The sequence below is a fragment of the Camellia sinensis genome, chromosome 5, assembly GCF_055761805.1.
Source record: "Camellia sinensis isolate YWXY chromosome 5, ASM5576180v1, whole genome shotgun sequence".
NCBI lineage: Eukaryota > Viridiplantae > Streptophyta > Magnoliopsida > Ericales > Theaceae > Camellia > Camellia sinensis.
Window position 1 is genome coordinate 218,670,237 of NC_138965.1, and position 60,948 is coordinate 218,731,184.

The 60,948-nt window shown below is 38.0% G+C and overlaps 1 protein-coding gene and 1 long non-coding RNA gene across 2 annotated transcripts; both read right to left on the reverse strand.

Annotated features, from left to right (window-relative positions):
- Positions 1-33,919: 33,919 nt before the first annotated feature.
- LOC145791207 (uncharacterized) lies at positions 33,920-37,116 on the reverse strand. The gene is made up of 2 exons (XR_014331087.1): positions 36,595-37,116; positions 33,920-34,681 (listed from the first exon to the last, which is right to left on the reverse strand). It is a non-coding gene; the product is annotated as an uncharacterized LOC145791207 (long non-coding RNA).
- A 12,035-nt stretch (positions 37,117-49,151) lies between these two features.
- LOC114278857 (auxin-responsive protein SAUR32) lies at positions 49,152-49,583 on the reverse strand. Its single transcript, XM_028220992.2, has one exon. It carries the CDS (start codon positions 49,581-49,583, stop codon positions 49,152-49,154), a length of 432 nt encoding a protein of 143 aa, XP_028076793.2.
- Between the last annotated feature and the right edge of the window lie 11,365 nt (positions 49,584-60,948).

Genomic DNA, 60,948 nt, shown 5'->3' on the forward strand with positions numbered 1-60,948 from the left:
ACACTCAAGCCAAATTTCAAGTAAATACACATCAGATTTCAACCGATTCAATTCATATTTTCCTAATTTTATAAACCAACCTAGTGAGTTCACAATGGTGAAAGGGGCAGTTTCGACGAAGGGGATTTCAGTCTAGGGTTTCATAGAATGGAGATGGAGGGAGAGAAACAAGTTGCAGCGACAGAGAGAGAGAGAGAGAGAGAGAGACATACCTTGAGGTTCAAGGGCAAAGAAAGCTCCGAAGTCGTGTCTGAAGAAAGCTCTGAAGTCGTGTCTGAAGAAGGCGAAGAGGAGCTTCGGAGTCGTCTCTGAAGAGAGCTCCGAAGTCGTGTCTGAAGAGGGCGAATAGGAGCTTCGAATTGGTCTGAAGAATAACAGTTTTGGGAAAACAAAGTGAAGAGGGTTTGTGGAACATACAACAATCCGTGAACAAAATTGTAACCGGTTGAGCGGGTATTCAATATTTTCAATCAAATTATTTGATGGTTGAGATTAATTTATAAATATCTAATGATTTAAAATAAATGTGTACATGATGTGCACTATTTAATAAGGTGCACATCTTAACAGCTCCCTTAATTTTAAGGTGAGTTATATTATATCTTGAGTCGCCATAATATATTTTACGTATGTTTTTAGCTACCAGAATTCATTTTATATAAGTTATATTTATAAATTATTATAGATTATATTAATATTTTAATTACGTAGATTAATTTCTGAACTCTATTGGTTAAAATGAAAACCATGGATATATTTGTCTAAATTTTATAGAATATTTGACTATGACCTTATAAACAATTATGTTTTGCTAGTGCCACCACGGGAGTCCCATGCCTTGGGGACTTAAATAACCATTGGCCTCTGTTTGGTCATTTTGTGGTCCTCTATTGTCATGGATCTATTGACCTCTGTTCTGTGTGGAGCAAAGTGTTGTGCGAAGATAAGTGCTACACTATTGTAGGACCCACCTTTATAATCCATACGAGCCACCTCTTGAGTCCGTACCTCTGTATTGTCATGAATCCATTGACCTCTGTTCTGACTGTCACCCCTGTGACCTCTGTTCTGTTTTGTTCGGTATCGTGGTTATAGTTATTTATTTACATAATCTCAGTTTTATTACTTAAATGATTATTTGTTCAAACTAAGTTATCTTAAATATTTTAGTTACATAACTCTCCATGGTTATTTTGTGTCCTTTATACTCTTGACATAATATTTCTCACTCTACCATGTGCTTATAGTTGTTTACCAATTTGCAGGAAACAATGCAATTCATAATGTAACGCCTTCAAAATAATACATATAAACCCAACATTCATGATATACATAGACATGAGAATAAAACATATTTCCATTCATCAGAGTATTCTTACAAAAAGTAATACATGTTGACAACAAAAGTAAATGCCTTGTAGGCTTATAACTTTCCAAGTCAACACTTGGTTACAACAAAAAAAGAGTTCTAACTCTCTACACGAATAAGCCCGTGGCTTGAATTTACATGTATCACCAGAATATTAAAATAACCAAAAGAGTCTTCAACTCCCAAAACCATCCAAGCTAAGGCCTTGGGGGCGGCATAACACTTGAACCTGAAAATGATGTCCTATATAGGGTGAGCCAACGCCCAGTAGAAATATGCTAAACATAATATGAGCAATAACTAAAACATTGGCATTTGATAAATGTTTAACTCATATAAACAAATATACATCTCCTTCCATTTCATTGCCCAAACCAATTCATAGATATGGTTCCTTATTCATCCAGACAGTTCAAATGAGACTACAGCTCACATCAACAATACTTCGGTTATGATCAATTAACATGAGACTACAACTCACATAATTAACACTTCAAGTTCAAATGAGACTACATCTCATATTATCATCATTTCAATACTTCAATTTATCTACGTTATACAAACGCAATTAGGATTTCGGGACTTTCATCCTGGACACTCCGGCCAACTTAGTTCTCACTGGAGTCCATCCCCTATCTCCTCCCAAATCCGATTTAGGAGTGCATCCCCTATCTCCTCCCAAACCGTGGAGTACATCCCCTATCTCCTCCCAAACCGTGGAGTACATCCCCTATCTCCTCCCAAACAATATACATATACAATGTATTTAAACACTTATCATATACAATGGTCAAGCCAAGCACACATTCAATCTATTATTCCATCCGTCATATTCAATGACATATTCAATTGATTAGTTTTAATTTACCTAATCATCATGCAGTGTCTACAACAATCAAGACTATCCTCCAGCGATAGCCCAAAACAATTATTTCTAAATAGATAATAAATTATCAAACAGATAAATTATCTACAATTTCAAAGGTGAGTGATCTATCAATCCAACTCCACCATTAAACCTCATAATTACCCAATTTCATTATTTCCAACTCAATTTCATATTTCCATAACTTTTCCAAATTAATTATACAAATTAATTCATCACAATATATTAGGGTTTTCTCCCCCTTTTCTCAACATTGACCCAAAGGTCCAAATATCATCAATAAACATCAATAACCTCATTTTAAGACCCAAAATACACATGTATTGGTCAAAAGAACAAAACCCCTCTTTATACATTTTGAAAGCCTAACACCCAAAACTTCCCAACTTTAACATTAAATCAAAATGATCACAAGTTTATGTCAAAGATCATAAATATGAGTAGTAATTCCTACCTCAAATGAAGAGACCCAAAGGAGATGATGAACAAACTCGAAGATGCTCCAAACCCACAAATTTTCGGATCAAAATGGAGGTCTTGGAGAGCTCTAACACTTTAATGAAGGCACAAGGGTTGAATCTCACTAAACCAAGATCAAAATGTAGAGAGAGAGAGAGTTGTAGAGAGATGAGCTCTCAAATTAGGGTTTTGAAAAGCTTGAGAGAGAGAATGACCCGAAAAAGTGATTCAAAATGCTAAAATTTGGACTGATATAATACACAGTTCGCTTGAGCTTGGAACGCCCCGCTCGAGCGTCAGACACAGACTCACGCTCGAGCGTGAAAAGCGCCGCTTGAGCGTCGAATGCATACTTCTAGAAGTTCTGCAGACGAAGGTCTCCGTTGGAGTGTGAAAGTGGACGCGCGAGCGTCCGATGACCTGTAGAGAAAAATACTGAAGGTTGAAAAATCCCGCTCGAGCGTCGGAATGCCCACTCGAGCGGAGGAGCAAAAGCAAAAGGCCCGCTCAAGCGTCAAAAGCCCCGCTTGAGCGTGAAGGCCAAAATCTGGGCATTAACTCTTTGTTTCTAAACACAACCAACTTGTTTCAAACCAGCCTAACACAACCCAAAACTCAAATACAAAGAGTAAATGATAGAAATGAGGATAAGACAACAACACACATACACGGAACTGAGTCCGGAACACAATAAACAAGGAAGGAAAAATCGGGATCGCTATAACCTCTCCCTTTTAAAGAATTTCGTCCCCAAAATTAGATATATAAAAGTTTTCAAAAGTATGATTTCTCAATTCTCAACACATTATAACTCAACATTCATCAACTTGACCCAATACTGGCCATCCCACCTCTTTTCAAGAGGCAATTTACAATATATTTTCAATATGCATTATCAACATGCTTTCCTTTGAAATTCAACAATTTCAACACAAGTATTCCACAATTCAATAGCATATTCAATGTCAACAATATATTTGCATTTCCAAAACATAATTAACATATGCAATGTTAAAGTAAACTTCCATTTCCGAACCATATTCAATGGCTATAACATTTCCACAATCTAAAACATATATAATGTTTCCAGAAGTCATTAACAAAACAAAATCCCCAATACATAACATTAACAAATAAGTCCGGGTATTTCTCGCGAACCTGCAACTCACGTTCCCAAGTGGCTTTCTCCACTCCGTGATGTTTCCACAAAACTTTCACCAAGGGTATCGTCCTGCCTCGCAAGACTTGACCTCGCCTATCCAAGACCCGTACCAGTCTCTCCTCATACGAGGCATCCTTGTCTACTTCTAAGTCGGTCCAATCCAATACATGTGACGGATCCGGCTCGTGCTTCCGAAACATGCTAACATGAAACACGTCATGCACTCTGGATAGCTGCGGCGGTAAAGCTAAACGGTATGCACCCTCCTCAATCCGCTCAAGGATCTCAAAGGGGCCAATAAACCGAGGGGACAACTTCCCACTCTTCCCAAACCTCATCAAGCCCCGCCTAAGTAATATTTTCAAAAATGCATGATCGCCCACCTCAAATGCCAAAGGCCTACTCCGACGGTCGGCATAACTCTTTTGGCGACTCTAGACTGTAACATGTTTAATAAAATTAATTAAAAGTTTAATATTAATGAACAAAAGAAAAAGTAATATACTTAAGATTTCCAATAAAATTTTTCTTGAAAATATTTAAAAAATACATCTTTTAGAAAGGGATCATCGAAAGTTGATATTAAAAAATTTACTTTTTATAATGGCATAAATAATTTAAATATGATTTTTTAGAAATTCTTTTTAACTTAAAAATTGCAATAAAATATTAAATAGAATAAAAACAAATTTCTTACAAAATAAAAGTATTTGAATAAAAAAAGGTAGGAAGAAAATTTAATATGGTATTTTCATTTAATCTGAAAATAATTATAGATGAACAATAAATTATCACCTATAACCCTCTTCTTCTTCTTTTTTTTTTTTAAGTAAAAAAAGTTTAATGAACTATCACTTTTAATAAAAAAAAAAGTTAATGTTTCTTTCTAATTTATTTTAGCAAAAGTAACTTTTTAACAATTTGAGCCAAAGATAATATACTTAAGATTTTCAATAGATTTTTTCTTGAAAATATTAAAAAATACACCTTTTAGAATGGGATCATCGAAAGTTGATATTAAAAAAATTTACTTTTCATAATGGCATAAATAATTTAAATATGATTTTTTAGAAATTCTTTTTAACTTAAAAATTACAATAAAATTTAAATAGAATAAAAATAAATTTCTTACAAAATAAAAGTATTTGAATAAAAAAAGGTAGGAAGAAAATTTAATATGATATTTTCATTTATTCTGAAAATAGTTATAGTTGAACAATAAATTATCACCCATAACACTCTTTTTTTTTTTAAATAAAACTTTTTTTAATTATTTAAAATCAAAAAATTCAAAATTTTAGTTTGAGATATTGGAACTTATACAAAATTTGTGGCTAGAAATCCCTTTTTACTTATATAATATATAGATAGATTGATAAATTTAATAAGAAATTATATTTGTTTTAGATATTTTTTAAATATACAAATTATTTTTTTAAGATTTTAAGATTTTTTATAAAAATAAGTTAACAATCTCATTGCCAACTATAATGTATGGAAAAAGTTGAAAATTGTATAACAGTAGGTATGAGAAAAGTAAAAAAGACTCCTGTGTTGAGGAAATTTAATAAATACTGAGATTTTTTTTTTTAAATCAAAAAATTAAAAAATTAAAATTAGAAATCCAGTTTTCGATATACATAGATAGATTCCAAACAGGAAAGATCATTTCTGTCGGCCATGGTGGGGTTCAAATCCACGCATAAAACAATCATTTATTTCAATTTTACAATTCCATCTGCATCGTCGTCTATTTAATTCAACAAACCCCATCGTTTAAGTTTGAAAGTTTCACACACCCAACTCAATTAAGAATTAGTCAAAAAAAAAAAAAAAAAAAAGCATTCAGTGCATTTAGTTTTAATTTTTTGAAAATTAAATTGTTTTATTTTTTTTATTTTTAATGAATATTTTTAAAATTTTAAGTAATTTTTTTTTTACTTTTTTAGATGTACCTTATTTAGATATATTTACATAGTAAAATATTTGTGCAAAAATATTTTAAAAAATTAATAAATACATAAAAACACAAAAACTCTCCACTAATAGAATTTAATAGATCAATAGAAAAAACTTGGGACTAATTGGAGTACTTGTTTGTGAGATGAGATTTATTGGCAAATATCCCATTATTTTTCGGCGTGTGACGTGAAGACCCAAAAATCGGGTCTGTGATGCTCCAAAAATCGAGAACATCAGAGAATATAATAACAAATAAATACAAGGTTTATCTAAGATTACAAAATAGGAAATGTCACTAATGAGTCATTTGATCAATAACCAAGTAAGATTCCAGGAAAGATCGGAGGAGTTAAACTAGCCTTCCTTCAAAGTCCAATCTCCTTAGATTGCAAAACTACATTTTTGACAGATCTTGTCAAGGTATTAACACATGGTCTACAAGAGTTGACGGAAAATAAGGAATAATGAGTATAATATATGTATAGATATATAATAATTAGAAAATCAAGTCTTAAATACAACATGGGATCTATCACTTATAATCTCACAACATATTTACAAACTAATTTCTAATCCTCATTGGGTAGCTGTACGTCTTCAAATACTTCAGCTTTGTCTTCAACTGGTCTAATAGTTTTCAATACCTGGCATGAAATGCCATGAGTTTTGAATGTCTAGTAAACGCACACACACCCTGTCGCTTTTTACCAATTCAATACACCAACGTATTTATAACAAGTAAGTAGTGACGCATGATATTTGACTCAATAACAACAATTTCAATAATATAGGAAAGGAATATGACATTCAAATAGATAACAAAGCCTACAATATTAGTGGTTAGTATTCTAGAAATCTCTCAAAGAGATTTCATCCTCCTAACCATAAGAATTGGACTTGGATTATTCGGCATGTCCCCTCTTTTGCTGTTTTGCAGACTAACTCTGGATGTCTACCAATGGTTCTATACTGTGTAGTGCCAACCGAGGACCTTAAAAGAGGCGGTAAAATAAGAGCCTTGTCCATAACCTTCCCCAACTTTATCCACCATAAGCACTTAGGGTCCGTATACAACTGATCCATTCAAGGGTTCCGATACAATTGCTTGCGCAAGACTTTCCTTCAATTAGGGAACACATCCCATCAATCCATAACACATTATCATCTCTTCATTATTTAAGTGATCAAAAACCTAATACCATCCTAATTAAGTTTCCTATTGATTTACATGTCTTAAGTTAGTTAGCACACGTAATTGAAATAAATTTTCATAAATATAAGCATCACCAAGGAAAAAATACATAATCATGACATGTATAATATCATACCAATACATGATTATATATAAGTAAGCATATTCATCAAGTCAAAAGCACAAAATATCAAGAATTTTCAAATTTAGAGTCACTTAAATATCAAGATTAAAAGGACTATTTCAGATTTTTTCCAAATACAGCCTTCTTATAGTTCGTAGTGAATTTTATCTAGTTTTCAGAACATCTTTCGGAAATGGAATAGCTTTTCCCGATTTTTAGATATTTCAGAAATACTCCAGCTCTGTCCAGATTTGTCGACCGTTACGAAAATTGAATTTTTTCGCAAATTGCTCACTCATTTTCAATGAAACCAATTTTCCTTGAACGCTAACTCCTTAAGAAAGAGTTGGACATAAAATTGAGGTCCAGAAGATATTTATACATTTTTCTATAATTTTTGAAAGTTGGCTGTAAAACAGATTTTTCTGGCATAATTTTTGCAATAAGAAAGTTGGTGAGAAAAGAGATCAACTATGGGAAATTTTTCACTTCTATTGTAATGAAAATATACTAAATAATATGTATTAAATTCAGAAATTTAAGGTGAAGGTGTTCCTTTGGAAATTTTGAGAGATTGATATAGAAAAAGGTAGTCTTATACTGATTAAGAGAAATACAAGAAGGGTAGAATCAAGGCTCAACTCCTTTCATTTTTAACACAAAATTACCATCAAAACACATCCAAAATGAATGTTCAAAACTTCTAAGAGCATGTCTTTGAAAGGAAAAATAAGAGAGAGTTGTGTTGTGGCTTACTTGAGAGTTGTTGGAATTGCTAGGAAACTTTTTCTTTCTCTTCTCTCTTCTACCAAGCCCACCGTCTTTCCTCTCTTCTCTCTCAGCTGAATATAATGTGTATGTGTGTGTTCTTGCATGTAAAATGCTATAGGAGGGGTTGTTTTTATAATGAATTTGGTACAAAAGGTCATAAATGCCCATTGGTTGGAATTGGATTGAATAGTTTGGATTTAGTTTGAATTCAATGGAATAGTGGAGGATTAGAGGCCTTAATTAGGTTCCTAAACATGATCTAGTTCGGGTTTTCCTCCTAATCAAACCAACCTAGTTGCATATATATATATATATAAACATATACAAAAGTTTGTACCAAGTCAAAAATATTTTTCTTAAATCATACAAAATTGTCTCAAAGTACATTCATAGTATCTATATAGGTATGGCTAGCCATAAACGGTGATTTAATGGACTTAATTTATTATTTTTTTGGGTACAAATGTTGAAAATTGTAAAATATAATGTTTAAAAAAAGTTTTAGGGTACAAGTGTATATATAAATATATAATGGTACTTGTTTGGGGTCAAAATGTGATTTAATAAAACTGTGAGGGTTTGTACTCAATTAAAATATCTATTTCAAGTGTAGAGTTAATAAATTAGTATTAGAGAGTCTAATTCGGTTTGGATTTCTTGTTTCGAATAAAAAGGCGATCAACCGATGAATGTGATAAATACCAAAAAAGCCTAGGGTTTTTAAGTGGTAATTCCATATTTAGGGAGTCAATTAATTAGTATTAGGGTATTAGAAATGATTCCTAAGTTCTGGGTTCAATCAGAGTTTGTATGAGTTCATCCGTGATACATTTTCGGTTCTAGGGTTAATTCTGTGAATTAACGGGAAACTAAGGGCTTTTATTATAATAATTCAAAAGTGAGGGTCTTACTAAGATTTACAAAAATTTAGAGGTCTCACAGGATTCGCCACATTGGAGTGTCACATGCCACGTTTAGAAAAAGTACACTAAGAAATTTTTAATTTTTTTAGAGTGTCACAACATACCCGTTACGTTGTCACATTTGAAAAAAGTATACTAAGGAGTTTTTATTTCTTTTTAGAGTGTCATATCATACCTACCACATTGTCACATTTGGAAAAAATACACTAGGTTGAGTAAAAATTTTGGAGTGTCACATCATGCCTGTCATGTTGTCATATTTGGAAAAAGTACACTAAAGAGTTTTTTGGAGTGTTCCATCGTTGGAGTGTCACATTAATATTTGTCATATTGGAGTATCACACCATACTTGTCACACATTTCCCCCCTAAAAAAAAAAACAAACTTCCCCAATTAACTAGCGAGGGTATATCTATCTAATCAATATTCATCCACGTTTGAAAGATGACTTACTGGTTACACACTACACCTAATAAAGACTCTTTAACTAACCATTTAAAACGTGGAACCAAATGGTATAGAAGTTCCTAAAATAGGACTTTCCAATAAATTTCTCATAAATGTACTAAATTTTCGTATTTTTTTTTTTGCATTTTTGGTATTTAGTGAATTTTTTAAAGATTTTTTCACAAATATTATACTTTTAAGTGTATTTATGTTAAATGTGTCTAAAAATTTTAAAAATTACTTAAAATATAAAAAAATTTATTGAAAACAGAAAAAATACGAAAAATAAAAAAAATAAAATTTTCTCAAAATCAAAACTAAACAAGCTGATTTGTTCTTTGACTGATTCTTCAATTGAGCGACCAAAATTGCCCCTATCTGGACGATAAACTCTCTCTAGACGTAAGGTCTTTCTTTGATTTTTCTCCTTCTTAATTAAGAGTTAATGAAGTGGATTACGAAAAAGAATTAATTGTAATATATACCATTTTGTTGTAGTAAGGAAGAATAATTTTCCTTCTTTGTCTTTGAATTCGAAATTTGCTCGTCTATGAATATTTTTATGACTCAACAATTAAGTAGTTAGTTGTAATATATAATTATGTGTCTAAACATTACTAGTCAAATGTTGACGGTTTATTATCCAAATTAGTTTTTTTTTTTTTAATATTTTTTTCAAGACATATGTAAGTTGGTAGTTACTTACGGATCATTGGGGGCAGTAGGTTGGTTTTTTGGTTTTTTTGACTATTTTAGCCTGGGGCTAAAAAGTCTGATTTGGGAAGCGCTTTTGGCTTTTTTAGTTTTTTTGACTTTTTTGTGAGAGAAATAATGTAATGATTATGGGTTGGATGTGATGTTTTGTCTTATAGGGCTAAAAAGTTTATTTTGTTTTTTGTGGCTAAAATAGCCAAAAAAGCCTGGCTTTTGGCTTCCCAAACGAAGCCTTACTATCACCTGATGTCGGTTGGAAATTGTGATTTTCATAGGCTTATTTTGAGTCAATTTTGAGCTTAAATTTGAATGGGGGCTTACACGTCTTTTGATGTGAGTCTAAAGAGGTGACATATTCCTTGCCACATGGCAAGTCATAGAGTAAAGACAGTTCGTCAAAACCATTTATGCGTGAATGAGAAGTTGATATCATTTTCGTATTCGTGAAATAGAAAGTTGAAAAGTCAAATGTGAGTTTTCTTAAATTGGTTGTCCCATATTTAAAATTTAAGAGAGTTAGTGTGAGTATATAAGTTTTAGATGGACACACTTTGGGTTGGACCTCAAGGGGCATATCCCAAGTTTTGTAAGGAGGGGAGTTATAAGTGGGCTTAGCTCAAAACCACCATGCGTCGCCAGCGGGGCATGGGTCGGGTCCTAATTTTAATTTTTGGACGAAATTTGTTTGAATTTTTTTTCTCCCAAATTCTTGCAGGAAAATTTGAAATCCTAATAGAAAAATTCAAACGTTTGCACCAATTTCAAAAATTCAAACCTGAACAGTGGCATCCCTTCCTTCTCCGGTCACCTCTTTTCACTTCGACGGTTTTCTAGTTTGCACCTGTTTGGAGAGCTTCCAAGCCCATCTGAACAGTCACCATCTTGCCTATAAATTCAGATCTTCTCCAACCAATTCATTGATTTGTTTTTTTTTCTATTTTGCTATATTACTTTTCTGCATATTGTTCTTATAATTTTTTGTAAGAGAGAAATACAACTCAGTCTGTTCGCCAGACCCAGATTGTAGTGCTGCAATTATGGGATATAGTCGTTGCGTCCTAGGAGGTCGGCGTCATCTGTTTTCGAACACCATAACAAGGACATAACGATCTTAAGAAAAGTGTATTCAATACACGCCTCGACTGTCTTTCCTTTCTGCATTTCTATAGAGCAATAATTTGTAAGTTTTTTTTTTATTTAAATTAATTCAATGTGTGTTCTTGTTCTAGTTTTATATTTGAATAAGAAATTTCTTTCCTTCATTCGTTTTCAGAAATAATTCTTTTCTAAGTTTCGGAAAATAAAGTTCACATTTTAAAATTTATTTTAGAATTTCATTTCCAATCTTCTTCTTTTTTTCTTTCTTTTTTTTTTAAATTTTAAATACATACAGTTTGATATTTTATTAAATAGTTTTCTTACACGGTGTACCTTCAAAGGCTCCATTCAGGCATGCTAAGTTTGAAACTGAAAAAATTAAAATACATGCAATTTCTACCATATAATCTATGTGGAAAATATTAAGGCCTCCAATTATAGAATTTCAAAAAACTCTTCTTGCAATTGTGTTATTTGTTTTGTGATTTCAAAGCATTTTCAAAAATTAATGAGAAAAAAAAGATAAATTACTTAATCTGTCTATAGTTTAGAGAAATCTTATATTGATCTCTATAATTTCAATTTCATATGTTATTATTGTAGACTTCTATTTATGTTGAATATGGATCTTGGCTCGGCACGCCATGGAGCCCGGGCATGGGCAAACTGCTGCTGTCTACTGTGGTTTGAGCATGTGTTATTGTGGCCGTGTTGCCATGAGCCATAGGCTGATTGGGGCCTACTTCTCCTTGGATTTGATTTTGCGCTCCGGCGGGAATAACTCCACCACCCGTTTGATTTCCGTTTGGCGCCGGTGCAAAATTAGAACTCATCACTAACATGGTGTGAGTGAGATTCTGAAGAGTGGTAAGAATCTCTTGCTGAGTATTTTGAAGTCCTTGAATGGCTTCAAGTAAAAGTGGTTGATCTGGAACCATGGTCCTGTCATCACCACTATTAGAGGATCCTTGTTGGTGAACTTCATCTTCTCCCGCCATCCTTGTTGAAGTTGTGTGGATTCCAGATCTCGTTGAGACCATTAACCAATCCGCCTCCCCAGCAGAGTCGCCAAAATGTAGGAGAGGGTTCAAGAAAGGAGTTGGAAAATTCGAAGATCTTCGAAGATCCTTGAAGAACAACTTCGAATTCTCTAGAATATGATAAGAGGCTTAGATTCTTCAATGGTCTCAACTCAAGAACACAAAAGAAAGGAGATGATGGAGATAAGAGATTGGGTGAAGAAGAAGGCAAAATGGCTAGAGAATAGAATAATGGCAAGGCTCTCCCATGGATCTCCCACTTTCACTCTCAAGGTTGATAATGGAGAAGGGAAATTAGTTCTTTCCCAAGAGTTAAAAAATCTCCAAAATCCATCCCTTGTAAAGCTATGGGTGGGTGCTATTTATAGGCACCTCATGATGTAGGATGGAGCCCATGTGCAAGGCACATGGGGGATATTCTCTCTAACCACCTTGTCCGAGGAGGTGACCTCTCCGAGGATGAGAAAACCCCGAAGAGGAGATCAATCCCTCGGCGAACCCTTCTTCTTAGCCACACCTAACCAATGATCCCCAATCATCCCAAAGGGTCAGGGGTAGTCCCAGAGGACGTCCTGCCGCAAAGTATTGCTGAGCCTCATGGACCCCCCGGGGTCGTGCCACCTCGACCCGGGTATAGGCTAGTTTAACCGAAGAGTGAATTTGTCTCCACTCACCGTCCTCGGGATCGGGTCCTTTGTTCGAACTCCATTACGCCCATGGTTTTGGTGCGTAGATCCCGGAAAGCTCCGAGCCCACAAGTGTTCTGGGACTCATTAACGGAGTGACTTCTAGATTGCGTCTGAATCCGTTCAAAGCCAAGTATTTCGGACCTCTAGGTTCGTGGATCCGAACCCTTTCGAGTCCGAGTGCCTCGAATCTCTAGGCTTGACTAATACCCTTTCGAGTCCGAGCCCGAGTAAGTCTCTAGGTTCGTGGATCCGAACCCTTTCGAGGCTTAGAGCCATTCAGCCCGTTTGATGGCGATAAATCCAGGCCCACCAATCTTGGACTTGCGATAAATTCAGGCCCACCAACCTTGGACTATTGGGCCTAAATAATTTAGTGGGCTTAAATTAGCTCCTCTTACATTTGCCCCTTGCGTGTATGAGAAATTGTCATTTTCTCGGACATGCATAATTTCACCTTGTCAGCCATGCTTCACATTATGTCTTCGAGAATATTTGGCCTTGATAAAATCTATGGATAAAACTGAGGACTCACTGTAAATTACGGATAAAATTGACAACTAATAAAAAATAAATAAATAACTTTTTTTTTTCTTTTTTTTTTTGTTTTTTTAGACTTTTTTTTTGTTTTTGGAAAGAAAATCAAAACTTGGATTGTTTAATGCCCCACCAAACCAACCTGCACATGTAATTCATACAGCAACAACTAAATTGCCAAAGAAAATAATTTTTTTTTTTTTTTTAGAATAAACAAATCAAAAAGCTGACCCCCCCTTTTTTAACAATATAAAAACATATTGCTTTTTTAGGCATTCTCTCTCCAGAAACTTCAAACCCAAAAAATAATTTTTTTCCATTGGAAAACAAACATGTCCTATATCATGATGACCCATGTGATTTCTTTCTCTACAAAAGTGGAAACCCACTTTTTCTTTCTTCAAATTTAAAACCCGTAATTGCTTGGGCCGTTATATATATATATATATGTAGAATATTTGAGGAGGATATTCCATCACACACCCTTTTTTTATTCTATTCAAAGATACGGATAGCAACCCTAATCAATGTAGCCTCTCTTTTCTTTATTTTTTTGTTTTGTTGCGCAGCTGTTGCGGCCTCCTTCTCTCTTTACACAAAGACCAACCCAGCTGTCCTCTTCTTCAATTGGAGTTCCGCAGCACCGTCGGTGGCCACGACTTCGGCTAACGATGATGTCGCGACAGCTTCAGCTACCACCAGTTCATGCCAACACCTGCTGCAACTCTAGGTATTGGGGCCGTCGTCGTTACCGACCCCTCCTACCGCTGGCCTCTCTCTGCTGGTTTGCTTCTGGCCTCGACAGTCCAACGCTGACCACACATATCGCCCCACTCAACGCGATGTGTGGTCACCGTTCAGCTTGTTGACAGCGTGACAACCTGGAGGCGCGGACTCGCTCACGGTAGTCAGTACACTGAGTTGTTGATCTGCTCCACCCGCTGCTACACTACGGTTCAGCTCTCACCTTCGTGCGCCTCCAGGCTTGCATTATTTTACCGATTTCAACTCGGTCGTGGGCCATCCATGCCGACCTCATACCACACCAATGCTCACTAGTGCTGCTTTTCACCCAGCTCCTTCCTGCTGATTTTGATTTGTGCCAATTCAACCATTCATTGCTCCGGATCGGTAGACGAGCTTTTGTTCAAAGCCCATTTCTGAACTTCGTTGGGATTCGGGTTATTCGACAGCTTGTAATTCTGATTTGAAATAGCCAGTGCTTTATTAAATCTTGGTTTAGTATCTCTGACTCGTTTTGAGAATATATATTTTGAAACCTTTGCATGAGATTAGAGCTTCTATTGATGATCCCGACTTGCATAGAACTTTGATGCTGCAATTTTGTCTTGAAATAGCTATTGCCTCTATTGAATCTTGATTTGCATGATAAATGTAGTCTTGAAATTCATGTTTTGAAACTTGTCATGTGCCAATAATTTTGACATGCATACAGGTCTGATGTTGAACCCTTCGAGTGCCACCGTCGGCTTCTGTGCGAACCCACCATGGCGCTGCTCTGTGCATGACCACCTCAACTCACGCGGCTTGTCTGTCTCGAAAGGGTTCGGATTTATCACCATCGCTGCTTCCGGCTTCAGCTTATCCGACGTCGACCACGCACATTTGCCCTCTCAACGCAACGTGTGTGGTCTTGCCCAACCTAGCTCCACATCGCTGCTTCCGGCTTCAGCTATCCGGCGTCAACCACGCACGTTCGCCCTCTCAACGCAACGTGTGTGGTCTTGCCCAACCTAGCTCCACATCGCTGCTTCCGGCTTCAGTTTATCCGTCGTCGACCACGCACGTTCGCCCTCTCAACGCAACGTGTGTGGTCCTGCCAAGCCTAGCCCAGTCTTGTTGATTACAGTCTGTAAAGCCTCTCTGATTTCAGCTTATATTTCCGACATCGGCCTCGGATATCACCCCCCTTAACTGTGGCTTTCTCTTTCTCTTGTATATACATATATCAGAATTTATGATTCCAATGACACACATTCGTCTTTTAACAGGTTAGAGACTGAAGTCGTGTGTACGTTGATTACTATTGCAGGGCCAAATTCAATCTACTATTGAAGCCGTGTGTACATTGTCGGTTTCAATCTGCTGCTACTCCATCGCCAATCACTGTTGGCTTCTCTCTGCTGGTACTCCGCCATTGGCTTCAACTACTCCAACGCAGACCACGCACGTTGCCCACTCAACGTGACGTGTGTGGTTGCCGACTTCTTCTGCGACATCCCCGTTGTCTTTGTCTTCAACCATCCAGTGCTGACCACGCCGTTACTCATTCAACATAACGTGCGTGGTTGCTCACTCTGTTGACTTCGAATTGTCCAACGCCACTCACACGCGTCGCCCTTTCAACGCGTCGTGTGTGGTTCGGCCTAGCACGGTTCAGCTTCAGTTTCCACTATCATTCATCTCTTTCTTGATCATTGCCGCCTTAATTCTGCTTCCTCAAATTTGTGGGTAAGTATATATATATATAAATATATTTATAAGTTGGTACAAACTTTTTTTTTTTTTATTGCTTTCTTGCCCCTTTCGATAAAAATGTTTTATCTAGGACAATGCAATGAAATGATAAAATTTTTGCTGTTTGGCTATTTTTGCATTGTTTTCTCATTCTACTTGATAAAATATTTAATTCGAATGATACAATGGAAAGAATAATCATACGCACATGTTTATAAAAGCTGACATATTCTCATTAGTTCTTCAATTTTCTTGGCAAAAGTATAATAGATTCACTGCAAGCGATGGGATAAAACATACACCATAGAGAAAACCAGCTTCTTCATAGCGTAAGGGAAATACAACTTTTAGACAAAGTAAGAAAATGAAAATGAATTTCAACATAGATGAGTCCAACTATGGGTAGTAATGCTTGATAAACTTTGCATTGAGCGGTCCAGTTTGGAAGCCATCTTCAACCCTTACAAGCTTGTAGTACCCACTTGAGCTGGCCTGAACCACCTTGTAGGGCCCTTCCCATTTTGGAGAAAACTTGGGCAAAGGCTGTCCTCGCATGATTGGGTCTACAATCTTCCATACTAGATCACCTTCTTCAAACTTCCTCGGTATCACAGTCTGGTTATAGGCTCAGGCGATGGACTCATGATACCTTTCCATGACTTTTGCAGCTCTGTCATGCTTTTCCTCTAATGCTTCCAATCTGGTGGTTCGAGGCTCCAATACCATCCCCGAGGCGAGAGCCATTCGAGCAGATGGCGTTTGCAACTCTATAGGTAACACTGCCTCGGACCCATACACAAGGGAGTAAGGAGTTGCTTGAGTTGGCTTTCTCTTTGAAGTGCGATACGCCCATAGGGCTACTATCAACTGTTCGGACCAAGTCCCCCCAAACTCATCCATCATCTTGCTCAGAATCCTTATCAGTGTCTTGTTTGTGGCTTCTGCCTGCCCGTTCCCTTTTGGATAGTAGGGTGTGGATTTGTGATGCTTCACTTGGTAAGTCTCTAGGAGGCTCTTCACATATTTGTTTATGAAGGGAGTGCCGTTATCCGAGAGGATGGTGTTTGGTACCCCAAATCGGCAAATGATATTCTCCTTGATGAAGTTCGCGACTGCAGGCCCCGTAGCGTTCTTCAGAGGAATTGCTTCGACCCACTTTGTACTCAATTTTGTGGCTGCGAGAATCCACTTGTACCCCTTAGAAGATGTGGAGATGGGCCCTATCAGATCAAAAGCCCAGGTATGGAACGACCATGGCGTTCGGATACAATGCAGGTCTACAGCTGGAGCATGGATCAAATTTCCGTGTTTCTGACAAGTCTGGCACCTCTTCACATGATGGGATGCATCTGACTCCATGGTCGGCCAGTAATACCCAAGGTGTATAAGTTGCTCGAACAGCCGAGCCCCTCCTTGATGTTCAATCTCGTGGGCTCTTCCGAGGACTAGATCTGACTCCTCCTTGGAGAGACACCTCAGGGGAGTGCCCTCAATACTTCTTCTATATAGCTTGTCCTGATCAAGAAAGTACCGCCTCGCTCTCCTCTTGAGGTGTGCAATGTCCCTCGGGCTCTCAGGTAGTGTTCCCTCTTTGAGATAGTCAATGTAGACTTGCCTCCAGTCAGGGGTATCAATTTCAAAGTAACTCTCATCCTCCCGGATGTATGACTGACACTTGGGGCATTCCTTCTGTAATTGATTCGAGTCCTTCTCCATCTCGGGCCAATAATAACCTTGTCTTTGGATTCTTCTATACAGACTGATATCCCCATCCCCACAAGACTTTTCATGGATCTGTTGTAGTCGGAAGCTTGCTTCTTGTTGGCCAACACACCGGGCTAGAAATCCGGTACCTCCTCGGAAGTAAAGTTCACCTTGAATAATTGTGAATTGGGCAAGCTTGGCCATAGTCAGTTTTCCAACTTTGCTTCTGAGTTGTTCGAGGACTTCTCCTCTCCAGTCCTCCGGAAGGCCTTTGTCTTCGGGTATTATTGAAGGTTCTGTTCTCTTCTTGATAACAATTGTTGCCTCTTCCTCTGGAATGTCAACTCTTGCCCCTAATGTTGCGAGGGCATCTGAAAACTTGTTGTCGGAGCGAGGCACATGCTCTATTTCGACCTTCTGAAATTTGTCAAGAAGCCTTTGGACTGTTGTTCGATATGTGGCCAAGGCAAGCTCCTTTAAGACGAACTGTCCTGAAACTTGCTTCACTATCAGCTTTGAGTCCCCCCGGATCCGAATCTTCTTGATACTGTGCTTCTCAGCTGCTATCAAGCCTAAAATAAGAGCCTCATACTCGGCTTCGTTATTCGAACAATGGAAATCCAGTTTATAAGACAAATATAACTTTTCCCCACTTTTGCTTGTAAGGACTATCCCGGTTCCTCCCTTCCCCCCGGCTACTGCTCTGTCAAAGCTCAATGTCCAGAAGCTTTCCTCGGAAGCCATAGCTGTGTGCACCTCTCCTCTTAATTCTTCATTCACTGGTTCATAGTCACCACTTGGAAATTGGGCAAGGAGATCAGCTAAGGCTTGGCTTTTGATCGCCTTGGGGGCCACACATGTGATCTCGAATTCACCCAGTGCTAACAACCATCTTGCCACCTTCCCGGTTAGAGCAGGCTTGCTGAGGAGGTATCGGATTGGATCACTTCTAGTAACAATCTGAATTTGATGTGCTAGGAAGTAATGTCTGAGCTTTTGGGCAGTGAATACCAAAGCTAAACAATGTCTCTCTACTGGAGTATATCGGACTTCTGCTCCTCGAATCTTCTGACTGATGTAATACACCGGGCGTTCTACTCCATCTACATCTTGGACCAATAATGCCCCTATGGACTTGGGGGTTGAAGTTAGGTACAACATTAGAGGCACCCCGGGCTGCGGGGCTATCATGGTCTGAGGCAAGGTCAAGGCCGCCTTGATTCTCTCAAAGGCCTTTTGGTGCTCTTGGTTCCACTCGAACTTGGCATCTCCTTTTAACAAAGAGCCGAAAGGCGCAGAGATCTCTGCCAGTGCTGGGATAAACCTCCGAATATAAGACACCTTCCCGAGGAACTTCTTTAACTCCTTCTGAGAATGCGGGGGAGGCATTGCTCTGATAGATTTGATCTTGTCTTCATCTGCCTTGATACCATGCCTATGTACAAGAAACCCGAGGAACTTCCCGGCCGTCACCCCGAAAGCACATTTGAGAGGATTCATCCTCATTTTGAATTTCTGGCACCTCTTGAATACCTTCTCAAGGTCTCGGAGATGGTCTTCTTCTTTCTTGGATTTCACCACTAGATCATCAACATAATCTTCCACCTCATGATGGATCATGTCATGAAAGATTGCAGTCATAGCCCTTTGGTAAGTTGCACCGGCATTCTTGAGTCCAAAAGGCATGACTGTATAGAAGAAGTTTCCGAGAGGTGTTCTAAAAGCAGTCTTTTCTGCGTCCTCTTCAGCCATCTTAATCTGATTGTATCCACTGAATCCATCCATGAATGAGAACATCTGGTGTCCCGAGGTAGTATCCACGAGGGTGTCGATGTGAGGAAGAGGGAATTCATCATTTGGGCAAGATTTGTTCAAATCTCGAAAGTCTACACATACTCTGATTTGGCCATTCTTCTTCTTTACTGGCACGATGTTTGCTAACCACGTGGGGTATTGTATTGGCCGGATGAAACCAGCCTGTTGAAGTTTTTCAATCTCCTCCTTAATCTTCTCTTCGAGATCTGGATGATATTTTCGAGCAGCTTGCTTAATTGGCTTGGAGTTTGGGAACACATCAAGATAGTGGGAGACTAGGTCAGGATCTAGTCCGGGCATTTCCTTATATGACCAAGCAAACACATCTGAGTATCGGCTTATCAACTTTAACAACTGTTCTCGTTTCTCTGGGCTAAGGCTCGAACTTACGAATACCGGCCTCGGTGCATCTTGTCCATCACTCAGATCTATTTCAATAAGTTGTTCGGGCTGAGGCTTCGGCCTATCTTGCATACATTCTGGAGCCACTTCAGGCTTTATTACTATATCATTGTCAGGAGGCTCTTCTTTAGACTCGGAGTCGGTGACTGAAGAAACCGACTCCCCGCACCTTCATAAATAGTACACCATCTTGCCTCCGTCTCGGACTTTCATCACCTTCCGAGGAATAGGCGGACTTTCTGGTCTAGGCATCGCCCGCTTACTTGACTCTGCCATCGGCTCCTTGTCATCTTTGATATCCTCCCAACGAGGAATTTTGACCCCTCGAGGCTTAGAGGTGGTGGGAACTTCTTCGACAGCCAGTTCGGTGAAGTAGATGGCATCAGAATAATGAGCTTCATGGATCTCGAAAGGCCTTTCTGTAGCCTGAATTGCCACCGTCTTCTTTCCCCATTTAGCCTTAACGCACTGCTGATAACTCGATGGTACAGCCCCATATCTATGCATCCAGGTCCTCCCTAGAATGATGTGATAATTTGCCTCAGAATCGATAATATGGAACTTGGTGGCCGAGCGAATCTCTCCAACGGCTAAATCAACTGTTACGCATCCGATAGTAACTCTTCTTTCTCTACCGAAGCCAGTGATGACTATTGGCTGCTTCATAATGCGTTCTTCAGAGATTCCGGCCTTTTCTAGAGTAGCGCGAGTCATAATGTTGATAGAGGCTCCACTATCTAGAAAGGCCCTTTTGAACTCAACCCCGTTAATAAAAGCAGTCACATAAAGCGGGCGATTGTGAGAAAAAGGATACTTCCGATCAGCCTCGGAGAAAGTAATGGCACTAGATTGCTCTTTTGCCTTCCTCGGGATAGACCCCTCAGTCGACATGCATTCCTCATGGTGTGCCTCGGCTATATTAATGATAAACTTGGTGATTTCTGTTCTTGCCTCCCTGGAAAGTCCAAGCTGGTCAAAGAACTGCTTGAACTTTACACAGTCTTGCAGGGTTTTGGCATAGTGATCCGGATCTTTTTCCACTCTTGGAGGCTCGTAGTTAACCATCTCCTCGGTCTCCTCAAAATAAGATGCCACATAAACATGGTGTCCTCCTCTTCCATAGTACTCTTCTCCTCCTTCTGGATCAAAGGGATCTTCGCCATGAGTCATAAATGTTCTGCCCTCTGGATCGAGAGCACTTCCATAGTAAACTTGCTCGCCCTCTGGCTCGAGGATGTCGTCCAGATAACAGTCATCGTCATTGAGATTGGCGATAGCGTCGATCATCGGGCCTTCATAAGCTATCATAGCAACATTCTTGCCCTTGTCTCGGTGTTGAGGATATGGTTGTTCTCGGATGTCTTGAGTCCCTCGCTTTTTGAACCTTAATTCGTTTGCCTCAACTTTATCTCTGAAGATTTTCCTGAGAGTCCAACACTTCTCTGTCGGATGTTTCAATGTACAATGGTAGACACAAAATTCAGGGCTCTTGCGGTCCTTTTTTGAAGGCATTTCTTCGACATAAGGCAATTTTAGCTCTCCGTCAGCCACCCATTCCTTAACTAGAGCTTTTACTTCCTCGATTCCACATGGATAAGAAACATTCCCCTTTTCACCATTATATTGCTTTCTCTTCTGGCCTCTATGACCTCCTCCTTGTGAATTTCGGGTATCTGGGGCAGAGGCAGTAGCAATAATAGGTCCACGAGATGATTTGAAACTAGCCTTGTAACTGGCCTTAAATCCGGACTCCTGAGCCTGAGGAATGCTAATGTTTCGAGTTGCTTCTATTAATGCCGAGAAGGTGGGTACCTTGTGATTAACTAGAAACATTTTGTACCTGCTCAATGCCCCTTCTAGACAGATTTGAACCAGATAACTCTCCTCAACTGCTTCATGACAATCCACGGCCTTGTCCTGGAACCTTTTGACGTAGTCAAGGATGTCTTCACTTTCTTGTTGCTTCTCTTTACACAATGTGAGTGTGGTCACCTTCTCCGCCACTTGAATGAACTTAGAGTGGAATTTGTTAACCATTTCCTCCCAACTTCGGACAGAGTTTGGGGCCAAATTAACATACCAACTATATGCTCGGTCGGTGAGGGACTTAGAGAATTCTCTCAGCCGGAGGATGTGGTTTGAACCATGAATACCCAGAGTCTCGATGAATCGCACAACATGTTCTCGAGCATTTCCTTGTTTGCCATCGAACTTGATGAATTTCGGCACTGTATACCCCTCAGGGTATGGATAGCTCAGCATCTCAATGGGGTAAGGCGGCTTGACGTCTGGATCAGGCAAAGAGGGTAAGGTCCTCTTGCCCCGTTCGAGATCGAACATGGCCTGCACATCGGCGAGAGTGAGAAACTGCTGAGGGAGAGAGTTTGATGGTGGTATTCCCGGGACTTGGCTTATGGACCCGAAGACTGAGCTAGGGGCGACTTGGCCATTCTGGTGCTGCGAATTCATCATTGGTGAGGACATTTGACGATACTGGCCATCAGTGCCTATAGACAAACCAGTTGGTGATGGGATATTGAATTGAGGCCGGTAGAGTCCACCGCACGGCGCCGCTATACCGGGTTGTGCTTGCAGATTTGTTGTCGGCACCAAAGGAGGCCCGCTTGGTGCTTGGGTAATATCTATTGATGGCGTAACAAGATTACGTACGGGCAGAGCTCCCTTTTGCGCCATCATGCTCCTTATGTTTTCCTGGACACCAGCAGTCGTTGGAGCGCCATTCATTACACCAGAAACTCCCCTAGTCACCATTGGATCTTGGCTCGGCACGCCATGGAGCCCGGGCATGGGCAAACTGCTGCCGCCTACTGTGGTTTGAGCATGTGTTATTGTGGCCGTGTTGCCATGAGCCATAGGCTGATTGGGGCCTACTTCTCCTTGGATTTGATTTTGCGCTCCGGCGGGAATAACTCCACCACCCGTTTGATTTCCGTTTGGCGCCGGTGCAAAATTAGAACTCATCACTAACATGGTGTGAGTGAGATTCTGAAGAGTGGTAAGAATCTCTTGCTGAGTATTTTGAAGTCCTTGAATGGCTTCAAGTAAAAGTGGTTGATCTGGAACCATGGTCCTGTTATCACCACCATTAGAGGATCCTTGTTGGTGAACTTCATCTTCTCCCGCCATCCTTGTTGGAGTTGTGTGGATTCCAGATCTTGTTGAGACCATTAACCAATCCGCCTCTCCAGCAGAGTCGCCAAAATGTAGGAGAGGGTTCAAGAAAGGAGTTGGAAAATTCGAAGATCTTCGAAGATCCTTGAAGAACAACTTCGAATTCTCTAGAATATGATAAGAGGCTTAGATTCTTCAATGGTCTCAACTCAAGAACACAAAATAAAGGAGATGATGGAGATAAGAGATTGGGTGAAGAAGAAGGCAAAATGGCTAGAGAATAGAATAATGGCAAGGCTCTCCCATGGATCTCCCACTTTCACTCTCAAGGTTGATAATGGAGAAAGGAAATTAGTTCTTTCCCAAGAGTTAAAAAATCTCCAAAATCCATCCCTTGTAAAGCTATGGGTGGGTGCTATTTATAGGCACCTCATGATGTAGGATGGAGCCCATGTGCAAGGCACATGGGGGATATTCTCTCTAACCACCTTGTCCGAGGAGGTGACCTCTCCGAGGAGGTGACTTCTCCGAGGATGAGAAAACCCCGAAGAGGAGATCAATCCCTCGGCGAACCCTTCTTCTTAGCCACACCCAACCAATGATCCCCAATCATCCCAAAGGGTCAGGGGTAGTCCCAGAGGACGTCCTGCCGCAAAGTATTGCCGAGTCTCATGGACTCCCCGGGGTCGTGCCACCTCGACCCGGGTATAGGCTAGTTTAACCGAAGAGTGAATTTGTCTCCACTCACCGTCCTCGGGATCAGGTCCTTTGTTCGAACTCCATTACGCCCATGGTTTTGGTGCGTAGATCCCGGAAAGCTCCTAGCCCACAAGTGTTCTGGGACTCATTAACGGAGTGACTTCTAGATTGCGTCTGAATCCGTTCGAAGCCAAGTATTTCGGACCTCTAGGTTCGTGGATCCGAACCCTTTCGAGTCCGAGTGCCTCGAATCTCTAGGCTTGACTAATACCCTTTCGAGTCCGGGCCCGAGTAAGTCTCTAGGTTCGTGGATCCGAACCCTTTCGAGGCTTAGAGCCATTCAGCCCGTTTGATGGCGATAAATCCGGGCCCACCAATCTTGGACTTGCGATAAATTCAGGCCCACCAACCTTGGACTATTGGGCCTAAATAATTTAGTGGGCTTAAATTAGCTCCTCTTACACACAATAATTCCTATCTAAAAAATAAATAAATTAAGGCACAATAATTAAGTTCTTACATATGAACAAATTGTTAAAAAATTTGATATAAATTGTAATATTAAGGACTTGGAATGAGTGAGAGGGCATCATTTGATTCCAAATAATCATGCTTTTTATTTATTTATTTATAAAAGTGTATTTTTGGTGAAAGAGTCATGAACGTGGTACTTTGGCAACCTCTCTCTATTAAGTAAGCTAAGTAGAGGTGAAATTAAGAATTGTTGTGTAAGTGAATCATCTTTTTAATTCATTCTTCACACCAAAATCAAACACATAATTTCATAAATAAATATATAAAAAAAAGTTTTTAAGAAAGACTTAGCATTATTGGAATCACAAGATCTTGTTGATGATTTTGTTACATTTGGAGGTGTGTTACTATTCAAACTCGACAACAAACTATGGTACATGTCTCAAAATGAAATGATTCCACCCTCAAAATGAAGAAATTCTCCAACGGAAAAAAACATTTACACATCCAAACACAAGGATTTCTCTAATGGATGAAACGCTTCTCTTCCCTTTCAATAAACTTTTGAAGGATTAGAAACTTAATTATTCATGGCAACCAACGGAGATTGATTGAGAAGACGATAGGAGCCACTGCGACCCATAGAAAAGCCACAACCATGACGAATCTCACTGGTGGAGTCCATTTCCATCAAGACCTTATAGAACAAATCAACATTGCAAGGCAGTGCAAGAGGGCCTTCACTGTTGTACCCATATTCTAACTCAGCTTCTTCAAGCAAAATCTTAAACAGAGGATGGTTAGCATACTCTGTCTTGATCACAAGCCTTTGTTTCTGTGGTCCTACATAGACTGAGAAGTAACCTTCGGGTGCAACAATAGCTCGAGGCCATTACCGACTTTTCAGAAAACGTTGCAAGGCCCATTGTAGACGTCCCCGAACGTTCCGGGAGGGAATCCCGTTTTGTTCATTGGGGCTTACTACAGTTCAGGACTCAATGTCGCGGTCCTGTATCTAATCTCGCGGAGTGCAATGCAAGACCGATGAATCATCAAAGAGTCAAAATCTGGCAAATCGTTTTGAAAAACTGATTTTTAGAAAGAAGTGCCAAACATGGACTGCTTTGCCACATACATAGTCGCCACCTAAATATTATATTTTGGGGGAATTTAGGAAACCCTGACTTGTGCCTAAGGCCACGTGTCCGCCATCACCAAAGTTGCCTCGGCTTGAGAACTTAGATACGATTGGGGAAGGTCACTTCGTGAGCACCCCCGCTTTCCCTATCAAAGATCGGCGTCTACTAACCATGATATCAAGTTTTGAAAACATTATGTGCTCTTATTCTGGTTTATTAGCCTAGAATTACTATGTAATGCGCACAGCATACAAGTATAGACTGGATTGCCTAAGTTGGAACAAAGCATCGCATATCCGTTTGTTTTGAAAATGGATTGAAGTTTGCTACTCGCAAGTAGGCTAAAACACGGGTTTCGACGAATTATTCCAACTCAAGCAACCCAACCTTCACCCACAGGCATTCAGGCAGGTATGTCACATAAGCACATAGCCTCATGGTAAGCATGCTATCATGGCAGTCACTCACACACATGCAAGGATGCTAAAGCATAAATACTTACCGAGTACTCCAAGCCAAAACAGAAATTAGTTAGTAATCAATGCATGATCCTAGTTCATGTTAAGATGGCTAATGCAATACATGCAAAAATGCAACTAGGATAGGCTCGGCTATTCTAAACATGGCATATAAAATGCAACAGATAACATGTATTCAACTTGGAATTGAAATACAATGCAGTTAGCATGATGCGCCGAGCCTGGTGCATGCAAGACAGATGAATGGATGCAAACATGCGAATATATAGATGCTAATTGAAACATGCCCTAAAACTAACCATCATAAGCAGGTAAATAAAAGGGAGAAAGACGTGGGGTTGGAAGACATACATCACACGCACGCACACTTATTACAACATTGCCCTCATCGGAGGGTCCGAATAATACAAAACCAGATGAATAATGAACTACAGCTAATTATTACACGACATTAACTAATTAACAAACTAGCTAAGTAAGCATGTAAACTAAATGAATGTGACTGCCTCGGCTCTGTTTTGGATGATAATGGATGCATGCATGCTCGAGTCGCCTCGTTGGGAAATCCATCGTGATACTTCATCTCGCATTTGTGTGCAATTTATTTCAGAAACTTGCACGAAGCTCCAACAGGCTGAAACTCCACTCTGGGAAGTTGTGGGAGGGTTGCTGACCAGCCAATGACATGGGAGACCACCTGCTGACCAGCCATTTGTGGTGGAGACCAAAAAGGGTGGTCGGCCTGCCAGAAAACCTGGTCACCCGACCACTTTCTGCTCCTGGATTCTAGTTTTCTGCAACACAAAGCAATAGGGAAGCATGGCAAGGTATTTTCAACAAATGTGTGCTCGACAACTCTCCCCGTCATAACATAGGCTCTAGGGAGTGTAACCCTCGATCCTTGGACCACCAATCATGCATCTCGATGCATGATGGCCAAGGAGTCGGATTGCACGACTTAATGTGACATGAATGCACAAATAAACATCTAAAGCCAACAACTCTATCATGGATAGTCAAGAGTGTCGACGACCGAGAATTGAGTCACGTTTCATCACTTGGAGTATGAAACGCTCCTCGTTTCCCGTGTTTGGGCCAACTTCTATCCCAAACATGATGAAACAAGAATGGCATGCTCAATGCAACTTCTAGCATGCAACCCTAATGTAATGCGACTAAATGATACAAAGATGTAAGGAATGACATGCAAGCATGCAAATGGCATGCACAATGCTATGAACTACACATGGCATACTCAATGCACATGGACTAAACTATGGCATACACAATGCACACGCGGAGACTAATAATGAAATGATCAAGGCATACACAATGCAATGGTCAATCATGCAACAACATGGACTAATATAGCATATGCAATGCAAGATGGACTTAAACTAAGATGGATGGACCTCAGCCACATCCAAATCAGTGGCCAATAGGATGAAAATGAGATGACAAAAATACGTGCAAACATGCACAAATGCAAGGGACCAAACCTAAGGCACAAAGTGCAACTCAACCAAAGCATGGCAAGCATGAAATATGGTATACAATGACACAAGTTCCAGCTCTGAAATGGTATGCAAGATGGTCCCGAATCATGCAAATATGTCACACAATGCATGCTAGATGGCCCGAATACCGAAACTAGTGAAGTGTGTTACACTAGAGGTATACAAAGCAATACACAAATGGCAAAACCAGCCCCAAATAGACCCTAGGCAGGTCCAAAATAGTGGGAAAATGGCCTAAGATGATGGCTCAACATGCATAGAAATGAAGCTCATACTAAGGCTCAAAATAAGTCATGCAAGCACAACTCTTAAACATATTGAAGGAGTGATGAACATGAGAATATGGAAACCTTATATGCTCTGAAATATCATGCTTGATGATGCCAAAATATGTCAAGGGCCCAAACAACGCATGCTAGTGGACCTGATACGCAAAGCTAGTGAGATTAAATTGAACTATGGCCATATACAACAATGCATGCATGACCCAAAACACTTCAAACAGAGCTAAGGCAGTCCAAAATATGGATAAAATTACTTTGGATCATGGCCAAAATATGCTAGGAAAGAGGGCCAAAACATCATACAATACAAGCTAGTGAACCATGATTTACACTACAACCATATGAAGCACATGAGAGGCCACAAAACTAGTCAAAAACAGAATCATGGCATGTCAAATGAAGCTCAAAAACCCACCGAAATATAGTCCATGCATGCAACAATGATAGGCTCCTTTGATAGGCCATAAAGAGGGTTGTTCTACACATGCAAGATGCGCATTCAAAATGACAAAACCACCTCTGGACAGAGGTTATGGAGGCCCTAAAACTCACTGAAAAGGGCTTGAAATGTGGCTTGGAAGCATGAAAATAAGGGCTCCTTTGTTAAACCAAATATGCTAGTAAACAAGACAAGGGGTGAGAGGGTCACCCCTCTCTGATTTTGGTGCTCAAAACAACATAATAACCACTGAAAATCCGCTGGATTTCAGTGGTCAAAAGGCCAAACAAAGATCAAAACAAAGGCCTTAATGCATGGCTCAAAACAAGATGAAATTAAGCATGCAAGGGGATAGATGACCCCCAACAGAAAAATGATCGTAAACAAACATGTTAAGGACCTCAAAATAAGACCTTTTTTATTTTATGAAAAAGCCCAAATATGACTTCAAATAGGGCTAAGATATGAAGAAAAATAAAGACCAAAAGGGGGAATAGGGTGTTACCCTTATAGCCAAGAACTCCAGCAGCTTCTGGACCAAAAAAGTAACTCCTTAGCCTCTGAAAACAAGCTCCAAGAACCTTAGAGTGATGGTGGAGGGGTTAGGCTAGGAGGTGGTATGTAAAGGTGCAAGAACAAGGGACTTTTGACCACCAAATAGAGAGATATAGAGAGGGAAGTGTGTATGCCTTAAACGAATTTTCTGAACCTTTGCAAATGAGGAAGAGGGTCTCTCTTATAGAGGAACAAAGGTCTAAGCTTCTTCAAGAAGCTTGTACAAAGGTCCAAGCTTCTTGAGGAAGCTATAACAAAAGGGTCAAGCTTCATGAGGAAGTTAGAGCCAAAGGGTCAAGCTTCTTCAAGAAGCCTAAAAAGGTTCAAGCTTCTCTTAGAAGCTTAGAGCAAAGAGCCAAGCTTCTTTAAGAAGCCAAAACAAGGTTGCCAATTGTCTATACACGTGTATGGAGGATGCAGTCTGTGCTCTCCAGCTGGCACAGCTGGCACACACTCACAGAGACAGAAAAAGGGGGAAATAGGCCGACCAGTTCAAGTGGTCGGTCGACCACCTACCCTGGTCGGCCGACCAGGGTCAAAAGGTTCAAGCTCCAAAAGCTAGTCGACAGCCTCTAGGGGTGGTCTCCCAACTCAATGCAAGCTAGTGGTATGGTAGGAGACCAGTAATTGTGGCTCAAAAGTCAGGAAGACCAGCTACGTGACAAGAAAAATCGATCGGTGGGAAAAGTGGTCTCCAAGAAGAAAAGGTGGTTTTCCATCCTTGTACCACCTTCCAAACAATGAAAAAAGGGTCCATGCCAAAAATGAACCAAGACGGATGCAAAACAAGGGTTCGGGGGCCAAAACGCGTGGCCGGAGGCCCCGAAAACTGACTGTTAAGCATCGAAAGTGGCGTGCGACCACGAAGGTGGTCTCCCAGGCCACAGTGTCCCTCTAGAGAGAGGAAGCAAGGTATGTGTCAAAAATCGGAGCAAACGGAGAAAGTTAAGCGGTCCCAAACCGAGGCGCACGGCCGACGGCTCCGAAAATCGAAAACTGGCCTTCAAACGGGAACAGTGGTCTACGACCACGAAAAGTAGCCTACGGCCACTAAGAGATGGCCTACGAGACCTCTCCCTCCCTTCGGAAAGAGAAAACAAGACTTGATTCGCAAACCGAGGCAAAGCACAAAAGAGTCCCGAAGTCCGGAGGCAAGGCTCTCAGCCGAGACTCCGTAACCTCAGAACGAGCACAACATGCGCAATCACTGAGTGCTCAATCGATGACGTCTAAGTCTTAAGGTCAGTCAAAAATGGGGTGTCTACACCCATGGTCGACTCTTATTCTTGATCGATCTGTATTGCTCCCATGTCTTGATGATCAGCCCTTTCTTGGGTTTAATATTAATCGCATCCATTTGAAAATGAAAAAACTAAACAACTTAGAAAAAAAAGAGTGATCAAATGTACAAGATGATTCGATTTTTATGAGTTTAACCTCTGTCATAAGCCAAATGAAACATGACTTTGGTTCTTGATCTCATGGTGTTACTCATGTTTTAGTAGAGTTGATGGGATGAGAAATGGAATCATTCGAAGCAAGTAAAATAATAAAGAAGAAAGTAACAAAGAATGAAAAAAAAGAGAAAAAACGGGGAAGTGATTTAATAAAGGGTTTTTTTTTTTTAAGGTCCCTTGTATTAGGATTTTATAGCATAAAGGACATCTAATATTTCATAATGACTAAGGTCCCCCAAATTGATCCTGAGAAAATTAGTCCAGAGAAATTCTGGTCCAGAGAAATTTCCTGAGTTGAAAATGTTGAGAATAGATTTATGAAAATTCTAGGAAGCAAATGATCACGAAGGGCAAAGCTTGTGATTCAACATCAGGGGGTGGTTTGGAGATGCAACATGACATAGAGGTTGACGATGGAAAATTCTCAAAACCAGAGAAATTTCCCTTTACAACCCAGAGAAAATTGAGAAATAGATAATTCCTTTCATGATGAATACCTTTTAGAGAAAATTTCCCTTTAACATGATCATCTAAATACTATAGATGATTTTAATTGAAAAATAGATTAATTGACAGTTTCACATCATAATATGACAATTCCTTTCATTGGGGAAAAAATTTGATAAACGGACAAAACAACCTTGGTCACCCATAGCCAACATAGCTCAAGACCATCTCTTTTCAATCCTCCTACTCTTACCCATAGATTCAATGCTCTCTTTTGCCATGACTTGCAACAGATTCAGGTCTTTCACTTACTCTGATTCCCTCTGGGAATCCATCCATATGAGGGATTGGGGTTCCACTTCTATTGATGCTATCAAATCTGCTTGAGAACTTGTGTAATCTGATATGCTCATAGAAGATCAACCCAGAGAAATTTCAGTTCAACCCATAGAATTTCGCTGGACCAATTTAGAGAAAATTCAGTTTAAATCCGAGAATTTCTCTGGACCAACCCAGAGAAATTTTAGTTCAAACCCAGACAGATCAGATAAATTCTCTGGATTGAAACCAGAGAAATTCTCTCTATTTGCAGCAGAGTTATATTTTTTTGAACAGACCTTGGTGATTGTACATTGATCCAGGAAATTTATCTGACTTCACAAATTTCTCTGACTTCGAATAAACCAGCTTCACTTTGACTCACCCAATACAGCAAGTGACTCACCCAATACTGCAACAGCCGTGCTTGTATGAAGCCTCCCATCAGGTTGATAGTTTGGCAAAAAGATCTCCCTAAACACCTCATTACCCATATCAAATGCCACAATCAAGATCCCAAAACCATGCTCCTTTGCTGGATCAAATGCAACCCAATGAACGGCCCCATTCACAAACACAGACCAAGTATTTATAGAAAGTTCAAAGCCCATAGTAATTTCATATTCAAGTTTTCGCTGCACAAACCTTCTCCTCACACCCAAACCCTTCTCTTCTCTCTCTTCTTCCCTAAACCTCTCTAACCCCGAACCCACCTCTCCCTCAGCTCGCAATCTTCTTTGACATTAGATGCCCAATTTCAAAGCCCTTCCTCATTAGACACCGATGCCGACGCGGGCGGAGTGTCTGCTCCTCCGAAGAATAGCAGCTGGTCTATGCATATATATATATATATATATATTTCAAATCTGACACTGCAGATAGAGAGAGAGAGAGAGAGTTGATCAGAAGTTTGCTGCCATGGTTGTGCGTGGTGTTGAGGTTGGTGTTGGTCGATGCTTCGCAGTGGTGTTGGCTCGATGCAGAGGAAGAAAGAGTTGTTTGTCCATAGCTTCCAACGGTAGCTCTTCGTTTAGATCGGGCACAGAATGAGAGACAAAGAGGGGATATGTTTAGGGACCTTAGACATCAAAAAATAATTATGTGGATCTCTTCCATTACGAAAAGTGGGAGAGGGACCCTAGACTAATTTTTCCTTTAATAAATAAGGATACAAGTGTATATATAAATATATAATGGTACTTGTTTGGGGTCAAAATGTGATTTAATAAAAATGTAAGGGCTTGGGCTCAATTAAAATATCTATTTCAAGTGTAGAGTTAATAAATTAGGATTAGAGAGTCTAATTCGGTTTGGATTTCTTGTTTCGAATAAAAAGGCGATCAACCGACGAATGCGATAAAGATTGGAAAAGCCTAGGGTTTTTAAGTGGTAATTCCATATTTAGGGAGTCAATTAATTAGTATTAGGGTATTAGAAATGATTCCTAGGTTCCGGGTTCAATCAGGGTTTGTATGAGTTCATCCGTGATACGTTTTTGGTTCTAGGGTTAATTCTGTGAATTAACAAGGAACTAAGGGTTTTTATTATAATAATTCAAAAGTAAGGGGTCTTACTAGGATTTACAAAAATTTAGGGGTCTCACAACCTATCCCTTTTAAACAAATTTCGTCCTCGAAATTTAAGTCATCTCTCTTGGTAACTATTTATTAAGGCTTGATGTGCGAATGAGGAGTCTATATCTAGGATGATGTTGGAGATTGATGCGAAGAAATGCTAAGAATAAAATATATACTCAAGAATTTTGAACTATGAATATAAAGGCACCAAGACTTGGATTAACAAAAGAGAATTTACACATTCATGCTTGGATTACAAAATTCCTTCTAAGGAGTTCTAACAACTACCCTAATTACATTTTCCGACGTTAGCCATAGCCATGGAAAAAGTGCACTAAGAATGAGTAAAAATTTTGGAGTGTCACATCATACTAGCCATGCTGTTACATTTGAAAAAAGTACGCTAAAGAGTTTTTAATTTTTTTGCAGTGTCTCATCGTTGGAGTGTCACATTAATACCTGCCACATTGGAGTATCACACTATACCTGCCACACATTCCCAAAAAAAAAAAAAAATTTCCCAATTAACTAGCGAGGGTATATCTATCTAACCAATACTCATCCACGCTTGAAAAAAGACTTACTGGTTACACACTACACCTAATAAGCACTACAAAAAAATTGCTTTTTTGCAACGGTAAAACGCCGTCGCAAATACTCCAAACGCCGTCTCAAAAGGTTTTTTGCGACGATAAGTGGCTTTTTGCGACGGCAAGGGGGGGGGGTCGCAACAAAGGGGGTTGCAAAAGGGTTTTAGCGACGGCATAATGCAAAATGGTTTTCTAGAATGCCCAATATTTGGTTTACATCTTCTATGCAAAAATGTTCAATTTTCATAAGATCTTCTTAGGTGTTGTTCAAAAGATCCAATAATGTATATATATTGGATCTTTTGAGGCAATAATAGATTTTGGGAGGCAATTATAACTGGTCAATAAAAATATATTTCGATGCTATTTTTTTTTCCCTTAGTTTAGCCAATTTATCATGAAAAGTAAAAATAGGTAAAGTAACCTTGGGTTGATTGTCGTCTAAATGGAAGTTTTCTTCTTCTGTATGGAAAAAGGGAATAAATAAATCATTCAAATTCCGAGAAGCTTCATGAAATGCTTCTTTAGGATGCCGTCGCCTTTTGTTTGTGACGGCAAAATGCCTTTTTTGCGACGGAAAAATTCTGTTGCAAATAACGCGTGAAAATCTGAGTTTTTTTGAGACGGTACTGTGTTGTCGTCGCTAAAAGGGTTTTTTGCGACGGTAAAAAATACCGCCGCTAAAAGTTTATTTGAGACAGCACCTGATGCCGTCGCTAAAGGACTATTGGCGACGGCAATAACACCATCGCTAAAGGCCTTACTTTTCAACCAATTCCCCTGCCTTTTGTGACAGTAAAGCTGCCGTCGCAAAAAACCCTAGTTCAATTTTCTTTTTGAGACGGTGTGTGTGCTGCCGTCTCAAAAAAAAAAAAAAAAACTATATTAAAATTATTAAAAATATGAAAATAACCTGTATTAAATGAAAAATAACTAAAAAAAATCGATAATTACATAATAATATAAATACATACATAAACAAAAGTTGGCACATAATGAAAATTCATAATATTGTTCCATTCATAACAATACATAAATAAAAATTCATAACAATAAAAATTATACCACTATTTAAAATCTGATATTTAAAGAAGGCTACTAATCAATTGTAATCTGGCTCAACCTAAAGAACAGAATAATACACCATATCAGAAACTACAATTGTTTTTGCTTACATGATAGCAATGTGTTCCACTCTGCCGGGAACAACAAATAAATCAAATTGATATTTAAAGAAGGCTACTAATCCATACAGAAAGAATCAATTCAATCTATGTAAATTACAATTGCTCTTCATTTTCTGATGCCTAGTCTGAATCTTTAGATTTAAACATTCATTCATCCCCTGATGGTTCAGCAAAAGTTCATCTGAGTTTAAGAAGAGACGGTTGGCAGATTTAGATATTGTCTGTGCAATATCCCGTGCAACTTCAATTTTCCTGAGTGTAAGAAATGACTGATTTTTGGAAATAGCTTCGCCAATTAGTTGAGCACTCTTGGCTTCACCCTGGATATAAAATATTTTTGACAACAATATGAGAGAAAGAGAGCTCATATAAACATATGGATGAAGTTGAAAAGCACTTCTCTTACCTGGGCTCTAATAATAGCACTTCTCTTGTCCTGCTCTCTTTCTCAACAACAAACTTGGCCCTCTCAGCTTTTTTTGCAGCAATTTGTTTTGTTTCAATTGCAACTGTAAACTCCTTCCCAAAAGTTAGGCCTGTGATAGACACATCGTCCAAGGCAATGTTGAATGAGGCTGCTCTCTGTGTCAATATTTTTCGAATTTCCCGACTAACAGCCTGTAAACAACAAATCAACAATTTAGTTGGAGAAAAAAAATGATCTACTGAGTTTTTAATGGACAATCCGAATAAAGTTGTGAACTGTCTATAGGAACTATAGGAACGGGATTTTAATCATTCTTACAAAAAAATTGGCCAAGAAGAGCTATCTTAACCTATTCAGCACAAATAGCAGGAATTAAATACCAGAATAATTAAAGACAATCGACCTAGAGGAGACTGTTATTCATGGTTCTAGGTGGAATTGACCTGTTTGTCAAACTTGGGAGTTGGATGAGATTAAGGCTGCTATAACTGAGGATATGAAGCCTTCCTTAGTGGCTGATAAGGTAGTGTGGCTGTATCTTCTGATGGGCAGTTCTCTATAAAGTCTGCTTGGGATGAGTGGAGAATTCATGGTTCTAGAGTTGCCTGGGCTAAGATTCTTATTCCTAGAGTCAGTACTGTGGTTTGGGTTGCCATTCATAATAGACTGAACACTCTTGAGACTTGTAGTATTTGGTACTAGGAACTCTGCTACTTACTGTCTCTGTGATACTGGGACTGAGGATCATAATCACTTGTTTTTTAATTGTCCATTCTACTACAGGGTTTGGAAAGTTATGCAGGATATGTGCAATATGAATGTTCCTCTATCAAATTGGACAGGTTTGGTAGATTGGTTAACCAATAATATTGAAGGCAATTGCACATTTATCAACAATGAGGAGATAAAACTAACTAATTTTTCTTTTGATATCTTCAATATATGATTTTTTTTCCCTTGACTTTTAGCATTTTCTCAACAACCAAACAGACCATATATGATCACTTTAAACTTTTCTGTTATATGCCAGATCTGGAAACAAGAATATATAAGAATGGAAACTCATATAACAATCATGAGTTCCATGTTCTATTCTACTTTTCCATTTTTCTTTGATGGAAAAGACAAGTAGCCGCAGATTTGTTTTTTCCATCTCAACTTTGATTCTCAATTTTCAATTTGTGATGTCTACTTGTTGTTTAAGGGTTCACTTTCCCCACCGCAATAATTAAAGTCAAAAAAAGTTGAAGAAAAGCAAAAGATTATTTAACCTTTTTCTTTTTGTTGTTTGTATGTGTTGTGTTTTGGTGTCAAAGTTAATTTTAAAAAGAAGAGAACACCCCTATGGAGAACTTGCAGTTGATCTGTCTTTTTTGAAAGTGGGTGATTTTTTAGGGCATTTTCCAAGTAAAATAATAATAATTCCATTCAGAGAATTTTAGAGTTAACATTTTTGTTGATTTGAAGAGTATTAGAGGCAACTAAAATCTTTGCTTGGTGAGAAAAATTTATCTACATACTTAGATGTTAAATATATCTTATAAATATGAAATATTCAGATTCAAATCAATAAAAATATTGTTTTGAATGATGATCACATGGTCTGATAGGTAAGAATGAACAATTTTTCAACCTCACAAGTTTCTTCAACAATTTAATTTCCTTTGGGTTTTGTAAAAGAACAAAAGTACAAAAAATTCCATCTAAAGAAAATCCATTGCACAATGTTTACAACTTTATATAGAAGTGAACAAAGTAAAAGACAAAGCCATACTTGAAAATAATGACCTCTATAACTTGCATTAAGTTGAAAGCACGTATTAAATGGGCAAAATTTCATAAATAAACAAAACAATAGAACCAGGGCATCTCTAGTTGATCAATCTTTCTCAATAAAACTAATTGTTATTAGACATACCTACGCAGATGTATCCCTCTGTCAGAAAGGACTCCAATATAATGTGTGTGCCAAGTTATTGATAACATAGTTTCATCAAAGCAATCAAGAGTGGGTTTACTTTCAAAAGTAAAATAACATAATAGACCTGGTACTTTATGAAATTACAGATGCATATAATAACAAGATATTGGAAGATTGGCATACCTTGAAACATCTAGAGCAATTTTCATCCAGAGATGCCAAGTTAAAGTCGATCCATGAGATGGGGCCAAAATATCAATAAAAAATATAAGTTAGAAAAAAAAAATTAGCATATTCATGTGGACAGTGATTTTTTTTTTTTTTTAAATTTTTTTAAATACCGTGCAATTGGGATTCCAAAAACCCATTATGCATTATCTCATAAACAAGAAACCTTGCCTCGCCATGAATGCAGTAACCCAATAGCGAAACAATATTTTGATGCTCAATTTTACTTAACCAATCGATCTCACTTTGCAATTTGAATTGGTAATTAAAAACAATCCATAAGTCGAAACGAGAAAAACAAAATCAACATATAGATTTTAAACTTGATATCTGGTCAAAATTATCTCGAATTCTCTTTTAGCATCGTGACTTATGCCGTGGAGTCTTTTTACAGCTGCAAGAAAGCTATCACTGAAACAACCTTTGTACACGCGTCGAAATCCACCCTCACCCAAAACATTGTTTTACTGAAAATTATTTGTTTCCAAACTCATCCGAACAATCACCATCTTGCCTATAAATTCAGACCTTCTCCAACCAATTCATTGATTTGTTTTTTTTTTTCTATTTCGCTGTATTACTCTTCTGCATATTGTTCTTATAATTCCTGTAAGAGAGATACAACCCAGTCTGTTTGCCAGACCCAGATTGTAGTGTTGCAATTATGTGATATAGTCGTTGCATCCTGGGAGGTCGGCGTCATCTGTTTTCAAGCACCATAACGAGGACATAACGATCTTAAGGAAAGTGTGTCCAATACACACCTCGGCTGTCTTTCCTTTATGCATTTCTATACAGTAATAATCTGTAAGTTTTTTTTATTTATTTAAATTAATTCAATGTGTGTTCTTGTTCTAGTTTTATACTTGAACAAGAAATTTCTTTCCTTCATTCGTTTCTAAAAATAATTCTTTTATGGGTTTTGGAAAATAAAGTTTACATTTTAAAATTTATTTTAGAATTTTATTTCCAATCTTTTTTTTTATATATAAATTTAAATACACATGGTTTGCTATTTTATTAAATAGTTTTCTTACACTGTGTACTTTCAAAGGCTCCATTCAGGCATGCTAAGTTTGAAACTGAAAAAACTAAAATACATGCCATTTCTACCATATAATCTATGTGGAAAATATTAAGGCCTCCAATTATAGAATTTCAAAAAACTCTTCTTGCAATTGTGTTATTTGTTTTGTGATTTCAAAGCATTTTTGAAAATTAATGAGAAAAAAAGAAGAAGAAAGAAGATTGTGTGAGTGATTTCCGATCACACTGCCCAACTCAGTATTTAGCTGGAGAGAACTGGAAGAATAGATGACACCTAGCTGACCTGCAATAGAAAGAGAAGATTCCAGCGGTGGTTCGTCCACCCGGGGGGACTCTGACGATCAAGTCAGTATATCTCTCAAAGATAATCAATAGTGCTAAACTCACTGTTCAAAATATAAATTGCGTACCTTAGACCCATGAGGGTGCCTCTCTTTTATAATTAACTCAATCCTTGTCCCACTAGAAGCCTAGCTTCAATGGACTCTTGCTCAGTGCTTATCTCGGACTTTTTAAGAGATAAAGATAAACTCCTTAAGAGTGTTATCCTTATCCATGCTAAAGTCCTTCTTTATGCTAGGACTCTTGTCCCTTATCCGCTTATCTCAGATTCCGATATCTTCGGAGATAACCTTGGCTTTGCCGAGATAACCTCGGCGTCATGACCTGGACACGTGGCACCTCAGCTGACACGTCGGCATCACCTTGGCCATGTGTTGGTACCCAGAAAATATATCCCCACAACTGCCCCCTAGGTTCTATTACCTCGGCATTCTGAGGCGATGGAACCTATATCGGTATTTCCTGCCAGTACATCGGCTTAAGCCAAGTTCATCACTATAGACCGACATGTCTTCTTAAAAATCAAGAAATCCAAGAGCTGTTCTCACGCATATGAGCTGTCGTGCATTACAACTCAACCGTTTTCAGCCACGCGTCTTTCTCCTACTAGATCGTACCTGATACTGGTCTATAAATCAAATCTTTCTCACGTGCACCGTCTGGCGCATACGTTCTTCTAAGCACATTTATGACCCTTTTGCCACCGTTTCTGTTTTATCAAAATTTCTTTCTTTCCCCCGTCTTTTCACTTTTCATTGTTTCTGAAGTTCTCTCTCTCTCTAGCTTTCCATCTCCTTCATTGTTCCAAGCTTTCAAGCTCTGCTACCACCATTGTTCTCCTCTTCCGACGTGGTTTTCACCGATCTTCCGCCTTCGCAACCGTCGTCATACTTCGGCAATCCCCATTCCGGCTTTCTGGTAAGCCACTATTTCGCCTGGTTCCAGTTTCTTATTACTTTACTGAATTTTGCTGTTTTACCTATTGTCTTTGCAATCTCGTTCATACTTCTAATATTTCATCTTGCATTTTGTATTCCACCATATATTTGAACTTGTTTGCTTCATGATTCTGTTTTTACCCAAATCATCTTCTTGAATATACACTGTTCACACACCAGTTGATTTCTGCTACTGTTCTTGGCTTGATACACCTGTGCAAACTTTTTGTCTTGATTTTCTGACGGCTTCATCACCATTCTTGATTCTGAAACGCATCCCTGTTTTTTCTGTTTTCCAGATCCGTGCATTCAATCTTCATTTCCATAGATCTAGGTTTGGGATTTGCTTGTAGAACCCTCAATTATTAGGAAAAACTGAAACTATTTCCACAACTTCTTACCCAGCACATACTCTAGGTTTTTGCCGAGGTTCCAATAACCCTTTTAAAACACCTTTATTTTGAAATCCAGTTCCTCCTAGCTAGGCCGATATCATGGGTATGTGGAAGCATAGGGTAGACACCCCAACAAAATTAGAATACTTTAGGCGAGAGTTTTCCATCCCTGCCGACGTCCATCTGAGGTTGGCTGGGGATGACGACTCCATAATGCCCACTACTGATTCTATGCCCTTCCCTGTCGTAGCCTTTATTGAGTGCGGACTCCGGCTTCCACTCAACACCCTTTTTCATAAAATACTTCATTACTATAAGTTGAACCCTATGCCACTTGCCATCAACTCATACCGAGTTATTAATGGTATCATAGCCTTAGCCAAACAAGAAAACGCTAGGATCACCTTAGCCGACATCTAGTACTGCTACACCATGTGTGGCCTCAAAAAAGATACGGGCTATATGTACTACCTTAAGCCGAGGTCCACAGAATACAAAATCGTAGCCGACCTTCCAGACTCCAACAAGGGAGATGAAGATGATTACTTCATTACCTCGGGGAACTGGGAATTTGCTCCAGACGAGGACCTCCATCTCTATCCTCTTTCTCGATTAGTTTTTGTAGAGGGCAATGGTAAGAGCCCTGCATCCATACTTGTTTGTTTTTCAAAATTTTTCAAAGTCTTTAATATTTTATCTGCTTCTAACGTCTGTTTTTTTTGTAGCTCTTCCTCAGCCACCAAAGGGTTTCCGTCAGTCTTTCTTTCCCAGCAAAGACTTGAGGAAACTTCTGAATTTGCCAGTCCACAAGAGGAAGGCCTCTCTGCTGCTTAATTTCATCCGGACGTATAAGTCGACTTTTCCCAATGTCCCAAAGAAGAAGAAGAAAAGCCTTTCTCCACCCTCTGCCACAACTCCACAAGTCGCGTCCACATCTCGGACAGACCAAGGTTTAACCTCTGATCCAGCTGAGCAGCCGTCAACCTCAGCTCCATACCTGATCCCGATATCCCAACGACAACGCCGGAGACGAACCATTTTTTCTACTGAGATGGGCCATCAAAAAGCTGTTGCAAAAGATCTCCTGGCCAGCATCCCATTAATCGTTGACGCTCCACCAGCGCAAACCCAGCCTCCACCAAAACAAAAAAGAATTAAAAAGGCTCAACCAAAGGCCAAGGTGACTCAGGTTGACACTGAGGACACTTTGCCGATCTCCAAACTCGCTGAAAGTGACAAGTCCCAGCCTACCGCGGAGAAGAGGCGTGCCGAAGCCCAATCATTCGATTTTCCGAAATCAAAGAGGCGGAGGTCATCCTCTACAACCACCTCGGGGTCCAAAAAACATGATGCCCCCTGGGCCCCCAAAATCACTCTGGAAGATAAGCTAGTTATGGCCAACGATAGTGTCGATGACATTAACATCGGCATAGCCCTCAGTACCGCTCTGCTTCTCCCCGGCGATCTCGACCGAAACGCCGAGTTGAGCGAGTATGAAAACTATGCTTTGATGCTTCAACGCTCCGTTCAAGTAAGTGTCTTTGTCTGGCAATGTTTTCTTTCATTTTGTTCATTCCATACTTGTAATTTTTTCTAACAACTTCTGTTCTGTTTATTTTCAAGCTATCCAGCATGCCCATTCGTTCTCAGTACAATCTTTCGAGAACCGGGAGAGGCTGGCCAAGATGAAGAGGGAGGTCTCCAGCCTTCAAAAGGCCAACAAAAGTTTACAATCAAAATGAAAAACTAGAAGACCAGGCCGAGGCTGCCATCAAGGCCGAAAATGATGCCGAAGAAAAGGCAGAATCTGTTGAGGCCATCAAGAAGGTGCTTCAGGCCGAAAAGAAAGATGTCGAGGAAAAGATGGCCTAAGCTCAAAAGGAACTGCAAAATGCTTTGGCCACCAAAGATGCTGAGCTAAAGGAGGTCGACCAGAAGGGCTACAACGAAGGGGTGGCCGATGTCACGGCGGACTATGAGAAGCAAGTGAAGCAGGCATGCAACAAGGGTTTCACCCTTGGTTGGATGTCTTTTCTAAAAAAGCTTGAAGTCCCTGCCAACTTGTCCCTTCGGAACGCCGAAGCCATTCCTCTTCCATTCCCTCCAACTCCAACTCAATCTGATGATGACTCTAAATCTGAGGAGAAGGTTTTGGTGAGGAAGTCGAAAGATGTTGCTGCTGCGGCCAAGTCCCCTTCTCTGAATGATCAAGTCCTGGACTTGACCCAAGATGAGGAGGGTGAGGAGGTGCCCAAGGAAGCTACCCCTGAGCAGGCATCATTGGACGTGCCTCTCGCCGACAAGAGCCTTGATCAGACCCTTCAAGAGATTAATGCTGAGTTTGCAGCCGAGAAGGTAGCTGAGATGTCCTCCCAGCAGTCTTCCGAGATCCAGACTCAGTATGCTAATGATGCTTAGGAATCTTAGTTTTGATGTCTTTTTCCTTTCCTTTCTTGTACTTTTTTTCTCCTTTCAAAGTAATGCAAACTCTTTAAGTTGCCGATGTGCCTTTTTATGAATACAACTTCTTTCTTGAATGTTTTCATTGTTTGTCTTCCCTTTATAGCTCTTGTATGACTTTCATACTTAGAATAATTTTGTGTCTTCAAAAATGCTCTTTAGTCTTGTGCAACCTTCTCGGGGTAAAACACCTCGATAATACAAATTGATGATTTATCTCGGCAAGTACCCAAGTAAATTTTTCATAAGTTTCAACAAGTGTTAAACATTATCTCGGTTTAACTTCTACTTGTAAACTTTTTAAGTTTCAACAAGTGTTAAATATTATCTCGGTTTAACTTCAACTTGTAAACTTTTTAAGTTTCAACAAGTGTTAAACATCATTTCGGTTTAACTTCAACTTGTAAACTTTTCTCAAGTTTCAATAATTGTTAAACATCATTTCAGTTTAACTTCAACTTGTAAACTTTTCTCAAGTTTCAACAATTGTTAAACATCATTTCGGTTTAACTTCAACTTGTAAACTTTTCTCAAGTTTCAACAAGTGTTAAACATTATCTCGATTTAACTTCAACTTGTAAAATTTTCTCAAGTTTCAACAAGTGTTAAACATCATTTCGGTTTAACTTTAACTCGTAAACTTTTCTCAAGTTTCAACAAGTGTTAAACATCATTTCGATTTAACTTCAATTTGTAAACTTTTCTCAAGTTTCAACAAGTGTTAAACATCATTTCAGTTTAACTTTAACTTGTAATTTTTTTTCAAGTTTCAACAAGTGTTAAACATCATTTCTTCTCTCTGTCCCCTAATGTGAACCTAAGTTCCACTTGGGGTCTCATTATGCATGTATTCTAAAACAACGTTATGTGTCTTCATCAGTCACAAATATAGAAGAATTCTGCTAAAATTTTATTCATGACCCCGGCAAATAACAAGGAAAATCTAATGGTAGAAAAACTTCAGATTACAAGTATTCCAGGGTCTTGGCAACTCTTTGACCTCACTATCTTCAAGCCAATATGCCCCGTTGCCCAATATCGAAGTGATTCTGTAGGGTCCTTCCCAGTTTGGGCCAAGCTTGCCCTCCCTGGGATCCTTCTTGTTGCCGATGACTTTTTTCATGACTAGGTCGCCGACTTGGAACTCCCTTGGGTTGACTCTTTTATTATAAGCTCTGGCAAGCTGCTGCTGGTAGGTTACGAGCTGAATTGCAGCTTTCTCTCTTCTTTCTTCTAGTAGATCCAGATCTCGGGCTAAGAGTACATCATTGGTCCTATTTTCTACTCCCTGGGTTCTGATCCCAGGGATGCCGACTTCAAGTGGAATGATAGCTTCTGTGCTATAAGTCATGGCAAAAGGGGATTTCCCTGTTGATCTTCTCGGCGTAGTCCGATATGCCCAGAGCACACTTGGTAATTCATCCACTCACTTTCCTTTTGCTGTCTGCATCCTCTTCTTTATCCCATCTAGGATAACTTTGTTGGATGCTTCTGCTTGACCATTGCTTTGAGGAAAGCTTGGGGTTGAAAAGTAGTTCTTGATCTTGAACTTTGCACAGAAGTTCTTGATTAGCTTGCTGTCAAATTTTATTCCATTGTCAGCAACTATCACTCTCGGAATCCTAAATCTGGTGATGATGTTCTTCCATAAGAAGTTCTTCACGTCTATATCTCGGATCTTGGCTAAGGGCTTAGCTTCTATCCACTTGGTGAAGTAATCTGTTGCTACCAGCAGGTACTTTCTTTGTCCAGTCGCTTGGGGCAGTTGCCCAACGAGATCCATACCCCATTGGGCAAATGGCCAAGGACTGGATACTGGGTTAAGGTCTGCTGCTGGCTGGTGTATCAGTGGTGCAAACCTTTGGCTTTTCACACTTCTTGACATTGGCTTATGCGTCTTTTTGCATGTAGGGCTACTAATACCCCTGGGTAATGGCCCTATGGGCTAGTGATCTGCCCCCGGTGTGGCTTCCACAGATTCCTTCATGTATTTCATATAAAAAATCTTCAACTTGTGATGGGTGTATATACCTTAAAAGGGGTCCAGTGAAAGATCTTCTATAGAGATGTCCTTCTGCTGTTAGACTGAATCTTGCCGATTTCAATCTAATCTTGTGTGCCTCCTTGTGTTTATCTGGCAGCTTTCCTTCTTTCAAGAATGCAACAATTGCATCCATCCAGCTTGGTCCCATGTCCATACACATTGTTTCATGCTCTGTGGTCAGTGGTTCAATGCTCGGGCCCGACAAGTATTCGACCATTATCGTCCTTGCTTTTCCAGGTTGTATTGCACTGGCCAGATTGGATAGTGCATTGGCGTGACTGTTATCATCTCAGCTAACCTGATGCAGTCGGCAATTCTGAAACAAAGCTACTAGCCTGTTGACTTCCTTTGTGTAGACTGACATCCTTTCATCTCGGGCTGTAAATTCGCCCGTTGTCTGGTTGACTATGAGCTGGGAGTCACAGAAGACTATCACTTCATCTGTTTTTGCTGCTACCGCCAGCTTTAGTCCTGCAATCAATGCTTCATATTCTGCTTCATTGTTTAAGGCCTTGAACCCCAATCGAATGGATTGTTCCAATACTTCTCCATCTGGAGATACCAATACTACTCCTGCCCCCGCTCCTTGCTGGTTTGAGCTTCCATCGACAAATGGTCGAAAGGAGTCGCCGGTGTAAATGCTGCAGGGTCTGAGTTTTTCCTTTCTCCTTTGTTCTATTGCATTTGGCTGGGCTTCTCCTTGCTTGCTTGGACATTGTTCACCTTGGCTCAATGGAGCCCGATATGCGATGGATTCTGGTGTGAACTCGGCCACGAAGTCGGCCAAAACTTGGCCTTTGATTGCTGTTCTGGGTCTGTACTCCAAGTCATACTGTCCCAAGGCCATTGCCCATTTGGCTATTCTTCCTGTCAGGTCTCCTTGTTGTAGCAAAGACTTCAAGGGGCGTTCTGTTAGCACAATAATTTTATGGGCCTGGAAGTATTGGTTCAGTTTCTTTGAAGCCATTACTAAAGCCAGTGCCAATTTTTCTAAGGGTAGATACCTTGTTTCTGCATCGGCCAGGGTTTTGCTTACATAGTAAATAGTCCTTTGCTCCCCTTTTTCTTCTCGAATTACCACTGCGCTTACTGCGTGTTCTAAAATAGGGTTGATTCCGAATTTGATCCAGGACTTTGTGAATTGGGATTCGAAACACAGTTGTCACTGCCTGTGCAGCCCTCAGTTCTGTCTCTTGCTTTCCTAATCCATTGTTACCTCGGCCTCGCTTCAGCGAGCCGTTTCCCTTCTCTTGCTTTGTCTCCCTAATCCCCGATGTATCTTCCTCGGCTCTAGCATACTTCTCGATCCTTGCCATGAGCTCTTCCATGCTTTTTGGCAATGTCATTGCCAAAGATTTTCGTAGTGGGCAGTCGTCTTTTAGGCCATTCTTGAAAGATACGACTGCCACCTCTTGATTACACTCTGGTATTCGGTTAAACACCTCATAGTACCTTTTTGCATAGGCCCTAAGGTCTTCTTCCTTACTGATCTTCAGAGCCATCAATGCGTCCACCCTTAATGGCTGCAACTTGTTTGTCACAAACCTGGCCACAAACATCTCGGCCAGGCCTTCCCAAGTCTTCACGCTTCCTTTTGGTAATTTGTGGAACCAATTTGATGCAATCTCCCCAAAAGATAAGGAAACACTTTGCAGAGCAATGGCTCGTTCCCACTGTACAATGCCATTGAATTCAGGTATAATCCAACATGAAAGTTGGGGTTTGACTTACCATCGTATATTTGGAACCTTGGCATACTGAATCTCTTCGGAGCCTCAAATTTGTCCAGCTCCACCGAGAATGGTGTTCTCAGCTTTTCAAGGGAAGTTACCTCGACATCGGCATTCTGCTGCTTCCTCTTGAGGTAATCTCTCAAGTCTTCTTTGCTCCGTCTAGGAGCTCGGCTCCCTTGAAGGCCGGTGAGAGTGTTTTTCGCTCCTAGCGTGCTGGGGGATTTCTAGGATTGGTTTCTGTCCTCCCTTCTGTGCATTGGCTGCTGGAATCGGCGTGCCCTACAGCGGGAACGGTGGCTGCATGACATTGTTTTGCATCATAAAATTAACGACTGACTGCAGGTCGGCCAATTTGTTCGCCATCTCTTTTACTTCTTCGTCCCTTCGAAGGCATCTATCCTTTCACACTTGGAGGTCATCTTCGTTATAATACCTGCTTTGTTCTGGTTTCCTTGGTACGTTGCCCTCCTGGCCGACGTCTTTCTTGCTGTGATTTTGGTCACGAGTTTCTGTGTTGCGGTTGTCTCCTTCGACGTCAAGGTCGATAGGTTTGCCACTCCCAGCAGGAATGTCGTCCCCAATCTTTTCCTTTTGTCCGTCACTGGCCATCTATTCTTCTTTCTTTCCCACAGACGGCGCCAAATTGTGTGAGTGATTTTCCGATCACACTGTCCAACTCAGTATTCAGCTGGAGAGAACTGACAGAATAGATGACACATAGTTGACCTGCAATAGAAAGAGAAGATTCTGACGGTGGTTCGTCCACCCGGGGGCACTCCGACGATCAAGTCAGTATATCTCTAAAAGATAATCAATAGTGCTAAACTCACTGTTCAGAATATAAATTGCGTACCTTAGACCTATGGGGTTGCCTCTCTTTTATAATTAACTCAATCCTTGTCCCACTAGAAGCCTAACTTCAATGAACTCTTGCTCAGTGCTTATCCCAGACTCTTCAAGAGATAAAGATAAACTCTTTAAGAGTGTTATCCTTATCCATGCTAAAGTCCTTCCTTATTCTAGGACTCTTTTCCCTTATCCGCTTATCTCGGATTCCGATATCTTCGGAGATAACCTCGGCTTTTCTGAGATAATCTCGGCGTCATGACCTGGACACGTGGCACCTCGGCTGACACATCGGCATCACCTTGGCCACGTGTTGATACCCAGAAAATATATCCCCACAAAGATAAACTACATAATTTGTCTATAGTTTAGAGAAATTTTATATTGATCTTCGTAATTTCAATTTCATTTGTTATTATTGTATACCTCTATTTATATATTTGAAATTGGGAATGGCTTTTGTCCAGTCCGATTGCTGTTGGGCCCGTAGAGACCCATCACGGGTCCCGTTTTGATAATCTGAATCGTTCAATGTGTAGAACTCGTCGAGTACTATATGCCTATAAAAAATCACGTTGATCGGATATCAATAGTTATATGTGATCAAAACAGATTTTTTTCAACCGTTAATTTATTCACCGTCTATTTTTTTTTTATACAAAACTGATTTGATCACATAGCTATCGATATCCGATTAACGTGATTTTTTATAGACATATAGTACTTGACGAGTTCTACACGTTCAACAGTTCAGATTATCAAAACGAGACCCGCGGTGAACTCCCATAAACCTAACAATACGGTCCAATCTGTTTACAGACTGGATAGAGGCCGTGCCCTTTGAAATTATCGTATTACAGTAGTACCAGCATTTATAAATTGCATTATTTAGGATGATATGATCAAATGGACCAACCAACTCACATCTACATTTTCAGATATACTAAAAAAGCAAAAAGCAAGCTAAGAGATGATATGCAACATTATTCAAAAGTCAAACTCACATAAAAAATTAAATTAATTTTTACAGTAGTACCAGCATTTATAAATTGCATTATTTAGGATGATATGATCAAATGGACCAACCAACTCACATCTACATTTTCAGATATACTAAGGGCTGGTTTGGCATAGACTAAAAAAGGCAAAAAGTCAAAAAGTAATTTAAAAAGTTAAAAAGTTATCTCTATTCACCAAAAAAAAAAAAAAATTTAAAAATCAATTTTCTACAAAAAGTACAACTTTGAATTGATGTATGTGCAGCTGCTGTGCTGCCGCTGTGGACAAAAATGAAATGATTGGGTGTGATTTTCACACACTGTTGTTCGGCCCGTGGGGGCCATCACGGGTCCGTTTTGATAATCTGAACCGTTCAATATGTAGAACTCGTCGAGTACTTTATGTTTGTAAAAAATCACATTGATCGGATATCGATAACTATATGATCAAATCAGTTATGTACAACAAATGGATGGGATTATAATTAATGATTGAGAAAAAACAAATATGATCAGATAGCTATCGATATCTGATCAATGTGATTTTTTATAGACATATAGTAATCGACGAGTTATACACATTGAACGGTTTAGATTATCAAAATGGGACCCGTGATGACCTCTACGGGCCGAACAAAACCGTCAAGTGCAATGCCCAAAAAGTAGCCAATAATTTCCTACTCCCATTTCACTTGTGCAGGTTGTATGGCTGTGGCCCACCCCTCTCTAATCTTCTCCTACACACTTCTTTATACAATTTTTTAATATACATTTTTTCATAAAAAGTCAAAAAGTTAACCCAAACATCCATATTTTTTTCTTCAACTTTTTAGTTCAAAAAGACAAAAAGTGCACTTATTTAAGACACCCCAAACAACCCCTAAAAAAGCAAAAAGCAAGCTAAGTGATGATATGCAACATTATTCAAAAGTCAAACTCACATAAAAAATTAAATTAATTTTATATATATATATATATATATAATACGATCACGGAATTAATCAGTTTTTATATTCTTAAAATTATTAAAATTAAATAAAATTAGTAACTTGTGTTATCTTGGATACAACCCCTCTAATGTTTTTCTTCCCTATATCTATGATCATAGAACCAATCTCAAATTTCATATATGTACAACAATTCCTATCTAAAAAATAAATAAATTAAAGCACAATAATTAAGTTCTTACATATGAACCAAATTGTTAAAAAATTTAATATAAAATTGTAATATTAAGGACTTGGAATGAATGAGAGGGCATCATTTGATTTCAAATAATCATGCTTTTTTCATAAAAGTGTATTTTTGGTGGAAGAGTCATGAACGTGGTACTTTAGCAACCTCTCTCTATTAAGTAAGCTAAGTAGAGGTGAAATTAAGAACTGCTATGTAAGAAAATCATCTTTTTAATTCATTCTTCACACCAAAATCAAACACATAATTTCATAAAAAGAAAAAGGTTTTTTAAGAAAGGCTGTTGGTATTATTGGAATCATAAGATCTTGTTGATGATTTTGTTACAATTGGAGGTGTGTTACTATTCCAACTCCACAACAAACTATGTTACATGTCTCAAAATGAAATGATTACACCCTCAAAATGAAAAAATTCTCCAACAAAAAAAAACATTGACACATCAAGCACAAGGATTTCTCTAGTAGATGAAACGCTTCTCTTCCCTTTCAATAAACTTTTGAAGGATTAGAAACTTAATTATTCATGGCAACCAACGGAGACTGACTGAGAAGACGATAGGAGCCACAGCGACCCATAGAAAAGCCACAACCATGACGAATCTCACTGGTGGAGTCCATTTCCACCAAGACCTTATAGAACAAATCAACATTGCAAGGCAGTGCAAGAGGACCTTCACTGTTGTACCCATATTCTAACTCAGCTTCTTCAAGCAAAATCTTAAACAGAGGATGGTTAGCATACTCTGTCTTGATCGCAAACCTCTGTTTCTGTGGTCCTACATAGACTGAGAAGCAACCTTCGGGTGCAACAATAGCTCGAGGCCATGACCAGCTTTTCAGAGAACGTTGCAGGGCCCATGGTCGACTCTTGTTCTTGATCGATCTGCATCGCTCCCATGTCTTGACGATCAGCCCTTTCTTGGGTTTAACATTAATCGCATCCATTTGAAAATGAAAAAACTAAACAACTTAGAAAAAAAAGAGTGATCAAATGTACAAGATGATTGGGTTTTTATGAGTTTAACCTCTGTCATAAGCCAAATGAAACATGACTTTGATTCTTGGTCTCATGGTGTTACTCATGTTTTAGTAGAGTTGATGGGATGAGAAATGGAATCATTCGAAGCAAGTGAAAGAATAAAGAAGAAAGTAACAAAGAATGAAAAAAAGGAGAAGAAACGGGGAAGCCTCACGGGATATGCTCTGATGAATTGCGTCTGTAGTGGGTTAACCTCAACAGAGATGGTAGTGGCTCTTACATATAAAGCAACCCACCAACTTTCTGGTTGATTCAATGGTATTTTATGAAGTTAAATATTGAAAATTGGTTGTTTATAAATTTTTTAAATCAAAAAAGTATTTGATAAAAATTTAAGTGTAGAATTAAAATAAATTGATATGCACAAGGTAAAATTTAAAATTTATTGCTTTTAATTTATTTTTTGTCCAAATTTTTGTATTGTGATGGTGATAGTGGCTATGGAGAAGTGGAAGTAATGATACCAGAGCAGCGACCGCGGCGATGATAGTGAAAAGATAATAGCTCTAATGGTCGATGATAATGGTGAGAAAAATATTGAATTGAGTTATTAAATGTCATTCGAAGATAGCAAAGCATTGATATGATAGATAAAACACGTTCATATTTAAGACCGAAAGAAAGTTGGGACTAAGAACAATTGAGATGGTATGAAAATCGGGATTAAGAAAAATTGGTGGGACAATTTATAATTGACCAAAATATTATATTTAATATTTTTTTCCTTATTATTATTGTCTGATAAGTAACCAATGTAACATTTTGTGCAATAAAAGTTAGGGAGTGAGACATTTATACTGCCCTAAAAGCCCTATTTTTTTTAATTTCTTATTTTCGGTTAACCGAAATTGATAAAAATTTGAACCATATTATGTGGTCAATTTTACAAAAATTAAAAAGTTAGGTTCATCAACCTACAAAATTGAAAGGTTAGGCTCAGTGCTGAATTTTCTTCAACTTCGATGAATCAAACTGCCTTTACCCTCTTACCTCATTAGAGCTAAGTTGTAATACCATTGCTCGAATCGTTAAATTATGAATTTTCTTAACATATATTGTGATAAAAAATATAATAAAATTATCGCATAAAAAATCATGTACCTTGATTTATTCTTAAAGTTGCCTACTTGTCAAATGCTAAGAAGCCCATTTTATTTTAGTATTATTGCCTTTATTATATATCCTTATGATGACATAAATAGGCCAGTTTCTGTGAATTGTCTAAGAAGTGGGCAGAGAGGTTTTAGTGGGTTGGAAGAATTTGAGGATCTTCCTAGATTATCCTCATACAAAATTTCGTTTTTCGTTATTCTTTTATTTGTTTATTTATTTATGTAGATCACTTCTAACAATAGTCCAAAAAGAAAACTAAAAAAAAATAATTTCATGGGAAGTGTACTTGCCTTCAACCGATCTTGGAGGAAACTTCCTTGCATTCCCTGATGTCCTTGTCAAGTTTGTCATATGATTTCCTATTTTAATTGATGATTGATGAGTTTTCATTACTATGAAGGCTCTTTTTTACATTTTTAATTTGTAGTTGGTGATAAGGGGAAGGAAAATGGTTATTTAATTTTTTTTATTATTCCTAATCACAAAGTCATGAATTTATTGAGGGCGTGAATCTTGTTAAGTATTGAATATTAGTCACTAGATTATAAATTTTGTTGTATGTGTATTTTTTGTATTTCACAATTTTGCCTCAATTGCCCTAATATTATTGTTTTCATAATTACATCTTTTTATATTGTAATGTGATTAATTCAAATTATAATGAAACCATAACGACAGTAGAGATAACTTTATTATAGAATAATTAATGTAAATTATTATGTTTTTATATTCTTAATTTAGATTCTTATTTTTTTTATAATTATATTTTGTGTCTTATTGATTATGATTAGATATATCAATTGCTAACAAAATTTTAGGTATATTTATTAATGTGAACTCTACTAGCTTCGTGGTGTTCAGTGATAAGAAAAGATGGTGAAACATAATACATAGCAAACTTTAACTTTTCATACATATATTAAACAATCTACATTAAATTCAACGTTTAATTTCAATACATACACCTATCTAAAAAAATAATATGTACCAATCAAAATTTTAAATTATAAAAAAGTGCTGTTATGAGCACCTGCCAAAATTCTTTGAACCCCTCATTTTATAATTTTTTTTATTACAATTATATCCTAAAGTGAAATTACATTAAAAGACATTATTAAATGGAACACTCACCTATCAATAAGAACTAATACTCTATAAAATTGGACACCCACCCCCACTTCCAACTCCAACTATATGTATTCTATATTTGTAAACCTTAAACCTATTACTTTTCATAACCAACTAACATAAACCCTAAATCTATTATTTTTCAAATCATCTTAAATTCTGAATGTGCCATCTTCATCACCATCATCAACGCTATTGAACTTGAAAGTTTTGCTTCAAGTATAACGTATACTTCATCACTTATTTCACTGTGTAGTGCAATTGAAGACAAGGATAACAATTCTAGTGAGACCGGTGTTCCATTGATAAATTTATCTGTCTTGTATTAATATTCTCGGTGGTTTTCGGTCGTTCTTGTTTCGTTCAAACTGTTCGGTACTGGTTTGCTGACTGTTAGAATTATGTTCGATAATACAGTACTGAACACAATCCTTTCGTTCAATACATAGGTTCCGAACATTAATGCATATAGTCAGTTATGTAATTTTCTTTGTTAAACTAACTTAGAATGAAAAAGAGTGAATTGGAATGGATTTAAGTTATGTGTTTTGAATGGATTTAATTCATGTTATTTTAAGTTGTGAATTGGAATGGATTCAAGTTACACAGTGCTGAACAAATTTTGTTCGGACATACAGTGCTAACATGATCATTATTGTTCGACAAAAAAGTTATGAACAAAATACATTTTTTCGGCTACACAGTGGTGAATAAATTGTTTTGGGCTACATTCAGAATTCTGATGGTGATTTAGACGATGATTCTGTTTTTCCTTATCTTGCAAATGGTTATGCAAATCCCGTAGAAATTAGAGAATCTTCGATCGATCTCAGTGATGACAAAGATACAAAAAGCAACGAAAAAGATGATGATAAGAGAATGAGAGAGGTTACTGATTCGACGATACAGAGAGCGTTCAGAGAAGATGAGAGTCGTCGGAATGCTCTGTTGACGGTCGAGACGGCGATGAGAGTGATGGAGGGTTGGGGTCCAAGAATTCTATATTGGACCAAAGCTCCAAACTCTGAAGATTGAGTGAGTCAGGGAAGGAGAGGGATGAAAAATTAGGTGGATGTGCATTTCATTGTGAAAATATTATGAATATGGGTAGATTTGATAATAAGTGGAGTGTCCAAAAAAATATTATTAAAATTTAGGATTTAAGGTTGGGGTCCATAAAAATAAAAAGTTCAAAAAATTTTAGTAGGTGCTAATAGCAACACTCTTATAAAATTTACCATTCAATTTTTAATTTTTAGTTGACCCAACACTCTAATTCTCTCTCCACACCAACATCATTTTGCGATTGGTTCGATAAATTTAAAACAAACGAATGTAACAAACTCCTAATAAATTGTAATCTTCGCTAGTCCTTGATGATACAATCTTGGCATTAATTAACTTTCCAATGGTCATCTCTTTTTTGGTTTTTTTACTAAGTCTAGATTTAAATATTTTAATTTTGTGGATGAAAAAGCATATGATTAGGTTAGCAAAGCCAACTGCACATAGTTTAGCATGTCATAAATGCTTATTAAACATGTAATTATCCATTAGACACATAAAATCATTAATTAAGGTGTTTCTTCTTTGATCATCACTTCCAGAGGGATTGTTGGAAATGGTGGAAAAATTCTGGGTAAAATCAGAATTTTTTCTCAAGTTTGGTCTATTTTTTAGGTGGGCCCCGAGTATCGATTTACTCGGGTCAAAGTGGTAACGCGTTCTATGCCGCGTTGTGATTCACGTGTTATATTTGGTTGCTCAAAACCATTACCGAGTGAATGGAAAATTGAAGCCAAAGTGTACTCCATGGAAATGAAGTTTTGGTAGAAATTCCTTAAGGTTGTAAATTGGCTTGTCCCACATTGATTTGGTGGGAAGTTTTGAAAGGGTTTATAAGGCTTAGGGTGAGATACTTGGGGTGTGCCCCAAGGGGTACCCAAGTGTTTTAGAGGGAGAGGTTATGAGCAAAATGGGCTAGACCCATTGGACTCAAAAATCACCACACGCGCGCCGCCGTCCGTCTGGGCTTGGGCGCATGGTGCGTGGTTGGGTTGGGCTTTTAATCTTTTTTGGGCCAAAAACATTTGAATTTAATTTTATTTTTTGGTAAAATAAAATCCAGAATTCAAATTAAACTGATTTGGATTTTCTGTACATCTAAACAGGGCCCTTCCCCTTTTCAAACAGAATTAAACTGGTTTGGATTTATTGCTCATCCAAACAGAGCCCTTTCCGTTTTTTATCTGTTTGATTTATTAACCTAACAGATTCAAATCTGTTTAAATTTGAAACTAACAGGTTTCATACATGTTCAATTCAAAACCAAGAGTCACCTTTACATCTATAAATAGACTAGCCTCCCATTTGGATTTCATTCTAATTTTCGTACTCCATCCTCTGCAAATTATATTCTTCATCTTGCTGCATTTTATTTCCGAAAGAAAGAGTGTAAACACTTAGTGTGTTCGTAAGGCAAACAATTTGTAGTGCTGCTATTGTTTGTGGTAAGATCATTTCATCCTGGGAGATAGACGTCCAAATTCTGAAAGCACCGTGGAGAGGACGAATCTGTCTTAAGGACACAGTGTTAAACACTGGACTTGATCAGAAAAGTTATTCAAATAAATTAACCAAGTAAGTTGTTTAATTTTATTCTATTTTTATTTGTTTATTTAATCAGATTTTATTTTTGTTTTTGTAACAAAATAAAATCTGTGGTTTTATTTATTTATTTATTATTTCGAGTTTGATTTTTGTAATCAAACAAATTCTCTCATTTTCTTTATTTCTTTAAATTATAATTGTTGTTGTGTATACAATAGAATTAAATCTTTTAAATACAGTGAAGATTGTCCAACAATCTTAAGACAGATTCCTCTTTGGAATCTTCATTGTATTTAATTTTCTGTATTTTCAAACTAATATTCTGATTGGAAAAACAAATAGTGATTTATGCTATTTGACAGATAGTAGTAATATACTGTCTCTTTTCTTTGACAACTAGTAGTAATATACTGGTGTCATTAACAATTGCAGAATATTATTTGGTGTTACAGAAAATTATTTTGGTATTTTATTTTTCTAGTTTTAGTAACAAGGAAAATAAAATTATATTATTTTCTAGTTTTAGTAACAAATAAAATAAAATTATTTTGTGTTTTAATTTATTTTCTGATTTTGGTAACTAGAAAATTATTTTGTGTTTGTTCTGATTTTTGTAATCAGATAGTTTTGTGGTATTTTATTTTCGAGTTTCAGTAACAAGGAAAATAAAATTACAATATTTTCTAGTTTTAGTTTGTGGTTTGGTTTTCTGATTTTTGTAATCAGATAGTTTTGTGGTATTTTATTTTCGAGTTTCAGTAACAAGGAAAATAAAATTACAATATTTTCTAGTTTTAGTTTGTGGTTTGGTTTTCTGATTTTTGTAATCAGATATTATTTCGGTATTTTATTTTACTAGTTTTAGTAATAAGGAAAATAAAATTATTTTGTATTGTAATTTATTTTCTGGTTTTAGTAACTAGAAAATTAATTTTGTTAATCAATCATGTAACTTTGTGACTCGGTCACAATCTGTTAATTTTGTAAGTAACTTATGGTTTCCTTTGGTAGACCACTTATTTTTGAACCCTTTGTGAAAATGTGTTAATTATTTTGACTTTATCATAGTTCATCGTGAGTATACATGGAAGAATTTGTTTCTAGAGTAAAATATTAGTTTTACAAACTAATTTTATATTTATTACAATGTGGATTCATAGTCTTGAATTGTTTCTGCACTTGAGTTGGAAAATATATATATATATATATATATATATATTCACAAGAACATTTTAATGCATATTTAATTTGTTTATTTATGTACAAATCAAACTTATTAAATGAAGGTATGTTTTGTCATTTTGAAATTTAATGTTTAAATGCGTTGGATTTTATTTATGAGTTGAGAATCCTTTTATTTCATGATGCAAGTGATGGGATCATGCATGATTTATTTATTTTGTTAATTCATTATTTTTAGTTGATGCGTTTGATATGCATGTATGATATCAACTCAAGTTATTTCTTAACAATAATTTCAAGTGATTTGGAATGATAAATTGTTATGTCGACTTTGGACATAAGCAAGTTATTTTGAATATTTCTAATCAATTTTGAATGGGTGTTTAAACACCAGAGAAATTTAAACATGAAGATGTATGTAATTATATCGGTCCGTTTAATTGGGAAGTAATTTAAGAAATCTTTTACGTTGATTTTTAGTTTATTTTGAATTGTGTGACATGAAATGTCATTAATAATTATTTTACTTGCGTAGTAGAATTTGTTAAACCATGAACCATTTTATTAATATGGGGGTATATCTCTTGCATTAGTTGAGATAATTTAATTTTCTTCTGTCACAAATATTTTATGACAGTGACATTTTTTTTGTTATTGAGTTGCAAGAATGTATATAATCAAATGGGTTTTTGAATTGTTTGATTCTTAGGCAAAATTTTTTATGAGGATATGATTTTTGTCAAAACATTAATTCTGACTTGAGTAGTCATAATTATTTTGGTTTTTCTTGAATTTGTTTTAAAATTCATTGATTTATATCATAAGTAATAGGGGTGGTGAACATGATGCACCATTAGATGAATTTTGTGCACCACATGGCATTATTCACCAAACTACAGCCCCTTATTCTCCACAGCAAAATGGAATTGCTGAAAGGAAGAATAGAACCCTCAAAGAAATGATGAATGCCATGTTACTAAGTTCAGGCTTACCACAGAACTTGTGGGGGGAAGCAATATTGTTTGCTAATTATGTTCTTAATTGAATACCCCACAAGAAAACCAACAACACTCCTTATGAATTGTGGAAAGGTCGACCGCCTTCCTACCAATATTTAAAAATGTGGGGGTATTTGGTAAAAGTTGAAGTTCTTGTTCCTAAAAAGACTAAGATTGGACCAAAAACAGTAGACTGTGTGTTTATTGGTTATGCTCAGAATAGTAGTGCATATCGGTTTCTGACTTATAAATCAGAAATACTTGATATAAATGTGAACACTATTATAGAGTCAAGGAATGCTGTGTTTTTTGAACATGTCTTTCCTTACAAGAAAGGACAGGAATTAAGTTCACAGAAAAGAACTTATGATTGTACACAAAGTCAAGAGACTAATGACAATCAAACACAAGAGACTAGTAATAGTCTCGACCAACAGGATTTAACTGATGATGAACCAAAACGAAGTAAGAGAGCGAGAACTTCAAAATCCTTTGGTCCAGATTTTCTGACATACCTATTAAAAAATGAACCTCAAACCTTTAAAGCAGCAATGACAGGTCCTGAAGCACCTTTGTGGAAAGAGGCTGTTAATAATGAAATTGAATCCATTATGCAAAATCATACTTGGGAATTGGTGGATCTTCCACCAGGTTCTAAACCTCTTGGATATAAATGGATATTCAAGAGAAAAATGAAAGCAGATGGTTCAATTGACAAGTATAAAGCAAGACTTGTTGTTAATGGTTACAGACAAAAGGAAGGTCTGGACTATTTTGACACATATTCTCCTGTGACAAGAATAACACCCATTCGCATGCTTATTTCTATAGTAGCGTTGTTTAATTTAGAAATACATCAAATGGATGTTAAGACAGCTTTCTTAAACGGTGATCTAAATGAAGAGATCTATATGGAACAACTCGAAGGGTTTGTAGTATCAGGGCAAGAAAAGAAAGTTTGTCGACTTGTAAAATCCATTTATGGATTAAAACAAGCACCTAAGCAATGGCATGAAAAATTTGATCAAGCGATGCTTACTAATGGGTTTAAGATAAACGAATGTGACAAATGCGTCTATGTTAAAAGCACTGACCAAGGATATGTCATAATTTGTCTTTATGTGGATGACATGCTTATCATTGGAAGCAGTCAAAACATGATCAAATCAACTAAGTAGATGCTTAACAAAAGATTTGATATGAAAGATATGGGGGTCGCAGATGTTATATTAGGAATGAAAATTACTAAAACATCTGACGGATATGCATTATCTCAATCTCATTATATTGAGAAAATTCTTGATAAATTTATCAAGGATTATTTGAATTTAGCTAGAACACCTGTAGATATCAGTCTTTATTTATCGAAAAATAAAGGTGATGCAGTGTCTCAGTTAAAATACTCCCAAATCATTGGAATCCTAATGTACCTAATGAATTGTACTCGTCCTGATATAGCTTATGCTATCAGTAAATTGAGTAGGTACACTAGTAACCCTGGAGAAGACCATTGGAAAGCGATCATTCAGGTTCTTAGATATCTAAGATTCATCCGTGATCATGGTTTGAACTTTACTCGATATCCAGCAGTACTTGAAGGTTATTGTGATGCAAATTGGATATCGGATACTAAAGATTCAAAATCCACAAGTGGATATGTCTTTACTTTAGGAGGCGCTGTTGTTTCTTGGAAATTTGCCTAACAAACATGCATCACACGATCCACAATGGAATCCGAGTTCATTGCTTTGGACAAAGCAGGAGAAGAAGAAGAATGGCTTCGTCACTTCTTAGAAGACATTCCAATGTGGCCAAAACCTGTGCCAGCTATTTGCATTCATTGTGATAGTCAATCTGCAATAGGCAGGGCACAGATTCATATGTATAACGGTAAGTCACGACATATTCGTCGTCGACATAATACCGTAAGGCAATTGTTGTCAAACGGAATAATCTCAATAGATTATATAAAATCTAAAGAGAATATTGCGGATCCGTTAACAAAAGGTTTGACAAAAGAGCTAGTGTATAGTTCATCGAAGGGGATGGGATTAAAGCCTATTACATAAGAGTCGTCATAATGGTAACCCTACTTATATGACTGGAGATCCCAAGAACTAAGTTCAAAGGGACAACTAAGTTATGTATGGCTCACCAGAAATCACCAAGGGATTAAAAATTCCCTACCCATTCCTATGGTGAGAGTGATATCTGCAACATATGTTGTATGCAGGGGTATAAGGATAAGCTTTGCTTTTAATGATTACTTATATCTTGATTAAGGCATAAAATCAAGATGAGTATAAGGAGATACTCACAATAAGAATCACCTATATGAGTGTCGAACTGGGGCCGGTTCTATGAGAATGAAAAGGCTAAATTCTCTAGAAACACTTATGAAAACCAGGCGCGTTCAAGGCCAAAATGAACACAACAGTGAGAACCACGATGTCTTAGAAGACATTTTGTGTGAAATCTATTATCTTGGCTTACACAAACGGCTGAACAATTCAAGGCATCGCGTCCATTGGTTAGCCAGTAAGTCCGATAGGTTATCACTAGGGAAGGTTCAAGGCCGAAAACTACCTATCCTGATGCAAGATATTTTCGACTTATACTCTTTCGTTAAAGTCTGCATATTATTGCATTTCCGTTGTCATCAAATTCCATTCATGTGGGGGATTGTTGGAAATGGTGGAAAAATTCTGGGTAAAACCAGAATTTTTTTCTCAAGTTTGGTCTATTTTTTAGGTGGACCCCGAGTATCGATTTACTCGGGTCAAAGTGGTAACGCGTTCTATGTCGCGTTGTGATTCATGTGGTATATTTGGTTGCTCAAAACCATTACCGAGTGAATGGGAAATTGAAGCCAAAGTGTACTCCATGGAAATGGAGTTTTTGTGAAAATTCCTTAAGGTTGTAAATTGGCTTGTCCCACATTGATTTGGTGGGAAGTTTTGAAAGGGTTTATAAGGCTTAGGGTGAGATAGTTGGGGTGTGCCCCAAGGGGTACCCAAGTGTTTTAGAGGGAGAGGTTATGGGCAAAATAGGCTAGACCCATTGGACCTAAAAATCACTACACGCACGCGCGCGCCGCCGCCGCCGCCCGTCCGGGCGGGCTGGGCTGGGCCTGGGCTTGGGCGCGGGTGCGTGGTGTGTGGTTGGGTTGGGCTTCTAACTGATTTGGATTTTCTGTACATCCAAACAGGGCCCCGTTTTCAAACAGAATTAAACTGGTTTGGATTTATTGCTCATCCAAACAGAGCCCTTTCCGTTTTTTATCTGTTTGATTTATTAACCCAACAGATTCAAATCTGTTTAAATTTGAAACTAACAGGTTTCATACCTGTTCAATTCAAAACCAAAAGTCACCTTTACATCTATAAATAAACTAGCCTCCCATTTGGATTTCATTCTAATTTTCGTACTCCATCCTCTGCAAATTATATTCTCCATCTTGCTGCATTTTATTTTCGAAAGAAAGAGTGTAAACACTTAGTGTGTTCGTAAGGCAAACAATTTGTAGTGCTGCTATTGTTTGTGGTAAGATCATTTCATCCTGGGAGATAGACGTCCAAATTCTGAAAGCACCGTGGAGAGGACGAATCTGTCTTAAGGACACAGTGTTAAACACTGGACTTGATCAGAAAAGTTATTCAAATAAATTAACCAAGTAAGTTGTTTAATTTTATTCTGTTTTTATTTGTTTATTTAATCAGATTTTATTTTTGTTTTTGTAACAAAATAAAATCTGTGGTTTTATTTATTTATTTATTATTTCGAGTTTGATTTTTGTAATCAAACAAATTCTTTCATTTTCTTTATTTCTTTAAATTCTAATTGTTGTTGTGTACACAATAGAATTAAATCTTTTAAATACAGTGAAAATTGTCCAACAGGGATTTCTTTCAATGTCACAATAATCATTCGTGTTCATTCACTTAAAGGCAAAAGCTTACAATCTAATTAATAACTTTGTGGGAATCCCATTTTATTTTTTGGATAATTCAGAAATTTTATCTTTAAAAAAGAAAATTATTAGAGGTAAACCTTTTCCTCTCGATTAAACTAAGCTAGAATCCAAGATTAGCTGGGATAAGAATTTAATTTTGGGTTATGCTTGGAAAGTACTATTTGGGTCCGTGAGGCCAACCAAATATCCCTTTTCGATAATCTAAAATATTCATTTTGTGAGGTCTTTCACATATATCACTCATGAAAAAAAAAATTGATTCGATAA

Bases quoted from the DNA above. Each gene is read 5' to 3' on its own strand.
- LOC114278857 (XM_028220992.2), bottom strand. From the start codon at position 49,583: ATGGATGCGATTAATGTTAAACCCAAGAAAGGGCTGATCGTCAAGACA.